Source organism: Pinus tabuliformis, chromosome 8, assembly GCF_031772625.1.
Source record: "Pinus tabuliformis cultivar Carrire ecotype Pingquan chromosome 8, CPIR1, whole genome shotgun sequence".
NCBI lineage: Eukaryota > Viridiplantae > Streptophyta > Pinopsida > Pinales > Pinaceae > Pinus > Pinus tabuliformis.
Genome location: NC_142294.1, coordinates 734,766,380 through 734,838,468, shown reverse-complemented (window position 1 = coordinate 734,838,468; position 72,089 = coordinate 734,766,380). Strand labels below are relative to the sequence as shown.

Here is a 72,089-nt window from a genome sequence, read left to right as displayed (position 1 = left end):
TGGGAGAAACTGGAAGGCCTCAGTCACATGCATGACTTGTCATGGGAGTGGCTGGGGGTCCAGATCAGTGAAATTTCAAGTTGCCTCAGGGGTTGGTCACCTGGAAGGGTTGTTTGGCTCACGAAGGGTATGTAGCATATGTGGAAGGTCAGATTCGTTTGGTTTTGTCGGTTCAACTTCCTTAACTGTACATGGGGAGTTGAATTACACCATATTTGCCTCTCATCACATTTTTACCCTAGCGGACTAGTTAACTAAGGTAAATGTGGGAGGAGGGTGTTACATGAAGTCATTGGCTGAGTGGTTTCCTCCACTCACCCTGGGCTTTTCTCCTCATCATCCTGCTGATCGGTCCAACTGCCAACTAGTTGAGACTCAAGCTAAGATATTAGTTGAGGCTCTGTATTGAGTAGCTTCTTCTCAAGTACTCTAACTTGTTGTTGCTCTAAGGGCTCTCTCAGAGCCGTTCTTTCTCAACCATCACTTCTCTACTCTAATAAAAATCTACCTTGCTGCTCAAGGTTGTGCCTCTCTCAACCTACAACAAATAAATATTCATATTCCTTACACCAATCTACTTCTTTCATCCAGAAGCTAAGTGCCTGAGGTAAGTCATAACCCTTGTCCTCAAGGGTAGCTACTGAAACAAGATTTTGCTTCACGCCTAGAACATAGAGGACATCTCTAAGATGGAGAGAGCTACCTTACTCCCTCTAAAAAATGATAGTACCAACTCCCCTAGTTTAGTACTTGCCATCATCTCCTAGCTCAATCTAAAACTGCATGTCCTTCTCCTTCAGGTGGATAAAATATTCCTTGTTCCTAGTCATGTGGAAGGATGCTCCTAAATCAATATACCATACATTGCTGTCTGTTGAGCTTTCCATGCAAGCTATCAGTGAGAAATATTTCTCAACCTAAGTAAAAAATACATCTACCTTAGTTGATGCAGCTACATGATCCCTACTAGACTCCTTCATCCAATTAAAACACTTAGTGGCATAATGTTCGAACTCATGGAAATGGAAGCACTTGATCTTGCTCAAATCCTTCTTATTCTTCTCGTCCTTTTGATTAGACTTGATTTCTCCTTGGCCCTTCTTTCCCTTGGCTCTGCTACCTCTACATGATCCCTTATAGACTCCTTCCAATTAAAACACTTAGTGGCATAGTGTTCGAACTCATGGCAATGGAAGCACTTGATCTTGCTCAAATCCTTCTTCTTCTTCTCACCCTTCTGACTAGACTCGGCCTCTCTGTGGCCCTTCTTTCTCTTGGCTCTGCTACCTTTGCTTTCCAGGGAAAATTTCTCCTCATCCTTTGTTGGAGCTTCTATACTAGCTCTTGTTCCTCTTTGAATTTCTTCTTGAACACAGTCACTCCATAACCTTTCCCAACTGGGAATATTCTCTCTACCACTTATTGCATCTTGGAAACTATATTAAGACTTATGGAGTCCCAGAAGCGGAAGAATCACAATGTCTTTTTTTGCTACTATCTCACTCACACCACCTAGCTCATCTCAAACCTGAGTGAACTTTGAAATATATGTGATGATGGGCTCTCATTTTCTCATCCAGATTCTTCTTAACATCTCCTTGAGAGAAAGCTTCCTAGCATCATTGGAACCCTAACACAAATCTAAGATGGATTTAAGCATCTCATATCTTGTCTTCTTCTCATGGAGATGAGGGATCATATGGTCTTTGATCCCCTTAAGGATGATCCTCCTTGCCTTGGTGTCGTTCTTGTTATGTCGAGCCAACTGTTGTGCATCTTTAGGTGGGACTATTTGCTACTTCGCAAACTTGTGCACCCCACTATCTTCCAACACCACTAATATCCACTCCTTCCATGCGCAGAAATTCAAGGCTCCCTCTAACTGTGATATGACCTTAGTCTTTCAAACATCATGCTTCTATCCCAAGAACTACTCTACTCTTCAAACTCTAGCACAGGACTTCTACTTGATATGCTTTGTCTACTAATTGGTCAATATGGGGTTAGTATTTATATTGATCTCCGCTCTGATACCATGTTAAATTTCCATGAAAACTCTACAACTACTTAGATGAATAATTGAAAAATGAAATCTAGTTTATTTTCACCAAGATACAAAGTCTCTTTACAACTTATAAGCAACGGAATAAAAAAATGCATAGAGATAAAAACACATTACACAAATATTGATACACTTGTATGTTGATTTTTGGGTAGCATCGGATGTGCTCTAGCTCCAAATGTGGAGGGGATAGAACACATGAGATATCCAAGACTCAAAAATCATTTGGTGAAATTCCACCCGAATTGTATTTTATTAAAATAATTGATATTTTTAATGGGGTTCCTAAGTCTAAACTTAGGAAAATTAAAATATTAATGGGTATTAATGAAAATATGGGTGAGAAGCTTCTAAGAGACGAGAATCAAGTCTAATTTAATCTTAGTCGTTTATTAGAAATTATATCATGGCCATTGATTTCTCAATAGGAAAAGTATAAAGGAAGGCTTGGGGTCAGTTGGAGAACACACATAGAGAGAGCATTGGTTGAGCTAGTTTGAAATTCTAGGGCGTGGTTTGATAAGAATTTCAAAGTTTCTAGCACAGAGAAGGGTAGTTCGGCAGAGGGACTTCCTTCCAAGGTCGAAAATACATAGCAGAGAGGAAGAGGAGCACCAGGGAGAGACAGTGCAACCCCAGAAAGGGTGACGCAAAGGTTGGAGGGCTGACGCAAATCGGGCAGTAGTTCAGCAAATCGATTCCTGAGCCGGGAAGGCTCACCGAGAGGGTGACACAATCCCAACTTAGAGCTCGGAGAAGCCATCATTACACGGCACTGGGGATAGGGCAGTCACCTGTGGGGTTTGTTCATCAGTTGCTGGATCTTCCAAAATATTTGTCTCCGAATAGAGGTACTTCTGCCGGGTTTATTCTCTATTGGGTGAGATGGATTTGGCACCCTAATTGTATTCATAAATATGCTTAATAATAAAACCCTCATATCTGTTGCAACAGTTTTCCCACACTAGGTTTTTCCAAGGATGTTTAGTCCAAAAATAAGTGTGTCCTTTGTATGTTTGTCTCATTATTTTTCAGTACTTGATCTATATATTAGTGCAAGCTGCAGTATATTTGCATTACTATTTTCTAAATATTTTTTACAATAACTTGTTAAAATGAAGAATACAAGTAGGTAATGCAAATCAATTTAGTGCAGTAGGATTTCCGGTTTGTTAGATTCAAAAATTTTCACATGGTATCATAGGGATTGCAAATCAATGAGGACTGAAACCATTGGCAAAAGGACAAAGGAGAATAGGTGTGAAGACAATTGTCCCGAGAGAGCGCAATTTCTAGCCGAGAGAGCAGAGGAGGGGTGATGTAGTCACCAAGGAAAGCTCACGTAGAGCCTGCATCAAATTGATTGGGTAATGTTGTTGTTGCATAGGGCAACGCAATGGTTACTAGGCCAGCACAGAGACTGTTGAGTCTCGTTTTTTCGGTTGTCGTGGCTAGAGGTGTAGCGCAGATTTCATCTGGAGTTGCTGGTGGGGTGTTGATTATGTTGGTGTAGAACAGTACCTAGTGGGGTAGAAGCAAAGTGGAGGGAATCGATTCCTCAGAAGATTTCTTGCCAAGAAATCTAGATCCAGTGCTAAGCAACAGCAAAGAGAGATCAAAGAGGAGCGGTTCGACAGTGGTTGGAAAAAGGATTTCTGTGAAGGAAATCGAAATTCAGAGGGAGCCTGTTCCTTAAAGGATTTCTAGCGCCAAAGAAATCCAAATCCGAGTTTTGTTAGGGAAACAGCAAAAGAGGGAGAATAGAACCATTTCTGCATTCATTTGAGCAGAGATGGTCGTTGACGAACTGGGGGATCAAGACAAGTCAGATGGAGCATCCAACTTCATCATCTGGAAGGTCAGGATCCTGACAGTTTTGGATAAAAACACATCAAGGATTATGCCTTGAGGACAGTTATTGTTCTGGTTGATGATGATCCTCCCAAGAAGTACGAGGAGGCTTGGGCAAAAACAAAGTGCATGATCTTAGACGGGGTCAAGGATCATGTGATCCCACATATTGCTGAGAAGGACATGACAAGGGAAATGTGGGAGGCCTTGACCACATTGTACAAGGGAACTTTTGTTCAGCGAAATATATTGCTTGAGAGTTAGCTGAGATAGTTTCAGACGCAGAAGGGAGAAGAAATCGATCCCTTCCTTCTCAGGTTGTAAAGGATCCGTGACCAACTAACTTCCGTAGGGGCTACACCAGATCCTGAATTTATGGTCAAGACTACCCTGAATGAGGTCACTGGAGACTGGAGAACCTTTGTCCAAAGCATCTTGGGCAGGGCTTCTCTTTTCAGTTGGGAGGAAATGTGGGAAGTTCTTCAACAGGAAGAGATCAGACAGTTGACCAAAGCGGGAAGCAGCAACAAAGGGGTCATAATCAAGGAGGAAGAGGAGGATGCGGCTCTCGCATCAGCGGGACAGCAAGGGCAGTAGAAACAAAAGAAGGAGGACATATCCAAAGTCAGATGCTTCAGGTGTGGAGAAATGGGTCATTTTGCCACGCAATGCCCTCAGAAGGAGGGCAAAGAAGAGATGTTTGACTCAAAAGGATGCTCCAGTGCAAGCTGACAAGGAGGACGATGATGATTGCGCCATGAGTTCTCATGCACCTCTAGAGAAGGGGTGGGGCGATATTGAGCCATAGTCAGGAGGACTACACAAGGGTAGGATCCTTGAGGTGCCCAAACTCTTGGATCATACAGCTACAGGAGCCCTTAATGATAGTAGTAGAATGACGGGATTTAGTTGATGCGAGGGGTGATGGAGAAACAGTGGCAGAGCTAGAGTGCCAAAGTCTAAAGCAGCGCAGTGGAGTGTTGCAGCAGTGCAGAAGGCATAGAGCAAATACAACAACAACACAGTAGCATCAGAGGGCTAGCACACATTAGCAGCAGAGGTAGCTTCAGCGTCAAGGGGCATCCAGACTGACCAGCATGTCAGCGTTTGGGTGGCTTTTCAGTTTCTTACTTCTCAACGACTGAGTTGAAATGCAGCAGTTAGCAGTGGCAGCGCTATGGGCAGCATGATGCAGCATATTGAGAGGGAGTTTCAGTACAAATGTTACAGTGACAGATGGAGCATCATGGGCAGAAGTACAGATAGCAACAACGCAGTCGATGAGGGGTAGCAGTTCGAGCATCAGCAGCGTAGTGGATGAGGGGCAACAGGCCGAGCATTAGCAGCACAGAGGACCGATGTCATGGATAAGTGTGATACTTCCACTGGGAGGTATTGCTAGAGCACATTCCTCGCTAAGAGGGAGTGTTAATTTTTTGGTAGCATTGGATGTGCTCTAGCTTCAAAATTTTGTGGAGGGGCTAGAAAACATGATATCTCCAAGACCCAGAAATCGTTTGGTGAAATTCCACTCGGATTGTATTTTATTAAAATAATTAATATTTTTAATGGGGTCCCTGAGTCTAAACATAGGAAAAATAAAATATTAATGGGTATTAATGAAAATATGGGTGAGAAGCTTCTAAGAGATGAGAATCAAGTCTAATTTAATCTTAACCATTGATTACTTAACAGGGAAATTATAAAGGAAGGCTTGGGGTCAGTTGGAGAACACACACATGGAGAGCAGCACTTGAGCTAGTTTGAAATTCTGGGGTGTGGTTTGCTAAGAATTTCGGAGTAAGTTTCTAGTGCAGAGAGGGGCAGTTCCATAGAGGGACCTTTGCCCAAGGTCGAGAATACATAGCTGAGAGGCAGAGAAGCACTAGGGAGAGAAAACGCAGCTCCAAAAAGGGTAACGCAGAGGCTGGAGGGCTGACGTAGTCACTTACAGGCAGGCTGGGATTTCTGTGAGGCGAATCAGCCAGCAATTCAGCAAATCAATTCCTGGGTCAGGAAGGCTCACCGGGAGGGTGACGCAACTCCTAGAGGAGGTGACGCAGTCGCAGGGCAGCACTGGGAGCAACCATCACTGCACAGCAATGGGAATAGCGCAGTCACCTGTGGGGTTTGTTCATCCAATTGCTGGATCCGCCAAAATATCTTTCTTCGGATAGATGTACTTCTGTCGGGTTTATTCTTTGTTGGGTGAGCCAGATTTGGCACTCTAGTTGTCTTCAGAAATATGCTTAATAATAAAACCCTCATAGTTGTAGCACTGATTTTCCCACAATGGGTTTTTCCAGGGAAATTTAGTCCAAAATTAAGTGTCCTTGGTATGGTTGTCTCATTCTTTTTCAGTGCTTGATCTGTATATTGGTGTAGGCTGTAGTGTATTTGCATTAATATTTTTTTGAATATTTCTGAAAATAACTTGTTAAAATGAAGAATATAAGCAAGTAATGCAAATCAATTTACTACAGTAGGATTTTTTGTTTGTTAGATTCAAAAGTTTTCACATTGTATTCTCGGGAAAACCAACATGGAAAACTTGCTTGCGTGACTTGATATTTTATTAATTGTCTTGGAGCAATTGAATCTATTACAAAGCAATATATGAGAAAACATTATGCTTATCTTGCAAATCTCAGCTGATATGGTTAATCTCGATTGGCTTAGATCATTGCTTGATCTCGGCCCTCTAGCTTGCAACCAATCCTTTGTTGCCTCCTTGACTTGCTCCGTAAGCCCTGCTATCTTGCTTCAATTATGCTCCTCCTTCCTTGTGCACTTGGCAGCCTTATTCCTTGTGTTGATCTCTTATTTCCTAGTGCACTTAAGGCCCTATTTTACTAGCGCACTTGTGCCCTAGAGTCTTAGTGCACTTCAACCCCTATTTCTTAGGACCCCAACTCCTTTTTCATATGCTCAACCAGCTCCTAAATACTTGTGCACTTGTTCCTCCTATTTCTTAGGAAACAAATTCTTTGTGCTCTCCACAATCAAGACTCTTCTTAAAAACTCATGAGTTGCTTTGTCTCACAACCTTGTGCACAAAACAATGATTATTTCTTGTGCCTTCATCCTTTATAAGCCCAATTTGAACATGCACAGAGGCCCATTTCCAAATTTATTACTCGAGTTCTAATTGTGAGTTAACTAAGAGTGTTACTCATTCTCCTTCCAATCATCACTAAAGTTGTTAACTCGTACTCTCTCAAATCAACACTAGAGACTAACTCGCTCTTCCTTCAATCAAAACTAACGACTAACTCGCTCTAACTGATCTGCTAACTGCCACCTCGTTCTATAGTCAAACTGATGAAGGCTCCACATAACTGAAGCTCCAACTCTACACATGCTAACTTGATGATTATTCCAGTAAACTGGAAATAACTCATCCTAACTGAAGTTTAAATCATGAGGACAATTTGAGGTCTTCATTCGCTAAGGCACAAGCCATAAGACATTGCTCGGTACATTTTCAACATTAAGTGTGACAAAACCAATGGCTCAAACAATCAAACAAGGCAAGAATACACTTGCTTTGATACCATTATTAAACTCACGACACTGGAGGACAATGAGATGTATTTCTTATTCATATGATATACATAAAAACATAAGTTTATGACCTTTGGTTTCATCTTCTAAGAAGTCTTTTGGACTCTTTATATTCTCTTAAAACTTTTCATTTTCCTCTCAAGTGAATAATACAAATTTATATAATCCCTAAGGATTACATTTCCAATACAAACAACAAAAACATGTAGGAGAAGAAAACAAGAAACAAAAAACAAAATTGGAAATCCAAAATCCATAATAACAGTCTATAAGAGGAATCCTAGTCTTAAAGCAAAATAAAAACAAATGAAAAAAACAATCCAATGCGTCCTAAAGAATAGTGTTTTAAATTTCCCATCATAATCCTACTATAGCTTTTTTTGAAGAAATTATTCTTGTTTTATGGAAATGGTTGGGATTTATATTAATAAAAAATGTATAAAAGGGTGGCAAATAAGTACATACATTCATAATACTTTGATACAAAATTTGATTGAACCAGTGTGCTTTTCTTGTAAAAAACAATAAAAAAAACGGAGTCGTCTATGGAGACAGAGGAATTGCTCGGAAGGTCAAAAATGGCCGGAATCCGGGGAAAAAAATTCAAAAAATCTTGTAGAAGCAGTGTTTGAATCATGTTTTAGATGGTGGAAATGGATTCAACACCATCAAAATCTTCAAAGGCACCTAAAATTATGAATTTTAATAGCTTTTACTTGGATTTACAAAAATCCTTGCCGAATTTTTTCAAAATATAACTGGAATTTCCATAACTTTCCGGGCAAAAAAACATAATCGTTAGACTATGGCAAAAAAAACAAAACAAAACGGGTGCACGAAGCTTCTTGAAAAATAGCTAGTGTAAATCTTTGCATAATGTTAATTTTAGGTACGTTGTATGCTTAGAGCAATTTATTTCAATTTTCACAGCTAACTCAATATCTTTTCTAGATTAGCAATCACATCAGCATTAAAGTAAATTGCAGATAGAACATAAACATAAATTGTAGAAGACAAGCCAAGACAAGAGGACACAAGATGTGGCGCTAGCCAGGGACAAACCCCAATGTGGGGAAACCAGGGAGAATAGTTCAACATAGAGAGAGATAGTACGTTTACAAAGAAGTCAACACTTTGACTTATCTAGATAAGAGCATAGATCATCTCTAAGAAGATGATACATGAGATCAGTTGAAGACATGCTGCTTCAACTAATTCTCCAAGGTGACTCCTTCACCTATCGTTGTGTTGCATTTCATCATCATGCTACACTTCACCGTGTTGCACCATGCTGCACCCATCATCACTATGTTGCATCTCATCACGCTTCATTAATCATCACTGTACCCATCATTGTATTGCATTATGTGCCATTGTTGCACCATGTTGCCATCCTAACCTATGTGTTGGTTGCACCTTGCTTGCTTCTTGTTGCATGCTAGTTGTCCCTTGCATGCTAGCTGTAACATTGCATGCTTGGTGTATTTGCTGCTAAGTACCATACCACTGTCCCAATGTTAGTTAGTTTTCCCTTGCATGCTGCTCTCCTTCGGAGACAGATGCTCTGGTTGTTTCAACAGTTCCCGACAGTTCTGGCAGTTCTGGTTGTTCCCGACAGTTCCGGTTGCTCCCGACAGTTCCGGCAGTCCCGGCAGTTCCGGCGTTTCCAGCAGTTCCGGCATTTCCGGCTTTTCTTGCAGTTCCGGATTTTTCAGCTTTTCCGGTAGTTCCATCTTTTTCAACAGTTCCGGGGTTTCTAGCAGTTCCGTCTTTTCTGGTATTTCTCGCTTTTCCAACAATTCCGGCTTTTTTCCCTTTGGATTAGGACAACGTTATTCCTTAGGATCTCTCCTCCTACTAAAACCCAAAGACAAGTAGAGAGAGGAAGAGATCCCAAGTGTGTTGAAATGACTTGAAGGCCACCTCTATTTATACTAAAACATTGAGCAAATGTGGGGTTTATTTGGTTGCTGACTGACTTTGACAAATTGTCTTATAACGCAAATAAATTCATAACTCCATGAATACTTATCGGAATCGGATGATCTTTAGATCAATCCTACACCTCTCGATGAGAGGGATCCAAAAAAAATACCAGCTGCCATAAATAAGATGACCCACATAGAGTTTGGCCCTAGTTGCCAATTTTAACACTCCCTCTCAACTAGGGAGAACTCCATCTGTTGATCCATATGTCTGACTATACTATCTCTGCCATCAGTGCCCTGCACTGCTCTGCTCTGCTGAGCTCTGCTTTGATCTGCTGAGCTCTGCTCTGCTTTGATCTGCTGAGCTCTGCTCTGCTCTACTTTTCTCTGCTCTGTTAAACCATGAAGAAGAAGAATTGATCGAAAATGTCTCATACCATTCTCTATTGACCCAAAGTCAGTTTCATCTGAAGAGAGTGTGTCACATCACTCTTACTAACCTGAAGCCAGTTTTATTGATCCCAGATCAATATCACAAGAGTGTCTAAAAACCACTCATACTGATCCCAGATCAATGTCACAAGAGAGTGTCTCAAACCACTCATACTAATCCCAGATCAATGGAGGCCATCCTAGCATAGGGAGTACGGTAGATATAACGATGCGTCCATCGATAGTACTACTATGTTCCCTATCCTCAATTCCCTGCTCATTGATCAGATGAGAGGTACTTCCCACGAGTCCCAGACTGCATGGGTAGGATGCCTCGACAGGAGAACTAATCATCCTGTTCACAGGAGAACCTATCATCATATCAGTGGATGCCACGGAGAACTAATCATCCTGGCCCACAGGAGAACTAATCATCCTGTTCCACAGTCGTCACGGAGAACAAATCATCCTGGCCCATAGAAGAACTAATCATCCTGTTCCATAGTCGCCACGGAGAACAAATCATCCCGGCCCACAGGAGAACTAATCATCATGTTCCACAGTTGCCACAGGAGAACTAATCATCCCAACCCACAGAAGAACTAATCATCCTATTCATAGTGCACCACCATGGGAGGGTGAGTCGCCATGTGGTCGTATGTTGCTCTAGTAAGTACCCCAAGCCCCCCAGAGCTACCAGATCTCAATGCATGCAACATGCAGGACCCTTATAAGAAGGTCTCTCAATGACTCCAAGTCGTTCAGGAAAGTCACACATTTGACCTTTCCCCGGGGCTTTGACAAAATGTCTGTGACCTGTACATCAGTCTCAATGCGATGGAGCTTCCTTGCTCATCGACTTACCATATCGCAGATAAGGAATAATCTGATGTCTATATGCTGGAGCAATCATCGAATACAGGATTCCTCAATAATCGAATCCCCCCTCTGGTTGTCATAGAGAATCACAGTGGTATTCACCATGTGTACAAATAGCTCACTTAAGAGCTTCTGCAACCATGCAGCTTCACACGAGATCATACTTGTAGCTATGTATTCGGTCTCGGCGGTGCTTATAGCAGAATCCAAAGAGAACCAGCACTGAGAAGTGCCCTAGTGATCATCCACACTGCCTGCCCAGTCAGCATTCGAATAATCATGTAGTTTCATATTTCCGGCAGTGTATCTCAACCCATGAGAGATTGTACCCTGAAGATATCTCAGAAGATTCTTGGCACCAATCCAGTGAGGCTCAACCAAATATGAGCTCACCGTGCTAACTGCAAAACATATGTCCGGACGGAAGTTCACCAAGAACATCAACGCGAATGAGTTTATGAAACTCAAAGGCATTTCCCAGATCTGGTCCGACATCACTACCATATAACTTCTGAAAGTTAAGATCCTCGAGGTAGTCACAGGCTTGCAGTTTATCATTCCACATCTGGAATCCAACTCCCTCTTACTTCTGCAAATGAGAGGGTCTGCACCTGTCAAAAATAGTTCGTCCTCATAAGGTGCCGATATGAGAGGTCTATCATCCACAACCTTCAAACAATGTTTTGGATCGGCTTCACTCTTCGTGAATCTCAGCTTCATCTGACAGCTATCAATCCTCTCATACTACGCCCGGGGAGTTTTGTTTCAAGCCATAGAGGGATTTCTTCCACTTGCATACATGAGATTCCTGATCATCAATCTCAAACCCCTCGAGTTGCTCCAAACTTGTGGACCTGCTACATGAGGGGAATGGTCCCCTTGTAAGATTTTCCTTCGGTACATCTCAGACATGTACTTTCATGCTCCTTTTGAATTCAGGCATCCCTGTCACCATCTGACTCACAAACCCCCGGTGCTATGTGTCAATGGACATGGTCCCCAGTGGAGTTCCTGCAACTTGATACAACCCTAAACTCAAAAACATCTTTGAAAATTCTATTTTCAAACACGTACCTTTCCATCGATGAGTGTCACATCGTAACCTTTGACTTCCATTGCTGAAATGGACACTAGGTTCTTCTTGTGATCATGTACATAAAAGAGATTCTGTAAATGAATCGAGTTACCGTCATTCAATTCGGGGGTAACATTCCCTACACCCTTTCCGGGATAGGTGGCATCGGCTCCAAGTATAATCCCACGATTGTTTCCATCTCTACCAAATTAGAGAGTGAACCCTTCTATCCGATAAAGTGCCTTGAAGCACTACCATCAATAAGCCAGATTCCCAAAGAATTTGAAGGAGAGGTCCAATACAAGATAACTCTTCTTTATCTAATCAAAAACAACATTTGATTCTTCATACCTGGGGTTCCTTGCTTTCTTTGAAGAGTCAGCCATTTCCTTGATGACCTGCATTACCTGTCATTCCTTTGATCATTGAAGATGTCCCTGGAATGATTGTTATCTTCATCAAGAGATGTGTCTCTGCCATTCGAACACTTCTTCGAATAATGGCCGAACCTATTACAACCAAGGCATCTACCTTTCCTTCCACCCTTAGATCCGGACTTCCCATTGAAGTGATTTTTAGGTAGGCCATATTCCGTTGCGCCATTCTAATAATATTCTCTGCTTCGACTTCACCCTTGGTGAATTTGAAGAGGGATGAGGAATCCATTGATCCTTTTGTCCTTTCCCAACTGTCTTTGGTGATTTCTCTTTCACTCTTTCTTGGGCATTGTCTTCACCTCAGCTCCGATACCATGTTAATTTTAGGTATGTTCTATGCTTAGAGCAATTTATTTCAATTTTCACAGTTAGTTCAATATCTTTTCCAGATTAGCAATCACATCAACATTAAAGTAAACTGCAGATAGAACATAAACATAAATCGCAGAAGACAAGCCAAGACAAGAGGAAACAAGACATGGCGCTAGCCAGGGACAAACCCCAATGTGGGGAGACCCTTGATCAATTCTTCTTATATGTTCTTCAATAGTTCAGCAGAGAGAGAGAAATAGTATGTTTACAACAAAAGTCAACACTTTGACTTATCTAGATAAGAGCATAGATCATCTCTAAGAAGATGATACATGAGATCAGTTGAAGACATGCTGCTTCAACTAATTCTCCAAGGTGACTCCCTATTGTTGTGTTACATTTCGTCATCATGCTGCACCTCACTGTGCTATACCCATCATCACTATGTTGCATCTCATCACGCTTCATTAATCATAATTGTACTCATCATTGTACTACATTATGTGCCATTGCTGCACCATGTTGTCATCTTGACCTATGTGTTGGTTGCACCTTGCTTGCTTGTTGTCCCTTGTTTGCTTGTTGTCCCTAGCATGCTTGTTGTTGCATGTTAGTTGTCCCTTGCATGCTAGCTGTAACATTGCATGCTTGGTGTATTTGCTGCTAAGTACCATACAACTGTCCCAATGTTAGTTAGTTGTCCCTTGCATGCTTCTCTCATTCGGAGACAAATGCTCCGGTTGTTTCAGCAGTTCTGGCAGTGCCGGTTGTTCCCGGTAGTTCCGCCAGTCCCGGCAGTTCTGGCAATCCCAGCTTTTCCTGCAGTTCCGACTTTTCCAGCAATTCTGGCATTTCCGGTTTTTTCGGCTTTTCTGGATTTTCTAGCAGTTCCGGCTTTTCCGGCAGTTCCAGCGTTTCTGGCTTTTCTGGCAGTTCCAGATTTTCCGACTTTTCTGGTAATTCCGGCTTTTCCAGCAATTTCGGCTTTTTGCCTTCTAAATCAAGGCAACGTTATTCCTTAGGATCTCTCCTTCTACTAAAACCTAAAGAAAAGTAGAGAGAGGAAGAGATCCCAAGTGTGTTGAAATGACTTGAAGGCCACCTCTATTTATACTAAAACGTTGAGCACATGTAGGGTTTATTTGGTTGATGACCGACCTTGACGAATTGTCTTATAATGCAAATAAATTCATAACTCCATGAATACTTATCGGAATCGAATGATCTTTAGATCAATCCTACACCTCTCGATGAGAGGGATCCAAAAAAAATATCACCTGCCATAAATAAGATGACCCACACAGAGTTTGGCCCTAGTTGCCAATTTTAACACATAAGCATCCTGAAGTAAAATTGTTTTAGAAAACATCTAAAAGACATAAGTGTTACAATTTTAAGTCCAAATTCACTTGACGTTGATCTTCTTTGGAATGCTCTTGTGTCATTTGTTCCTGCTCTTGATTCAACTACCCTTAATTGAATGTAGCCTCTTTCAACTAGTGCATAAAGACTAAATTTGCAAATTTATATTTCAACATTTTATTTTCACTTTCTAGATTATCTTTGTTCCATAAGCTGATAAGGCGCTGAAGATGATGGCCATTTCTTGGTCCAACCTCAACTTTGAATGACTTGAACATGCCTCAGCTACTCCAATTCAGCCCTGTGCCACTTGACCTTAGATTTCAATTGAGAGTTATATGCACAAAATTCAAAGTTGTGAAGGAGAGGAGCCCTGCACCACGTTGTGGTTGAACAAAAGGGGGAATCTTGCTTATCAATCAAGAAACAAAATGTCGGGCTGAAGGACTAGCCACGAGGATAACGAGAAGTGAAAAGCCTTGGGTCATTGTGGACTAAATGGACCAAATCAAAAATATTGCAAGTAGGAATCTCATAGAGAATAAACTTGAAAATGCATGAGAATAGGAATAGATTCAAGAGGTTGCAGAGAGAGGGACTAGGACCATTCAGACCAACGAAAGCCACGAATAAAACCCAAATCACTGATAGATAAACTTGAACAAAATCATGGGAAACCCTCTCACTACATGGGACTTCGCTCATCACATGCATAGAGATGATTATCCCACCAAGGATAATCATAGTGAGATCGGAGGGGATAAAAGGAGGGTAACCCTAATGAAATAGGAGTTGTCTAACGAGGCGGAGGAATTGTCCAGACGGTCAAAAGTGACAGGAATCTGGGCAAAAAAAATTCAAAAAATCTTGAAGAGGCAGTATTTGAATCATGTTGTTGATGGTGGAAATGGATTCAACACCATCAAAAACGTCTAGGACACCTAGAATTTTAAAGTTTAACAACTATAACTTGGATTTACAAAAATCTTTACTAGATTTTCTCTAAATATGACTAGAATTTCCATAACTTTCCGGGCAGCTCCTCAGCCTCGTTAGACTACGCGAATGAAATAAGGTACATACTACATCGAGTCGTGGAGGAAATTTGAGAGATAACGTAACAAATGTCTTGTTGATGTCGAGAGGTTTGAATGATTCAAATGAATGGAGAATTGATGGTGGAGAAAACCAGTTTTGAAGAATTGATTTCATAAAAATATAGATCTTGAAGGAATATGAATCTCAAGGTTCCCGAAAGAGGTAATCAATACTCCTTGTGAAAGAGAGGCACCTCTTTAGCCAAAATGTCAACACAATGAATATGTCTTTTTGAGAATGTGAAAGAATTTTACCTCTTCAAAGTTCAGAAGCTTTTGACGAATTATGACGAAGTTCAGATCCATGATCAGATGATTATTAACTTTATGATCTGCATAGCTTTAACAATAATCTCTAAATCTTCTAGGATCACTAATTTTGAAATCTTCCTTGAACTAGCCAGTGGGAGCCCAGTGAGAGCCCAATGAATAAAGCAAAATATTTAGTTTAATTATTAGTTGTGTCCTTTTCTATATGAAAATTCGAATTTCTTTGTTCCATCTAGTTTCAGCATGACCCGCCTGCTCCTCCTGCCCCTAAAGATTGGCTTTATATGCAAAATCAAAAAATTGAATGGGTCTCTCCCATCTCTGTTTCCATTGTGCAAACTCCTCATTGTTGAAACACAATCTCCATTCTGCTTCTTCAAGGAAGAAAAGGTATAATTAGAAGGAGCAACTTGTCCAAGAAGGAAATTATTTGAGATCCAACTTCGCTCCTCTATGTCTAAATTTTGAAATTTTTTAGCCTTGATATTTGGAGTGCTTCGGCTGCTAAGATACAAGCCAAAGACACAGCTCTGGCAGCAGAAATTTTCTGCTGCTGAAATATGGATTTTTTTCTATGGATTTTTTTCAAATGATCCAGAGTATTTCTTGTGCCAAGTTAAGAACATGTCTCTCCATGATTAAGTGTATTGCAGAAAAAAAGTTCTGTAGACTATATTCCCATACTTGACAAGTAGCTGCATTCCATGAAAATACCAAGTATTGTTTCACTTTGCTCACAACATAATAGGCATCTTGAGTGTCCTTGAATGTTTCTTTTGGAAATTTTCATTTATAAAAATAAAATATAAAATATTTCAACTGATCTCTTACTTTTCTCAAAGTTAGATAGACTATATTGGTCTTAATAAACGTTAAAGATCATCATCATGAACCAGATTACCCAACAAAATATATTGACTTTGCGAAGAGTCACCCTCCCAAATTTGACTCCATACTTACCCTTGGGAGGGATTGAAGAATCTAACAGCAAAGATGAGTAACCCTCTTTGACAGAATATTCCATTCTCCCCCATCCACACTCGTCCGGAATATGTTGATTTAGAGCACAACCCACCAGATGCTTGTAAAAGATGCCAGCTGTCTCCTTTAAATTTTTTGGGAAGTGAAATTGTTTTGAGCCTTTCCAAGTGCCATCAGTTGACCATTACTGGATAGTTTAAAAGGTCTTGAGTTTTTTATACTAGTCTTGATAAACAAGGTGTTTCAATTTTTTAAACTAATATCCAAATTCACGATGAGGTTAATACATCATATGAATCTATTTGTAGGCTTCGTGAGAATGAATTATTTCATGCTGATAATTCCAAACTCTTTGATGAGTATCAAATCCCAAGAATGATCATGATACACTGCTTCAACGATTGATTAAAAAGAACATCTATTAAGGTTGTGTGCGAACTCAAATCAAAATCTTGTATAGAAGACACTTTTAGATCTTGCACGTCAACAGCCCATGATTTAGAAGAGGAAGAATTTAACAACCTCCCAAGGGCACTCCACTTTCTGTTGTGCCTTCTCCTTGTGCACACCTGGCTATTCGTAAGTTGCATTCTCCTGATTTTGAGAAACACACTAAAGGTACTGGCTCCAACTAACTTAGTAAGATGGGCAATAATAGTGGACTCAAGGAACATTGACAAGGCGTTATTACTCCAATTGATCCTAAAGAAGGCCTGTGAGAGCAGATTTTGGATATGTTGAAATTACGTTGCCAAATGTATGTCCCTTGTTGCCTCTACAGCATCACACGAACCAGAACCTGCACAACAAAACTTGGAGGTTCCTTCTGAGTTAATAGAATGAATAAGACCTTGTGGAAATAGAATTCAAGAAGGCAGCAAAGGAAGAAGACGGATCAAATATTTGAAGCAATCCTACAACTATTGTTGTGATGAAAATAACATCTGGAATTGCTCTACAAATTTGTTGTGTAACAAATTTTGGGTTACTGATATGACATATCCAAAAGATGGCTATTCAGGGCACATACAGCCCCATTCATAGTGCAAGATTCCAACTGAGAATGCAAATCTGCAGACACTGCTAAACCATGTTCAGGTAGAGTTGGAAGGATTGAAAAAACTGATTGACATTTTGATTCCTGACTCAGACATGAATTCAAACCAAAAGAATTTCGTATGTTTCAAAGAAGAATCCCCGATAAAGCTACCAAAAGGAGTCTAGTTTGATGTGAAGAGAATAGTACAGAGTCAAAGAAGTCTTCATATATCTTTCTTGAAATAGTAGTTTTACTTTTTACCCTTTTGTATCTGCTTCATTTCATTGCAGGACGTAATACTAAGAGAAGCAAGAATGGAGGTAGACTATGCTTATCAAGTTCAATTATACAATCCATGTTTAGATAAAATGCATGTCGGGTTAAGCTATTGAAATGATAGCCACAAATAAAGAGTATAAATCTATTAATTAACCCCAAAGGTTCCAACTCTGGCCAGAATATGCAGCCCTGTTTAGGAAAATATCCACGACTTCCCGAATAAAATCCGGCTAAACATCTTGTCCATAGTATAAATAATCACACAGCTTAAGCAACTGCTTTAATTATCCTATCCAGCAGGAAGCCAAAACTGAAACGTACAGTTGTTCTTGCATTATAGATGTTGATACATGTTTGGACTGTGGTCAGGCATTGACTGCCATGTCAAATACAAGAGGTGCTTCCCACAAGCAGTAAGACTAACCATGAAAGAAGTGTACAATGTGAAACAAAATTGGACCATTAGGCTCAAATCTTTGAAGATTTGACAGCAGAATGCCGTGACCTCATGATTCACCATCCCCCAGAGCTCCCGCAGGAGCTTCCAATGTTTGGACATATTTCCTGGACTTGAAGCTTAATTATACGTCCGCCTGACGATTTCAAGATGTCAATGCACTCAAACAAATCTGCATCACAAGTTAGCAAAACCCACTCAAGATCATCATCTAAATACCTCAGATTAATTGTAATTGTCTCCAACTGGAATCGTTTTACCACCTCCTCACAAAGTTCTCGAAATGCCATATGTGGAGTCAATTTGAAACGAATAGTATCATCTTTATATGTTGCTTTCACCGTCGTCAGCATGCTGTCATCTTGAATGATTCTACCAGTTTGCAGTCTACCTGCTGGAAATATATTTTCTGATCCTTGTTCACTTCTGTTTTTTGCAATCAAACCTTGATTTAGGGAGCTTGATAGGCTATCTTCTTGAAGAGATTTCCGGTTGACACCTGCATTTTGAGAACTGCGTAGGGCCATATCCAAACATTTAAAGCTAGAAGATCTAATAGATAATCCCACACCTCTGTCACTCAGGACTTGTTCACTGTATGCCCTTTTTAGAACAGGAAAAGGACCTGGTTCTTTATGACCATAAACCTGTCCATTCTCTCTAAATATTTGTGGACTGACACATGCATATGTGACTGGATCATTTGGTTCAGCTTCAGTTGACCAAGGATGATTTGAACTTGAGCTTTGGCTACACTCTGAAGATTTAGATGTCACAGAGATGCATGTGGGTGATCCAAATCCCTTTGACCCAACAAAGCTCTTAGCTGTAACTTGTGCATTGCTTATATGACGTTCTTCCTCCTGTGAAAATTGGCCTTCGACAGAGACTGCACGCCCTCCATGTGTAAACGCTTCAGGATGAACATGATCCCCCGCTTTCTCCTTACACACTAATACTGAAGGCAGGCTCATAGCTAAACCAGCTACTGATAAATTTTGAGAAATTGGTAATTTCTCGGGCACGGAACAATACAGTCCATGAGGAGTTTTATCAGTGAAAGTTTCTTCATGGCTACGAGTTGGAGCTACATTAGCCATATGACTAGTTTCACCTTTTATATCAGCACTAGCAGTCCATAAATTTGGTATAGAAGTTGAAGAGAATGCACCACTTTCAAAGGGGCCAATTCTAAATGCCCCCTCTACACCCTGTACTGATTCAATTACCCCTTGCAATCTCCTTAGGGAACGGTGCACCTTGCTGATCTTGCGTGAAGGCCACCTGGAGATTCCATGCTGCCTACAGATTCTTTTCAATGTAGTTGGACACACTGCAACAACACAATAACATCTCAGAAAAACTGAAAACAATGCATTCAGGTTCAGCACATATTTTCTTAAAGCCAAGATGTTGAAAGATAACACTTATACATCGAGCAATAATATGAGCTTAATGCCACATTGATGCAGGTTAAAACCCGGACGCAATGCTCAAAAGTCAGAAAGGGACGTTTCCATTTACGCTATAAACAGTTACAAAACCCTGACATTCCCACAAAATCGTACATATAAAGACCTGAGACAACTATAATCAGATTTTTTCCCCAGCTTAGTAAGACACCGGTTCCCAATTGTCGGGTACTCTGCATAAATGTCTAAGCAAATTCCAGCTTGCCATTGCCCACCTTGGCAATTCATGCATCCCATTCGCCTCCTTTTCGCCCTTGGAACTTGAAAATTTGGAATAGCTCATATCAAAAAGGGAAGCCATAGTTTACTCGGGACATCAAATTGGGATAAATCATAAAAGGGTGCCATCACTATTCTCCGACCATGCAACAAAGAGGGTGGCTAATTTAATTTTAAACAATTACAGAATCAGATCAACAACATCCACCTGTTTCTGCTATACTATAGGTGAGCTACAGATGCAACAAATCTCTGGTATTAAACGGAAGAAAATTGCAACTAACAGAGGGGACAATGCCTCACTTATTGCCATAAGACTAAAGGTCACAGAGGAATTGGACAAACTCTTTGGCAGTAGAACTAATACCTACCAAGAATCTCATTAAAGGTTAAATTTTGTAACGAAGATCTGCTAACATTGCACAAATGTAAATGTTTTACAACAAGAATGCTAATTTTCTCCACTTTAAATAAGCAATAGCATATCCCTAGTTACTGAGAAAAACGATGCAAAAATATAATATAGAATGTAAAACATTTTTTCTCCCAACATGCAATGGCCAAGCCAAAACTTGACTCGTAGTAGACATTAACTTTCAAGTATGCACATTTTTAAAACGGTGTTTAAAGCTTTGGAATTATCAAAAATTGTATCTTCTGTTTCACGATCCTAACTTTCATATCTTAAACAGGGCTAATGATTAATCAATTTATGCAGGGCTAATGATTAATCAATTTATGTAGGCATTGAACAACTCAAAAGTGGCTCAGATGTTTGACTTGGAAAAACTGAAGAAGAACAAAAAAAAAAAAAAACTGAAATTAACCAAATACCTATGCTGTGGGGGCACTCTCCCTCCTCCTACCCCACGAGTGCTTCGCTCCCAAACCATGTTTCCGAAGGGAGTGTTGGGTGCTTCGGAACAGGGTTCCTTAACGCTCCCTTCTAGAAGTTTTCATCGGGAGCATGCTCCATTTAAAAAAATTGCTCCCTGCCCATTTCGGGAGAGCTTAGGGAATGTCACTCCTGGGGCGGTCCCTGAGCATCGCAGAACGGTCCCGTAATATGTCAAAAGCCTGAAAATAAAAACAAAAATACTTCACAAGTGCTCCCTGTGATGAGGGGCACTTGGTATTTTTGTTATTATTTTTTTTAATAAAGGTGTTTAGGAACTAAGTCAATGTTCCAAATGGATCTAAAAAGTGTGGCTACGGTATTTTTAAATTAAAATACCTTCTGTTTTTTTCTTCATGTTATTTCTCATTTCATTCATTTTTGCTGGGAGGGTTTTGTCGGCGATTATTGCTGGCTTTTGAGGAGATTGAAGACTGTTATAGGGAGATTGATTGAAGAGCTTGGAAGGGTTTTGAAGGTTGTCATTTGTGAGAGCTTGGAAGGGAGATTGAAGGCTTCCATAGTTATATTCGACCACCATTGGAGAGCTATAAAGGTAGGCTCTAAAGCTTATTCTTGTTTTTTTTGTTTAAATTTTCATGTGTTGTAAACTAGTATATTATGGGAGTGGCATGAGAGGGCTGGGTGATAATTTTTGCTTTGAGAATTAAGAAGAACATAGGTATGCTTAAGGTTTAGATCACACTTCCAACAATGTTGCTAAATCCTATGTCTTATATCAAGGTTTGAGGCAAATTGTGAATTTGGGAATACACGAGGGGATTGTTTTTTATGATTTCTTGAATACAATTCATCGTTTATATTCAAGATCTCTCCCCTTATATACAAAGTTAAGTCAGATTTTCAAGTGGATTTATCAATTGAATCAGTATATCCTCATTCGAAATAGATCATTATATTGTTTGTCCTCCATCTTGATGCTTTCAGAGTGGAAAAATTAGAGGAATTAGCGCACAAGAACATTTTTACCAGCGGGACCCAGTTTGGCAAATTGGGGTTGAAACCTTCCGAGAGCATTTTGAGGCATCAAACGAAGCTTTATGGGAGTAAAACTTTGTCGCATTAGCGTCGCACCCTTTTTTCATATTCTACACACACAGACTTTTCCAACGGTGCAAGAATCACGTCAATCGTAGTCCATATGCAAAAGTTATGGCACTCAAAGGTTGACCTTCCTGTTTTTACCACCACAATTCGAGAGGATGTCACATCAACCGGCATTATTCATTAAAATTGGGCTAGCCACATGATTATGATGACAAAGGCTCTAGAAAAGTCCATATTGTAACTCTAGTTAAGAGTTGAGGTAGTCAAACCTAACCACTAGTAGGCGATCGAGTTGTGTTATAACTGGGCCACTAAGAGGAAAAAGGGGTTTCATTCTTTTCGAGTGCATTTGTTCCATAGATGAGCAAAAATAACCAAGAGGGATAGGAGATAGAGCACATAGAGAAGATTTGTGCATTGTACAGTGTAATAGGCCATGGGCCACAGGGCATACTTCTTTGTACTTGTAGCCATTTTCTATTCAGAGAAAGAGCGCAAAGCAACCTCACTTTCCAACTAGGTTTTTTCCCAAATGTTGAAAAATGTGTAACTAGGTTCAGTGTTCATAAATATGAAATGTACTTTTGATTCTTGTATATTGTAAAATGAAAGAAAAATTATTATTATTATTTTTGGAGCATGGGTTTCATGCTCAAGGTCTTTTATTTTAGAGGTCAAGCACCCATTGAGTGCTTCTAGGATTTGTCCTAAGTCAAGAAGTCAAAAGAGTCATTATCATAAGTTGAAGACCCCATCGAGCACATTGTAACTTGTAAAGAAAATTATTTTTTTCGTTAAAAGTGTCAAAATACACTTCGAGACCAAGTCAGCTTGGCAGCTGGGAAGTCGGCCTAATTTGAGGAGCCGCGTCCACCTTACAAGGCCTATATAAAGGAAGAAACTCGACCTCCTTGGAAGACATTCATCAATCACTCAATGAAGCGAAGGAGGAAGAGGAAGAAGGCAACGAAGAAAGAAGAGGACGAAGAAGACTTGTTTCTGGGCTATTTCTCTCTCACACGTGCAAAGGAAGGCTAGGGTTTCTACTGTTGGTCTAGGGTTTTCTTCTGCAAGTTCGATCTTGAAGAAGAGAAAAAAGGTCAATGAAGGTCACATTAGGCCATCCTCAAGCACCAAAAGAAAGAGAAATCCAAGCGAATGTTTGAAGAATTTTTGGGAGGCCATAATAAGCTCACACGTGTGACAGCAATTACTGCTAGGAGGGCCGAAATTTTCAAACATGCAGTAGAGAACGAAATTCTGACGCTAGGGGTCGAAGTTGTGCTGCTGTAAGAGATTTAACTGGGTTTGACTTGGACAAAGGAAGCACATCATCCAGAAGGGTTGGACTTGGTCTTGGAGGGTATTGGTCTTGGTCTAAAGGTCTTGGAATTCGTCAATTGAAGAATCTATAAGAAGAGAAGAGATTTGCGAGTTTTCCTCTCAAGTGGAGAGGTTTTGGCCCTGGCTTGCAGCCTACATTTTGTGTTATTATTCTTTTTGTTTTGGTAGTTGTTTGATGATACAAACATAGTAAAAAGTAAAGAAGCTAATAAGTAAGAAAAAGTTAAAAGAGATAACAAGCAGTTATCAAGAAAAGAGAAATCACTCTAATAATTGCCCTATAGATTTCTCAACACCAAAAGGGTTTCTTAAGTCATATCTTGTGTCAAATCGTGGTTTGTGAGTTTTTATTTCATCGTTCTCTATTTTCTGCATAGTTTTAATTCGCATGCATACGCAATTAATAGTAATCTACATATCCATAAATCTAAAGAGAAATGAAACTCTAATATTGTAGATTTTGAATTTTTAAATATAGTTTTATCAGATCTGTCGTGATGAATTGTCGAATGGAATATTCACGACAGTTTACGAATCAATCCCCAAGAAGAAATGTCTACATGTTCTCAAATCAAACAGCCTGAAGGTTGATCACATGGCTAATTTGAGGTCAAGGCTAAGTCAAGGTGAACTTTGGTGACAGGGGTAAAATGGGTATGTCCCCTTTCCTTAACAGGGGAAAAAGGGGTGGATTCTTTGTAAATTTTGGTTTTTGTTAGGTCAATATTGGCGAATGTACAAGTGGAATATTATAGATATTGTAGCATTTTGTTCAAAAGCTTCAAGGTCAAAATTTTGTAGATGGTCGTTAAAAAATATTTCATTCCAACCATGTCCATTGGTTTCAACTTGCTTATGTAAATCATGTATTTAAATTGAGCTTTAGCTCAGTGTCTTTTAAGATAATAGCTATTCTCAGTTCTTGTTTTAAAAAAACAAAAGTAAACTAATACATTACATTATTCAATACTTGAATGTTCTCTTCTCCTACTCTTACCCTTTTCTCCTCCATCATTCTACTGTAGGAAGCAAGTTATTCTCAACAACATGATTCGACAAGCGTGATGGTTATGTCAATGTGGTATATCCTTTTGATTCCATTTTTTATTGCGATGGTGGTGTTGGGAGTCGAAGTTCATCAAAATACCCATGATAATGAGGAAGAAATAGAAGCAGATAGGACATACCGTGGAGAGGAGGAAGAAATGGAATAGGGTGATGATATGAAAATAATAGTGATGATGTAAATGTTCCAAAATCCAAAGAGATCTCAACACCCTTGTGGAAGTATGTGACAAGGCTTAGGGGAGGGAAAGGGAGTGCAACCACAAAATTTATATGCCCCCATTGTCATAAAATTTACACAAGTTCCTAAACCTATGTGAGAGAATTACTATGCGATGAAGTGCCAACCAAAGACAAAATCAAATATCAAAAGGAACAAGCGACATGAAACAAATCCAAAAAAATCAAGGGTTGAACATGAGAGTTCACAAAGAATGTTCAATAGTCGATCCCCATCCCCCCATGCAAGTGGATTCTTGCCTTCACATTCAAGGCATATAACAATATCTGATTTCTATGAATGTGGTGTACCATTCAATGTTCTTCACTTACCTTATCGGGTTGAAATGGTACAAGCCCTCAATGGTGTGATCTAAAAGCCTCGAGTATGACAAAGCTAGAACCTTGGGACTTGATAGGGAAAGAGAAAAAAATTCATAGTGCTCTAGGAAAACTTACAAGTTCTTGGACTCATTATGGGTATCAACTATATCTGATGTTTGGACAAATGTTAAAGGTGAGCCATTAATAAATATTCTTGGCATGTCTACTAGTGGTGCGGTCTTTGTTTCATCCCGTGACAACTTAGATCACCACGAGACCAGTGTTAATATTGCGAAAGCCTTAATGAAAACCATTCAAGAGATTAGGCCCTACAATGACATTCAAATCCTCACTGATAATGTTGATAATTATAAGAAAACAAGAGCAATCATTGAGGATAGGTACCCCAATATATTTTGGATAGAGTGTTTGGTTCACACAATGAACCTTTTAATGCATAATATCAGTGTTGAAAATATTGGTATCGGCGAGGGTCCTGAAAACATCTTATCGACAATATCGGAAAATATCGACAAACATAAAAAATCAATTTTTTCAATTTTTTAAACATATCTGATATTTTGAAAATATCGTCGATATTATCAACACTGTATAATATCATTAAAATGAAGGACTATGATTATAGATGGATTGTTGCTTTATACAAGAGAGGGAAGACAATGATAAAATTTATTACCGACCATGCCATGGCCCACTTCATTTTTAGTAATCACTCCAACTTGGAGTTACTAAAGTTGCAAAAACCAGATTTGCTAGCTATTACGTCAACTTTAGGTGCCTTTTGAAGGTAAAAGAGGCATTGGCCAGTATGTCCCCAAGTCATTTATTGCAGGATTGAAAGACAAAGTTACATCCACATATGACAAACATGAATTCCAAGAGGTGGACACAATGGTCGATGGTCAATTTTAGCAATAGGTTTGGTATATTCTGCTGTTCACCAAACCCATTTACAATATGATTCGATTTGCAAATACAGATTAGTCGGTGATTGGGGAGGTGTATGAGTATATGGATAGCACGCTAGGCCAAATCAAAGATATTGTTGAGTTGAAAAATGCCATCTTATATGATCGTAGCCATAAGCTTGTTGTCAAAATGTGGGATAATCTTAATGTTCCAATTGATACCCTAGCATATGTTGTTACACTAAAATATTATTCTCTATCTTGGTTGGGCCAACCAACACTTGGAGGTGGGGTTAGGAGAAAACCACACATAGATCCAGAAGTCCAAAATGGGGACAAAGATACATATTTGCATTAGACAAGTTGAACAATAATATTAACTTAATGAAAGTTGTAACCTCAAAACGAGAACTCTAGCCTAGAAAATCCTTATTTTTGCACAAAAACATGAAAAAATATGTTGAAATTGAAAAGAAATGATGTTGTATCACCCCTCTTAGGGTTAAAATTCCAACATTTTTCATTCATGGCATTAAAAAAAAAATCATGATCATGGAAAACCTTAAAATTCCAATAGCTTTCAACCAAGTATTAAAGATCAAATAGCATAATTCTGAAAAACTTCAAAATTTCCACATTTTTCAACTATGGAATTAAAACCAAATATCACGAGTGCACAAAATCTTAAAATTTTCACATTTTTCAACCATGGCATTATAAAACAAATATCATGATTAAAAAACTTTAAAAATAAATGCCTAAATCAAAGAGTAATTCTACTAAGAGCAATTTATTTTTTTAAAGGCTAAAAGTATAACTCTTTTAAAATCTCAACCTAAGACAACTTGACAAATTTTCATTAGGGTACTAAAATTGCAATGCTTTTTGATTGTGACTTATAAAATTATCATGAATGTACACAAAATCATGAAAAACACCTTTATTTAAAAAAAAATGGATATCTCTCAATGTCATCCTTTATTGGAAATGCATTAGAGAAGTTTTATTGTTGTAGTTCAGCAGTAAAAATGTATTATAAAACTACTTATGCACGAATTTGTGTGGAGATGGATTTCAGCAAGGGTTTTTCTACTGAAATTAATATGTCCACTCCAGATTATGTGTGGACTCAAAAGAGTGTGCTATGATACTAGGCAAGTACTCAAAAACTGCCCAAATCGTTTGTAGAACAACGATTCCTGGAAAAATAACTAGAGATCTACATGGTGGGAGGGAGCTCAGTACAAGCATTACATGGTATATAAGGCAAAAGAATCTTAGGATGAGGAAGAAGCAAAGGAAATTCAAGAAGAAAACACTGATAAAGAGGATTCTTCTAAGCAATCAACAATCAGCCGAGAAGAAGTGCATGGGGACCCATCAAATTCAATGACAATGCAAGAAAAAATTCCAATGAAAGATGAACATCCCCCTAAATCCCCAAGTAAAATTGCTAGAAAAAGCCATTTCTTGGGCAAATAATGCAGATAAGGAAGATATGGAAAATAACAAGGTTCATGCATCAAAGGATTCACTAGACGCAGCAGAAACTGTAGATTGGATTAAGGTGGGGAAAAAAGAATAATATTTCGCCAAGAAAAACCAGAAGTCGGTCTAAATTAAAGTAGCGGGTAATGGAGTGTACATTATAAATGTATGTTGATTTTAGCAGTTTTTTGGAAAATTTTCAATTAAGAAGAGCCAAAAAATTTTGTTTCATGGGATAATCATTTGAGGGTTTGGATTGAGCCTTTGTGCTCAATCTCAAACCAGCTAGGAATATTGGCCTTATTGAAGAAATGTAACAGTTTTGGTTCGGATCTCAGCTCTCTTTTTTAATAAAATTTTCATACCTGTTTCTTTGAAAAAAACATAGATGCAATGTAAAATCTTTTAACTTTTAATCAAAAATATGAATATTTTTTCGGAACAAATTAAAAAAAATAAATAAATAAATTGACTAGATCTAAAAAATTAATGTAATTTTAAAAACAAAAAAAACAAGCTAAAATGCAATGAATTTTAAAAAATGGTTTAAAAATAATAATAATAATTAAAAAATCTATATGCCCACATAGAATAGATGGTGACATGGGTATTTTGTTAAAGGTCATCAATTCGAAGCACTGTGGGAAAACACCAGTCATGATAAGCGCTGGTGGGGCCAAGCCAAGTACGATCCTCGGGTGATTTTGATAGCTTAGATGTCTCTAGGTCGCAGCTACTCAAAACATGGGTTAGGCATGCTAGTCATTTAAGGATTCGCATAATCTAGCAAACAAAAACAAAAAAACTAAAAAATCTATATAAAAAATAATATTAAAATAAATAAAGTCTAAAAATACATATATATTAAAAACAAAAAAAATTAAACTTATAAGAGAGCTCAATTGATGATCGTCGTATTATAAAATATTATGTAAACAATAAGATTCAAAGTTCAAATCCCTTTAGGTCATCCAAAAAACATCAATAAATATTTCTTCTAAAAATTTAAAAAAGTCAATATATATTTCATTTAAAAATAAACATAAAATATATATTAAAATTTAAAAAAAAATAAACAAATTTTAAAAATAAATTAATTAAAAATTAAAATAAATAAATAAGCAAACAAAAAATAAATTAAATAAAAATATATATAATAAAAAGTATTTAAAATTAAAAAATATATATTAAAAAAATAAAATATTTAAAAAATAAAACATATTTATTTAAAATAAAAAAACATATATTAAAATTTAAATTTAAAATAAATAAATATATAATTGATTAAAAAATAAGTAAAATTAAAAAAAAAAAAAAATTATATAAAAATATATAAATAAAAAATATTTAATATTTTAAAATTTTAAAATATTTTAAAAATAAAACATATTTATTTTTAAAAAATGGAAAAAAAACATAGAATAGAGGGTGATGGTGTACTGTTAAGTCACTCGGTGATGTGAAAGTTACTGGTTCGAAATTCAATGGGAAAAAATCCAGTTATGTTAAGGGCTAGTGTGAACCAGGCCAGGAATGAACCCCATGTGATTTTGATCCCTCTATTTTATGTGGGGCATAAAATAGAGGGTGATGGGGTGTACGGTTAACTCACTCAGTGATGTAAAGGTCACTGGTTCAAAATTCCATGGGAAAAAATCAAGTTATGTTAAAGGCAAGTATAGACCAAACCAGCTATGATACCCATATGATTTTGATAACTCACCAAACCAAAAATTAAACCTATAATCATCTAAAAAAAACTTTTCTAAACTGTCGGCAAACTCCACCAGTACTTTATTGTTTTTTAGTTTTTTTTTATGGTTTTAATTATTTAAAAAAAAAAATTTGAAAATTTCTATGTTTGATTATTGCCACATGTACTTTATTGTTTTTTAGTTTTTTTTTATGGTTTTAATTATTTTGAAAAAAAAAAAAAATGGAAAATTTCTATGTTTGATTATTATATTTTCCAATTTTTATTAATAATTCTTTTTTAGAATATTTTTTTTTAATTGATAATAAGACAAAACACTCTTTTTTCTCAAAACTGCTTCTGCTTGGCTAAGAGCTCGTCTTCCTCGGACGTAAGGAAACACGTTAACGGCCCAAGACCCAGAGGCATTGGCAGGAGTGAAAGCCTGCTCCCTTACGCACCACCAGCGGGTTATTACAGGTGGCGTGGTTTTCCTTGATAACAGTGATGAGTCACACCAACATTCGCGGATAGCAGCCAGAGATGGCTGTCCTCACTGTTGGTTTGACACCTGAGTTTGATAGGTTTTGCCACCTTCGGAAAAAAAGACAAAACACTCTTTTTCCTTATGTGTTTTTTAATTTGATTTAATTAAAAAGAAATAAACTTTTTTTTTAAACAAAACAAAAGCGTGTTCTAAAAATCTGTAAATCCCACCTGCGTTGTTTACAACACGTACTTTTGTTATTTTGTATTTTAATTTGTTTGGTGGTTTTCATATGTTTAGTTTATCGTTTTAATTCAATTTTTAAATCTAATTTTTAATTTCTATTTTTTTTTAGATTTTAATGGCTTTTTTTAATTATTTTAATTTTATTTTTAAATTGATTTTGTATTTTTTTCGAATTGCAAATTACATTACAAAGATATCATGATAGACAATAAGTTTACATTTTATTTTTAAATTGATTTTGTATTTTTTCGGATTGCAAATTACATTACAAAGATATCATGATAGACAATAAGTTTACAGAAACAGAGAATATGACTTCAATCTATCACAATAGAAACCAGATATCCTGGCTAGCATTAAAATAGATAAAATGATATCAAAGAAAATTATTGTTCAATCTATCACAATAGAAACCAGATATCTTGGCTAGTAGTAAAATAGATAAAGTGACATCAAAGAAAATTATTGTTGAACAAAACAGTGACCTAGCACAAACCATTTACCACAAAATGAATAGAAGATGATAGATGAGCTTAAGAATCAAATGAAGTCACGAGAGTAGGGTCCCTAGCACTTGTTCCTATAGGTTTAGAGGGTTTAGGGTCACATTGGAGGTGACTCTCCAAGTGTGCAATGCAAGCATCCAATCTCTCTTAACAGTATTGTTGATGACACTGAATCCTCCTCATATCATTTAGGAACGAGATAATGTCATTCATGTCTTCTCTCTTCTCCTTCAAGACTCGACCGAGCAGAGTCTTCAGTGGATAATGTACAGTGGAGTGCATGTATTGCTTCTTTCATCCCATGGTGTGACGAACTTATGGTAACCAATTAAAAACCTCTATAATGAACTTTGTATCTAATAAGCTTGACGGTCTTGAGCCACATGAGTTTTCAACTAGTGACTTTCCTCTCTAGTACTAGGAGAGGACGTTGAATGGTATTGGGCTACTGCATCTTAAGCCTCAGTTGCACGGGGTCGATTCTTCATCTAAATAAGAGAATAGAAAAACAAGAATCAAAACCACAACAATTCCCTAACCACATATACGCTGACACGCCAGACTCAACAGGGGCCAAATCTGAGAATGTTGAGAAGATGATGCAATGAAAACCGCCAAGGCATCATGAGGACCCCATGCATGCACGCTCCATAGGACTCTCACCACACCGAGAACCAAAATTCTACACTAACAGAAAACCAACATCCCATATAAGAGACTTTCCCTCCTACATCGAAATTCGCCAAGGGTCATCCAAAAGCCCTGCCCCAAACACTTTGCTAACTAACCAATGAGACCTTGGCCGGAAAAAAACATATGTTTTTTACTTATTAATAATAACACAACACTTTTTTTCCTAATGTGCTTTTTAATTTGTTTTTTCGCTTAGAGGATTCTAAGGTCCTCGCTAGGTTTGATCATTTCCATCTCCAAAAATTAAGATAAGCCATCAAGATTGAAAAGAGAAGTAAGACTCTTAATAGGGACGATGGGTGGAAGTTAAGCAGTTTGTGGGTCCCTTCTCTTTGTTCTTAACCCCTGGGTTTTTCTCCTTTATTTCCCCATTTCCTGGTTGGTTTGTGTTCTGTTCTAAGTCTCTTTTCTTTTATTTATTTTTAATTTATTTTGATATTGAATTTATAGGTTTGTATTATTAATAATATTATTATTGATAAACGTCTTTCGGATTAATCACGTCATTAGGATTAGGTCGACGTTTCGAACCAACCACTGTGGTTCATCCTCAGGACAAGGTGAAAAAATCATACAATCTTCATGAATAAATAGTCAGAATGCATCATTGCCCAAAGTTAGCGGTTGAAAACTAGCCCTTGGAGAATGAACCACATTGGTTGGTTCGAAAGGTCGACCTAATCCTAATGATGTGATTAATCCGAAAGACATTTATCTACAATATGAATCACAAAAGTCTCAAATCTAACAATATTATTATTATATAATTTACCCTTTCTTATTAGATAAATATAATTTTTAATCCATCATTATTTATTTTTAATATAATTTTAATATTTATTTTTAATAAAATTTTAATTGATAAGGTAATTGAATCTTAGTAAATTATATAATAAAATATTAGAAATTGTTAATAATTTATGAATAATAAAAATAGATATTAAATAAATTAAAATTAAATTCAAAAATAACTAATTAATAAATAGTTTTTTATCCTTTAACATATCTTTTCATTTATTTTTCTTTTTTGACCATTGGAAATTTATCGTTGCATCTCTCATATAAATTAAGGGTCTCTTGATCTTGCTCCTCATTCTGGTCTTGATCTTGATGATGAACCTAGATAAAAGTTCAAAACAGGTCCACCCTAAGTTTTTTATGTGATTTTTCCTGAAGATCTTGGTTTATATCATGAATTATAAAAGCATCCCATCTGAGATTATTTTAATTATTTTTTTATAATTTTTTTAAATCTAATATATAATCTTATTTTTTATTTTTTAACAGTCTAGATTCATTTTAAATCTCATCTACCAAGCCCCTGAAGTTTAGAGTTAAGATGGGATCTAACCTAGTACTCTTACATTCCATAATGGATTTCCTCAAGTCTTTAAATAGGCTTCAACCCAACAAACACTATGAAAAAATATCATGAACTTGTAAACCACAATAATTTTATAGTTTAATTTAACTTTATAATTTTATAGTCAAAATTATAATTAATCATTTTAATTTTTTTATCAATGAATTTTAATAAATAATAATAATAATATAGCTTGAGTGGGCCTAATATACAACTTGACTGGGCCTAATGGTTAAGAGCATGTGTTTCTTCCTAAGAGGTCACAGGTTCAAAACTAGAGGGGGTAGAGTATGTATGCCTTCATAGACTTAGCAGTCAAATCGCTGCACGGAGGTGGGTCCCTTGTCCCACAAACAAGGGGGTCTCATTTACAAATTTGGTGTCTAGCTTGGCCGTGGCCTTAAAAATGGATAATAATAATAAAATTAATTTTTTTTAAATGTGTATTATTTAAAATTAAGGGTATGTTTTCTTTTATTTTTTATTTTAGTGCTTATTCTCAAAAAAAATGCTTTTCCTCTTAATCTTTTTTTTGAAGTGTTTTTCAATCATTTTTTAAGAGTAAAAACCTGATTTTTTTTTTTAAAAACTGTTTTTCAATCATTTTTTAAGAGTAAAAGGGTGATTTTTTTATTTTTTTAAAGTAATTTCTTCCCTCAAAAAAATATTTGCAATTTTTTCCTCTAATGTAAATTATTAAAAAAAATATATATTTATACAATGTCAGTTTTAGATTTTATGTTTTTTTATTTTTGATGGTATCAATCATCAAGGTTATAATGTCAATTAATAGGTATTTTTACCCCAAAAATAAAATAAAAATTGAAAAACATTAAAAAAGCAAGTATTTAAAAAAAATTAACAAACTTTAAGTATTGAGTTGTAGATATTTTGTAGTTAGTCGAAAAATGTTTGAATTTTAACCCTAAAAAATAGAGTGATGTTGCATCACCACTTTTGTGTTTCTACGTGTTTTTCATGTGTTCCATAGTCATGATATTTGGCCTTTAATGCCATAATTGAAAATTGTTTGAATTTTAACCCTGAAAAGACCAAAAAAAAGGTGATGTTGCATCACCGCTTTTGCATTTCCAGGTTTATGTCTTTTGCAATCATGATATTTGGTTTTTAATGCCGTAGTTAAAATATATTGAAATTTTAACCTTAAAATGAAAAAATAGTGATGCTATATCACTACTTTTCCAAATCACACATTAAAATCATGATTTGATGCAAACACCAAAAAAACAAGAACTTGGTAAAATTCTCATTAAGTTGGTAACATTGTTGTTAGTTCCTAATGAGTGCTCAAGTAAGAATCCAATTGAGCAAATACATTAGTGAACATGAAGTCTTTGGCAATTTGCATGCATCTCAAAGTCAAAATAGGTTGAGTTATATCATGCATTGTAATTTTTATAGGAAATGTTTGGTTCTCCTGTATTGTATGGACATCAGTGTACTCAATAGTCCATTTGACCTACTTTGTGGTCATTAGTTGGACATAAATATAATTATCTTATCTTATCGAATGGTGGAACGTGGATGGCTCCTCTACCACACATCAGCATAAATTGGTGGTGATAGTGCTTTCACAAGTTGTTAACACTTCACCACAAAGGTGTTGGAGCCCCTATAGCATCTTTGACAACATTTAGACAAACAACTTGAATGTAGACTGAGCAAAAAGCTTGGTTCATGCATGCTATAACTTCATCTTGTTGTCCCCTTTTTGTGAAGTAGCAAAAAACAATAGAACATATGTGACTTTGTTAAAATTGGCAACTAGGGCCAAACTCCACTTGGGTCATCTTATTTATAACAGTTGATATTTTTCTTGGATTCCTCTCTCCGAGAGGTGTAAGATTGATCTAAAGATCATCCAATTCCGACATGTAAAAATAAAGATATGAATTTATTTGTATTATTGACAAATTATCAAGGTCGGCCAAGAAGCAAATCAGGGAGTTTTACCCCCAGTTCATCCTCAACGTTGCATATAAAAGGAGGAGACCTCAAGTCATTATTTCATTATCTCATCTTCACTCATCTCTCTCTCCTCACTTGATTGGGTACGCAGATTAGGGTAGCCATCTCTCACACGTGCAGAGGAAGAAGGAGTTGACTGTGTTGACCAGCGTTCATCGAGCTACAGGGAGGCTTTCTAAGGCTGCATTGACCAGCGTTGACTACGGATTTGGGTGAGGACTTTCTCCTTGGCAAGCCGCAGATTCTGGGCACGAATTTCGAGGCTGTTTAACCCCTGCATTGACCAGCGTTGACTGTCCTCGGGCTGGCCGCAGGGTTGACTTCCGTTTACCAGATTTGACTGGAAATTTTCAGACTATTTTGGTTTGTTGTTTAAGGCCGAAGTTGACTAGGTTTGGCCAAGCCGTTTAGAGGAAGAATTATGCCCTATTTGACCAACGTTGACTTTTCTGGTTAGGGATTTTCTATTGCGGTCATAAATTATCAGATTTGTAATTTGTACTATCTGAACTATTGAAGAATATAAGAAGAATTGATCAAGGGTTTCCCCACATTGGGGTCCCTAGCTGGTGCCACATCTTGTGTCCTCTTGTCTTGGCTTGTCTTCTACTGTTTATGTTTATGTTCTATCTGCATTTTACTATCATGTTGATGTGATTGCTAAACTGGATATTGATATTGGGATAATAAAGAAATTGAAGTAAATTTCTCTTAAGCATAGAACATACCAAAAATCAACATGGTATCAGAGCTAAGGTGAAGACAAAGCCCAAGCAAGAGTGAAAGAGAAATCACCGAAGATAGTTGGCCAATGACAAAAGGCTCAATGGGTTCCTAATCCCACTTCTGGCTGAAGACAAGCTCCATGAAAATTCTGACTATCATGGATGGAAAATGTCTCTCGATCTGACCTTGGAAGAACAAGAAGTGTTGGATTATGTGAAGGGTAAAATCCCTGAGCCTCCTTCAAATGCACCGGCTGCTACGAAGACCAAGTACAATAAGGTTGAAGTCAAAACGAAGAAGATTATCATAGATTCCATTGACAAGCGTCTAGTGGACTGCATCTCTGATTTGAACACCTCTAAGGAGATCTACAACAGGTTGGTCAGCATGTTCAAGGTTGGTGATGCAAATCAAATTTTATTTCTCAAAAATAAGTTGAAGGATATTAAGAAGGGCAAGGACAAAGATATTCAATCCTACTCTTTAAGGATCACTGAGATCAAGAATGATCTTCTTTCGATTGGAGAGGTCATTCCTGACAGGGAACTTACTATCACTACCCTTGGAGGACTCCCACCCGAGTCGTATATATTTAGAACCACTATTCTCAACAATGATCGAATTCCATGGTTTGAAGAATTGATGTCGAGATGCATTCAAGAAGAGACAAGAATGGTGAAGCAAGAGATGCCCTCTAATAGAAGCAACCCCACTACTTTCTCCGCGCATGTCAAAAGAAGAAATAATGCAAGGACTAAAGGTCATTTCAATGGAAAGCCTGGATCTAAGGGTGGAAGGAAGGAAGGTGCTTTGTTTGCAATAAGTTTGGCCACTATGCAAGAGAGTGTCCAAATAGAAAGGACACATCGCATGATGATGATCACAATCATTCTAGAGGAAACTTCAACAACAACAATCAAAGGAATGGCAAGTTCAATGGCAAAGGAAAAAGGAATGTAGGACATCAAGGAAATGGTCAACCCTCCAAGAAAGCAAGGAACTCCAGGTATGAAGAATCAAATGTTGTTAACAATAAGCAAAAGGAATACTATCTTATATTGGCCCTCTCCACTACCTCTCCTCCGGACACTTTGGGGAATTGGCTAATTGATAGTGGTGCCTCAAGGCACTTCATCGGATACAAGGAAGCTCTCTCTAATCTGATAGAGAAGGAGACAAACTTGGAGATTATTCTTGGAGACGATGCCACCTATCTTGTGAAGGGAGTAGGAAATGTTACCCTTCAATTGGATCAAGGTAACATGACTCATTTACAAGAAGTTCTATATGTACCCGATCTCAAGAAGAACCTGGTGTCCATTTTGGCAATGGAAGACAAAGGATACAAGGTGGCATTCATCGATGGAGAGGTACATGTTTGGAAAAGGAGTTTTAAAAATGCTTTTACTCTTGGGTTCGGGGTTGACACTTTGTATCAAGTTGGAGGAAGTCCATTGGAAGCGATGTCTTGCGACACATCTCTACAATATGAACTATGGCACTAGAGGTTTGCCCATCTTCATTATAAGGCTCTACCCAATGTGACACAGACGGTGACAGGTATGCCCGAGTTCAAAGTGAAGCATGAAGATGTATGTTCGGGATGTGCCGAAGGAAAACTTACAAGGGGATCATTCCCCTCAAGTAATAACAAGACCACAAATATATTGCAATTGATCCACTCTGACATATCTAGTATGATGCCCGTAAACTCTTTGGGAGGATACTTATATTATCTCACCTTTACAGATGATTATTCTCGCAAGACTTGGATCTACTTCTTGAAAAATAAGGATGAAGTGTTCACCAGGTTCCGTCACTTCAAAGCCATGATCGAAAATCAATCCGAGAAGAGAATCAATATATTGAGGACTAATAATGGGACTGAGTATGAATCAAATGAATTCCATGATTATTGCAGAGAAGCTAGCATTAAGAGGGAGACTACAACACCATACACTCCCGAGCAAAATGGTGTGGCTGAAAGGAAGAATCGTACTATTGTAGAAGTTGTTCGTGCCATGCTTCATAATCAAGGGCTTCCGAAGTTCCTCTGGGTCGGAGCTGCAAATACCGTCGTGTATATTCAAAATCAATGCCCTCATCAAGCATTGGACTCCAAGACTCCTGAAGAAATATTCACTAGTAAGAAACCTGATGTCTCTCATTTTAGAAATTTTGGAAGTCCCATATATTTTCAAGTACCGAAAGAAAAAAGAAGCAAATTGGGTGCATCAAGGAAGAAAGAAATCTTTGTGGGCTATAGCGAAAATTCTAAGGGCTATAGAGTTTATGTGGTTGGTCAAAGGGAAGTTGAGATAATTCATGATGTCACCTTCAAGGAAGATATGACCCTCAGCAAAATCAACAACCTTTCCTTGACAAAGAAGCTGACACTGGAAAACAAGGTGAAAAAGAGGATGAAACAATGTCTGATGTTGATGAACCTATGGATCCTATTGATCCTCCTCCCCAAGAGCCCTCCTCCTCCAAGAGGAGACCCTCATGGCTTAGGGAGACTCTCGAAGATGTCAAGAGACATATTGCACCAAGGGGAACTTTCTGTGAAAGCAAGAAGCCGAACAGGTATCAAGGATACTTGACTGTCATGAGCATTATCATTAAGAATGAGCCTTCATCATTTGAAGAAGTCATGAAGCAACAAGTATGGAAAAATGCTATGAATGAAGAATATGAGTCTATTATGAAGAATGATGTCTAGAATGTGGTTCCTAGACCCCGCGACAAATCGGTTGTCTCCTCTAAGTGGCTCTACAAAATCAAGCATGGAACTGGTGGAAGTGCAGAAAATTTCAAGGCTCGATTTGTTGCTCGAAGCTTTTCTCAAAAGGAAGGTGTAGATTATGATGAGATATTTGCACCTGTTGATTGATACACCACCATTCGCTCGATCATAACCCTTGCTGCCTCGCAAGGATGGAACCTACATCAAATGGATATCAAGACCGCTTTCTTGCATGGTTTGATCAAAGAGGAAATCTATGTGGAACAACCCGAGGGGTTTGAGGTTCATGATCGGGAATCTCATGTATGCAGGTTGAAGAAATCTCTCTATGGTTTGACGCAAGCACCCCAGGCTTGGTATGAGAGGATTGATAGCTATCTGATGAAGCTAAGATTCATTAGAAGTGAAGCCGATTCCGAACCTTTAATTTAAGGTTGAAAATGATAAACCTCTCATACTGTTACTTTATGTGGATGACCTCTTTCTGGCAGGTGCATACCCTCTCATTCACAAATGTAAGAGGGAGTTGGCTTCTGAATTTGAGATGAAGGACCTAGCACTGATGCATTACTTCTTAGGGTTGGAGGTCTAGCAAAAGCCGGGAGAAATTTTCCTATCTCAAGGAAAATATGTTTTGAAGATATTGAAAAGATTTGGGATGGTGGACTGCAAGCCTGTGACTACCCCGATGGAACTTAACTTCAAGAAGTTATGTGGTAGTGCTGCCGGACCAGAATTGGGAAATGCCTCTGAGTATCGTCAACTCATAGGAGCGCTAATGTTCTTAGTAAACTCCCATCCAAACATATGTTTTGCAGTTAATACGTTGAGCCAAAATATGGTTGAGCCTCATCATACACATTGGCTTGGTGCCAAGAATCTTCTGAGATATCTTTGGGGCACAATCACTCATGGTTTGAGATACACTGTTGGAGAAATGAGGCTGCATGGTTATTCTGATGTTGATTGGGCTGGCAATGTGGTGGATCACAAGAGCACTTCTAGATGTTGTTTTTCTTTGGGTTCTACTTCAATATCCTAGATGAGCAAGAAGCAGAAATCGGTTGCCTTGAGCACCATTGAGATCGAATATATAGCTGCTAGTATAGCCCCCTGTGAAGTTGTCTAGTTGAGGAAGCTCTTCAATGAGCTGTTTGGACATGTGCTGGATACCATCGTGATCCTCTGTGACAACTAGAGTGGGATCTGATTATCAGAGAAACTCGTATTTCATGATCGCTACAAGCACATAGATATCAGGTACCATTTTATCCAAGATATGGTACAACGAGGAGCAATAAGGCTCCATCACATTGGCACTGATGAGCAAGTCACTGATATTCTGACAAAGCCCTTGGTGAAGGTCAAGTTTTTAGCCTTCTGAGAATGACTTGGAGTCGTGGAGAGACCCTCTTCTAAGGGTCCTGTATGATATCGACATTGAACTCTTGGAGCTCCGGGGAGCTTGGGGTACTTCTTGGAGCGATGAGCAACCATAGGGTGAGTGGTTCAACCTTCCCCTAGTGGTTTGATGTGTACAGGGTGAGTGGTTCAGCCTTCCCTTGTGATACCCCGTGGCGACATGTAGGCAGGATAAGTGGTTCATCCTTCTCCTACTGAGACATCCTACCCATGCAGTCTAGGACTCATGGGAAGTACCTCTCATCTGGCCAATGAGTAGGGAAATGAGGATAGGGACCATAGTACTACCAATGGACGCATCGTGTACTACTATACTCCCTATGTTAGGATGACCGATATGGATCTGGGTCCATTGGAACTGACTTCGGGTCAATAAGAGTGGTATGAGACACTCTTTTATTTGGGATTGACTTCAGATCAGTAGAGAATGGTATGATACATTCTCGATCACTTCTTCTTCTTCATAGTTCAGCAGAGCAAAGCAAAGCAAAGCAGTGCATTGATGGCAGAGATAGCACTAACAGGCAGATGGCTTAGCAAATGGAGTTCTCCCTATTTGAGAGGGAGTGTTAAAATTGGCAACTAGGGCCAAACTCCACTTGGGTCATCTTATTTATAATAGCTGATATTTTTCTTGGATTCCCCTCTCCGAGAGGTGTAGGATTGATCTAAAGATCATTCAATTCCGACATGTAAAAATAAAGATATGAATTTATTTGTATTATTGACAAATTGTCAAGGTCGACCAACGAGCAAATAAGGTAGCTTTACCCCCAGTTCATCGTCAATGTTGCATACAAAAGGAGGAGACCTCAAGTCATTATTTCATTATCTCATCTTCACTCATCTCTCTCTCCTCACTTGATTGGGTATACAGATTAGGGCAGCGATCTCTCACACATAGGAAGGAAGGAGTTGACTACGTTGACCGAGCTGCAGGGAGGCTTTCTAGGGCTGCGTTGACCAGTGTTGACTATGGATTTGGGTGAGGACTTTCTCCTTGGCAGGCCGTAGATTCTGGGCATGAATTCCAAGGTTGTTTGACCCCTGCGTTGACCATCATTAACTGTCCTAGGGTTGGTCGTAGGGTTGACTTCTGTTGATCATATTTGACTGGAAATTTTCGAATTGTTTTGGACTGTTTGGGTTTGTTGTTGAAGGCTGAAGTTGACTGGGTTTGACCGTGCTGTTTAGAGGAAGAATTCTGCCTTGTTTGACCAACGTTGACTTTTCTAGTTAGGGATTTTCTGCTGCAGTCATAAGTTATCAGATTTGTAATGTGTACTATCTCTCTCTCTACTGAACTATTGAAGAATATAAGAAGAATTGATCAAGGGTTTCCCCACATTGGGGTTTGTCCCTCGCTGGTGCCACATCTTGTGTCCTCTTGTCTTTGTTTGTCTTCTATTGTTTATGTTTATGTTCTATCTGCATTTTACTATCATGCTGATGTGATTGCTAAACTGGATATTGATATTGGGCTAATAAAGAAATTGAAGCAAATTGCTCTTAAGCATAGAACATACCAAAAATTAACAGACTTTCGACAACATCCCAAAGGAGGTTAATGTGGACGATGGAGCCACAACTTTAGAGTGCTTGGAAGTTGAACATCGGGTGATCCTGAGGGTGATTGTATTCATGGAGTAGAGATGCCATCCCTGCCCACTAGAAGGTTTCCAGATGCATGAGTTTTTCCTTTATCTTCACAACATCTAGTGTTACATGGGGGTTATGCAACTACTAGGTCCATGAACACTTCCACCCACCTAGTGTTACATGGGGGCTATGCAACTACTAGTTCCATGAACAGCATTGTGTTGAAACGAGACCGATTCGGTCAAGGGGGATTTAAAAAGATCTCGCACCAAAGATCTAAGACCTGTGAATGAGCAAGTTAGATCAATCTGAATGAGTGAGGCCACCAAGCTTAGGGGGAGAAAGGATGCCCAGTCGGCATCAGTAGGTATATGTTATTTTTCATTTTTTGGAAGTGCTACCAGAAACACACCTCCAGTAGCTGCCCTACATAACATGGACTTCCTCTGGCTTATCTGTCTGAAGGGTATCTAGTCTGCCAGATTCATCTGGGACTTGCACATGACCTAATGCATTTTTAACATGTCATTCAGACAAGCCAAAACACAAGCAAAAATTAATCCCTGGTGTACAAAATCAGCATTCCATCAACCTCACAAGTGACCAAGGCCCTGTTAGTAGTGAGTATATGTTATATGTTACAGATAATGAACAAGTCTTAATACCCAAGAAGGTGATGCAAGTCTTAAATCAACATTACAATTTGAGTGCAATAGCAGATACATGACAATCATTAAAGAAAACTTCACCTCAAACCCCAAAGTTCAGAAATTCAAGTCACTAGATACCATACGAAATGAGATGAACTAAAAAGATTATTAGGAACAATAAAACACAGCAAGCGGAGAACTCAGGTATTATGCTCCGTATTCACAAGCAGAATAAAATAAACTGCAAGAGACAATAGACAAAATTTCACTATGTCCACACAATGACAAAAACCAAGGGTAAAGCAAGTCTTTGAGTCTCATCATCCATGGCCCAGTTCAAAATTCAAACTGAATAACATCTCAGAATTCATTGATATCAATGCCTAGTAAAGAAGCAAATACAACCAACCAATGAAAGGAAAAACTAGTGAAGGGAAGTCAAGGCTAGCACTACTACGAAAAAGAGAGAAAAGAATAAAACCTATTATTACACAAAGGAGCTTCATATATTCATAGATATACTCCAACCCCAAAAGGAGCTTCATACGTTCATAGAAATACTCAAACCCCAAAGGCCAATCACATTCTTGAAACAACTGGCAGAAAATGCAAATGGAAAGGAAGATAGTCAGCCATTAGATGTTATGAAGTATGGATAGAAGGAAAAGCATGGAGAGGACCAGAATTTTCAAGGCTCAAAGAGAAATCAAAAAATCAATCTAACGTGTTATATTTAAAGGTTTTGTAGAGTCCAATTTCAGATTTGACTGTAGAATGGCCACAGTAAACATCTACAACAGAAATTTCATTTGATGGCCTTATCTTTCAAAGTTTCAACCATGTTGGGTACATCTAGCATACAGTTAACAATTTTCTCTGCAGCTGGAATCTCAAAACACGCAAATGTTGATATTTCCTCATTAACCACTTGATGCACTCTCTCACAATAACCATGAAAGAATAAATATCTCCTCTATTGTGTACCTAAGCACATCTTCTTTAGTAGGTATTAGACTCTATATACATGAGTTACCTTGTGCATGAATTTGTAATAATGTTCTATATTTTTTTGGAAAAATAATTACCCCTGCCTTCCTTGAATTTCCCTCCTCTTCCCTGGGTTCTTGCATGGAAAGGGGTACTAACTGCCAGCAACAATGATGGTCGTTAACCCAACAAGAGTCAGTTAGTATGGATCCTGTGACCTCCTCAGGGATTATGCCTTAGTGGAAGGGGTCGATACAACTGAGATACCCCCTAGGGCTTTGTGATAATGTCTATTTGTAAAAATGACACTTTTATATAATAAGGGCCTGATGACTTTCTTAGTGACTGAAGTCTTAAGTTAGGGTTGTTTTAAGGGAATTTGCATCATTAAAGTTATAAAGAGGAATTCCCCTCCTCTCATACCATTGTATTTTATTGGAGAATTTTCCTCCATTGTTCGGATTTGCTGGGGCAATCCACCCTTGGGTGTGTACAAGCCCTATTTGTTTTTTTATTATTTTTTATTGATATTGTTCCTTTTCTATTTCTATTGCAATGGTAGTTCCATCTGTTTATAGGATCATTGCAATTTGGTATCAAAAGTTTAATCAATTTTCACTCTCACTATGTATTTTCTTATTTTTTCCTCTACCAAAAAAAAAGAAAAAATACCCAAAGGATAAACCTCAGTATGTAACTAAGAGAGAGTTAATGAAGCTTAAAAAAAAGAAAAAATACCCAAGGATAAACTTCAGTATGTAACTAAGACAGAGTTAATGAAGCTTAAAAAATTTTGCAAAAGAAATCAAGGAGAAAGTGGGACTGCAAGCTCTAAGCAAAGGACCAATGGATCATGGATAGTAGTTGTTAGCTCTGCTACAAGCTTCAACGTTTGAAGGTCAAATTCGGGTCTGGCAGTGTTGTTTGTGCTTAAAAAGGGGACTCATGTCAGCCACCTTTTCTCACTCTCCTTCACTCTGCTTATGCTCACATAAACCCTGCTATCTCTATTTTTCTTCTTAAAACCTCTTCATTCCCTGCTTTCCCTGTTCTCCTACAAAACTCAGCATAAACCCTTTTCCTTAAGCCCCGGGCGCTTAACCTACGAACCCGCGCCCATATAACCCTCCGCCTTAACCGTAGTCGTTGATTGCCGCACCTCGATCTAACAGTCTCCACCGTCTTCCCCGCTCGTTAACCCGTTACTTCTTCTCGTCGTCCAATCGTTCCAGCCGCACAATCCAACGTCATTCGCTTTCCTCGCTGCCGAAACTTACCCACGCTTTAACCCGCGGGGAAAGTGGTTTTCCGCCTCTCCCATCGGCCATGCATCAACCGATGAATGGGATCGCGCGGGTTTGTACGAATACCGCCCGACCCCGTAAGCGGTGCGGGGAATACCGCTTACCGCCTACTCACTCGTTCCCTGCTCGCTATCGTCTGTGCACCTTTGTCGTCCGATTGCCGTCGGATCTGCCCGCCGCGATCTGACGGCTCACGTTTGTTGTTCCCACTTCCTCCCGATATCCCCTGTAAACTGATCTCTGTCGTCCATCTGCGAGATCCGACAGCTCATAATCACTCCACCTGTTTCTTCCCGATACCTCCCACCAAGCTATTCCCATCGTCCACCAGTTTCATCTGACAACCAATCTTGCTCTTCTGACCATATCTTCTACGCGCCATGAAGTCCACATTCCTTAACTGTTCTGCGCATACAAGGACGAGGATGGCCAGCTACCTGTACCCAGCACAGTCACTCTTCAACCACCGCATTCAAGGGACAATATGGCCGAAGAAGGAAAGGACATGCCTCGAGCAGATTATAGTAATTATCAGTTATGGAATTTCTTCCATATTACACTCCACCTGCCTGAGAAGGACACCAGAGCATCAGAGAACATCAAATTCATTGTAGCAAGCAGACTGCACCAAAGATGCCATCAGAGAGTTAAGGTGGTTGGTGGTCCATTATGACCCCTCCACGCATAACATAGCAGAACATTTTGTAAACAAACTCCATATGTACCCAGAAGACAGGTGTGATGAGCGTTGATGGTGGTAGTTTTGATGTAAGGTTCAACTTCTCGAGACTGTAACTACTGTGATACCTACAGCGTCTGGTCTTCATTTTAAGCTAATACAAGCTTCTTTTGTTGTTAATTGCTCACTTTCCATTTCTACTCTGTTCTAGGCTGTGCCTGTTATGTATTTTTCATGTGCTCTTGATGTTTAGCATTAGAGGGGTTGTCATCCCACCTCTGTGTTAGAATCTAGTATGTATTATTGAATGTGCTATGCAGGTTTCTGTTTACTTAGTGCCAAAGAGCTGTCATCCTATCTGTGCATTAGGAAATAGATTTGCAGACCTCTTTACTGGTTGCAGCCGACCATCACATGGTCTTGTGCATCTGCTGGTGTAGTCAGTATTCTCCATGTTCACCTAATCCTCAAACTGTGAGTAATTGGTGGTCTAAAGCCTTGTAGTCTGGGGGTGTTTGCCCATGTCTGGGGTTAAGCATAGTAGAAGTGGTTATCTGACTTGAATATGCATCATTCCTTCCATTCATCCACCCATTTCCAAAATTTTTGTTGAGTTTGTAATGTTCCCGAGCATTTCCGAGATACAACCTAGGAGAGTTTCTTGGGGTGATAACATTAATTGGCGTCGTTGCCGGGGAGAGGAGATTGAAGTTCAGCTTCCCTGAGAGACGACACAGTTCCATATTTTGATGATAGACAAGGTCTGGGCACAATTCTAGTTGTAATTATCTATCTGGCGACTCTACCGAAGGAAGTCCATCCTTTGGCGACTCCACATTGCAGTTTTGGCTCAGTTTGTGAGGTATGCTCAGAGAAATCCTTAGAAATCGCCAACTGACCCAGTGCCTGATCATGAGAAGATCGTTAAGTAGAAGAGAGCATCGTAGAAAGGAGCATCAGGACCAGGTAAGTCCTAGAAATCCCATGTATCTCTGCTAGTGAAAGTCACCTTTAGAGATTCATAAAGCTCCTTAGTCATTCATTTCCCTTTCGGATTTCAATCCAAAGAAGGCCTCCCATACAGTCCATCATATTCCTCTGTTTTTGTCATCCATTTCATTGCTTCATACCACTCAATCTACCAGTATCCTTTCATATACCCCAGTCATGGCAGGTCAGCAAGCTCTTACAAAGATAGAAAGAATCGTTGTTGCTAGGTATGGACCCTTGGTCTTGCCTGTCCCTTTGAATGCCATGCCTGCAGGAGATTATCAAGAATATATGCCTAAGTTTACTGGTACAGAAGGAGTAACAGCTGAAGAGCACCTTGAGTCCTTTTATAGCTATGCTGATAACCTGGATATCAATGAAGAGGATGTGTGGATGAGGGTTTTTGTCCAAAGCCTAGATGGGGAGGCTAGAAAATGGTTCAGAGAATTACCCCCTAGGTCTATTGCAGACATTGAGGCCCTAGATGATGTGTTCCTAAAGCACTGGGGAATAAGAAAGATCTGCTCTTTTATTATACTGAATTTTGGAACTTGCAGAGAGAAGATGGTGAGCTGCTATCTGATTTCAACAAGAGATTCAACCATATGTACAGCAAAATACCATGTGAAATAAAGCCTACCCCTACTTCTGCTATGATTACTTATGCCAATGCCTTCGATTCTCAATTCTGCCTGCTGTTAAGAGAAAGAAGATGTGCTTCTTTGGCTGATATGCAAGATGTAGCCTTTGAAGTAGAAGCAAACATCATTACTGCAGAAAAACTCGAAGGTGATGCTGAAAAGAGAAGACAGGGAGGTGAGTCCTCATCATCCTCAGATCTTAAGATCGATATATTGGCCAGGATGATAGAGGCATTGGCCTCTGAAGTTTCCAGACTAGAAGCTGAGCAGTATTCTGAGGTAGCAGGAGCTCCTTGTACCTTTTCTCTTCCAAGTCCAGATCTATATAGAGGAGCAAAGGAGCAGTTGCAGATTTTGCAAAGAAACAAAGATGCAAACGAAGACAAAAGGGTGAAGACCCTTTTTCAGAGTATAGTCATGGAAGAAGAGTGTTTTGAAGAAGAGGATGAGGTACATGGTTTGGAAGATGACGGCAGTGCCCCTTTCCTAACCAGAGCTGCCTATGAAGAAGCATTATCCAAAGGCATTGCTCATCAATTTGTTGTACCTGCAGAACAACAAGCTCATCAGCAGAAGCAAGTAGCAGCAGATCCCTTCATCCTCGAAGAGTCTGAGCTCGAAACCAGCTCATCTTCACATGACTATGCAGATCTGCAAATTGACCAGCCTGCTATTATCCCCAGACCAATGATCAAAAAGGGAGAAGAAAGCTCCCCATCATCTTATGCTTCTCTGACTGTTCCAGTGACAATCCCTCATAGTTGCCCACTAGGCACTGAGGTAGGCCATAACTCAATGCCCAAGGCTGATACTGATCATCTCAGTCTTGATATTCTGATGCCTGCCCAGGTGGCCTCCACACAGACTGAAAAGGTAGCTGGTCAGATGACAGAGGAAGAAGGTGTACAGTTGTGGGACTCCTCCTTGGATGAGGACTGTTCTAAGAAAGATGCAGGAGCAGATGATGTCTCTGTGTCCCCTGCACAAGAATACATTGGTTCATCATTCATATTAGTTGTGCAGACCACAAATGACACAAAGAAGTACACAGCAACCATTGTTATTCCGCAGGTGTACAAAGGCTCCCATGAAAAACATCCGAGGATGGGGATGAAATTTGATCCATATCTACCAAATAAGGTCAAATGTCCTAAACTCTTTGAGGTAGAGGATCAAATAAACCCAATTTTGCAGATCTATGATGAACCGACCGAGAGGAGGAGAAACAGTTTTGATGGCCCAGCAGATGGCCAGTTTTTGAAGATTTATGTCATTTAAGGTTCTCAAGCCTTAATGATTGTAAGCATTTTCTTTTACAGGTTTTAGCATAGACTTAATTAGACTCCATGCCCAATGGAATACTAGGCAATGTTTTTAAGCTTGTTTTGTATGAAGGCATTGGTCTGCAGTTCTTGAGACCTCACAAGGAGGATCTCATCCCCAGAAGGAGTCAGTGTTAGCTCTACTACAAGCTTCAATGTTTGAAGGTCAAATTCGGGTCTGGCGGTGTTGTTTGTGCTTAAAAAGGGGACTCGCGTCAGCCACCTTTTCTCACTCTCCTTCACTCTGCTTACGCTCGCATAAGCCCCGCTATCTCTGTTTTTCTTCTTAAAACCTCTTCATTCCCCGCTTTCCCTGTTCTCCTACAAAACTCAGCATAAACCCTTTTCCTTAAGCCCCGGGCGCTTAACCTATGAACCCGCGCCCATATAACACTCCGCCTTAACCATAGCCGTTGATTGCCGCGCCTCGATCTAACGGTCTCCGTCGTCTTCCCCGCTCGTTAACCCGTTACCTCTTCTCGTCGTCCGATCGTTCCAGCCGCACGATCCAACGTCATTCGCTTTCCCCACTACCAAAACTTACCCACGCTTTAACCCGCGGGGAAAGTAGTTTTCCGCCTGTCCCATCTGCCACGCATCAACCGATGAATGGGATCGCGGGTCTGTACGAATACCGCCCGACCCCGTAAGCGGTGCGGGGAATACCACTTACCGCCTACTCGCCTGTTCCCCGCTCGCTATCGTCCGTGCACCTTTGTCGTCCGATTGCCGTCGGATCTGCCCGCCCGCGATCCGACGGCTCACGTTTGTTGTTCCCACTTCCTCCCGATATCCCCTGTAAACCGATCTCCGCCGTCCATCTGCGAGATCCGACGGCTCATAATCACTCCGCCCGTTTCTTCCCGATACCTCCTGCCAAGTTGTACCCATCGTCCACCGGTTTCATCCGACGGCCAATCTCGCTCTTCTGACCATATCTTCTACCCACCATGAAGTCCACGTTCCTTAACTGCTTTGCGCATACAAGGACGAAGATGGCCAGCTACCTGTACCCAGCACAGTCACTCTTCAACCACCGCATTCAAGGGACAATATGGCCGAAGAAGGAAAGGACATGCCTCGAGCAGATTATAGCAATTATCAGTTATGGAATTTTTTCCATATTACAATCCACCTGCCCGAGAAGGACAGCAGAGCATCAGAGAACATCAAATTCATTCATTGTAGCAGGCAAACTGTACCAAAGACGCCATCAGAGAGTTAAGATGGTTGGTGGTCCATTATGACCCCTCCACGCATAACATAGCAGAACATTTTGTAAACAAACTCCATATATACCCAGAAGACAGGTGTGATGAGGGTTGATGGTGGTAGTTTTGATGTAGGGTTCAATTTCTGGAGACTATAACTACTGTGATACCTGCAGCGTCTGGTCTTCATTTTAAGCTAATACAAGCTTCTTTTGCTATTAATTGCTCACTTTCCATTTCTACTCTGTTCTAGGCTGTGCCTGTTATGTATTTTTCATGTGCTCTTGATGTTTAGCATTAGAGGGGCTGTCATCCCACCTCTGTGTTAGAATCTAGTATGTATCATTGAATGTGCTATGCAGGTTTCTGTTTACTTAGTGCCAGAGAGCTATCATCCTGTCTGTGCATTAAGAAATAGATTTGCAGACCTCTTTACTGGTTGCAGCCGGCCATCACATGGTCTTGTGCATCTGCTGGTGTGGTCAGTATTCTCCATGTTCACCTAATCCTCAAACTGTGAGTAATTGGTGGTCTAAAGCCTTGTAGTATGGGGGTGTTCACCCATGTCTGGGGTTAAGCATAGTAGAAGTGGTTATCTGGCTTGAATATGCATCATTCCTTCCATTCATCCACCCATTACCAACATTTTTGTTGAGTTTGTAATGTTCCCGAGCATCTCCAAGATACAACCTATGAGAGTTTCTTGGGGTGATAACAGTAGTCTTCATTCCATAATCACGAGGGCTTTGAGAAGGAAGATGAGGAGCTAAACTCTTTTGGACTAAAACACAACACTTCTACAGGATCATCGGGAACACAGAACCATCACAGACCAGGTGTCAACCTTCAAATAACGATCCCATAATAAGACTTGTCACTTTGGTGTGCGGAAGTTGAAGTGCATACATGGCTAAACAAGGTCAAGCTGGCATTCAAGGTGAAACAATGTCTTACCAAGAGGATAAGTTGAATGTGGCACTACTATTTCAGTTAAGGAGATTTATACTTGGGTGAGAGATGGATTGCTAAAATAAGAACCCAAGAGGGGATTTTAGCGATTTTGCAGATGCATTGATTCAGATAGCAGGCCATAACTGAGATGGTCCTTGTGATGTTCAAGGCATGCATTTTTTCCAGAAGGACTTTACGTTTGAAAAATACATTGAGAATTTCCAAGTCGTCGAGTCTAAGGACAAAATATCAGTGGATCTAGTGCAAGACATCTATATTTCAAAACATAGAAATCTAGAATAGGGTAAAAACGTTTTAGCCTGACTCTTTTGAAACAGCCATTATTATATCTTAAAGAACATAAAGTCATGTTGAAGCTATTAAGAGAAAAATACCTGGTTATACTAAAAGGGGTTACACATATGATAGGAGGGTCAAGGAAGAGGGGAAATATGAAATGCTATAGATCCAAGCCCCTGGCCACCACCCAAAATTTTAACCCCCCACCATTAATATTCTCTATCATAAATGCTCTCAACCATGGTTTATAATTCATTTTTGTAATACTCAAAAACATTTTATGATCAAATACCTATACCAACTAACCCTAAATATGAGCTTACAAAGGATACCCTTCCTGAAGAACCAAATAATACTTCCGTTCCACAAGCCAAACCCCCTCCACTAGTGGAAACAGAAGAATCCTCAGTCTCCCTTCTGACAATCACTCGGTTGAGTACACTGGATTGTTAGAATTTTCACCTCTTAAGGCCATTGATCTGCCTCATAAAAGTTTCAGCCCCAGTGTTGAATCTGATTTCACTAGAAACCTCTGTCAAGAATTCAAATCTGCAACAACAAAATTGTTGTAGGAAAACTCCAAGAGTGTAGACACTACACATAGCAAGTTAAATCATTTCAGAAGCTGCCAGGGTTAGATCTTACAAAAGATTAGATCTGAAAAATACATTTGCTCAGCACTAGCCCAACATCAATCAAATCTGAAAATGTAAATTAAAGCATGTTAAATCAGCACAGCATCAACCTAACTATTAATTACATCAATGTAATAAATCAACATATAGAACACCTAGAAATCAAATCTGCATGCAAAATTGGGGCAGCAAACACATATATCCCTATTATACATGAAGATTACTACATTACAATGAATCAACTTCTCCCGCACTGGACATGCAAAATCCAAACCAGCAAATCAGTTTCTCCCAACCTTATAATGCAAAACCAACAACTTCTCTCAAACTCATAAACCAAAACCAAAAACCCTGGCAATTACATCTCTGACATTACTATTCTCTAGCTCTCATCAACCAAGCTAATAATGCACTAAAGTGATGTGCTTCTCCTTCATTTTATAAAGTAAGAAAAAACTGAATTATAAGGTAAAACCCTAACCCTAGCCTAGGTCCACAAATGGAGAATTGGTCAACAAGTGGAGCATTCCACATGTGCCAACTTCCAAGTATGTAGGCACTTGCCCACAAGTGCCAACTCATCCACTCCACATATTCTTATGCAACCACAAGTGCCAAGTCATCCACTCCACATATTCTAATTTCTTATGCACCCACAAGTGCCAATGCATTCACTCCACATTTTTATGCAACAATTGTGCCCTCCTCATCCAAGTGAGGAAATAGATGAAAAGTGGACTATGAAGAAAAACACCCTAGTAAGACTCTCCCACTAATGTGCCCACTCGCAACATGAGTCAAATGCTCTTCGAGCAACAAGTTAACTAGCACTCCCTCCTTGTGAGACAAGCATTTTCCATCACACCAAGATACTCTCTTAGCATCTCAAAATTGCTGTCTACCAAGGCTTTCATCAAAATGTTGGTTACCTATGCAACTATAAAGGAATGTAAATCAAGGCCATTGTTCCTTCTAAACTTTAAAATCTCTTCAAAATCTTCAAGGTTTACTTCCCTTGTTCAAGGAAGTCTTCATTAGCAAATTGCCGCTTGAATGTCATTCATGTCAAACTCATTTTTTTCTCAAACCACAACATGAACTATTCAAAACTTCCTGCAATGATCATAGTTTTAAAACCCAGCCCGATCTGAACCAGAACCAGTCAAACCGGTTGGTTGGACAGGGCCAGGTATCAACCAGCCAATATCTTGGACCAGTCGGCTGACTTGTACCAGTTTGGTACCAAACCAGTACAAATCATCCCAAACCAATTGGTCCCATCTTGAACTGACTGAGAAAGTTAGGTCACACAGACTTGAAATGGGCTTATAGGCTGGTTTTTATATAATGAAGGGAAAATCCCTCCCTAAACCCTTACACTTTGCTCTAAAGAGAACCCTTCCCCCTCCTATTTTCCTCACAAATCTCATTGTGAGATTTTTTGAGCATATGTGACCTTCCTAAGTTCTGCTACAGCACTGAGTTTTTCAGCAATAGTCTAGCAGCAGCAAGCTTGGAGTTGGTTTGGCATCTTGGAGCTGGTTTGGAATTGTCTGGTGGAATTGGCATTTTTTGGAGGAGGCTACAGCTTAGGCCCATCTTTTCATCCCCAGGTATGTTTTCCCTCTTCTGAAATTACAAATCTGAATGATGTCCCTGTTTTTTTTCTTTTTTCTCTTTCAATTAAAACCTGCCCCTCTTTGTTCTTAAATTTAAGATAGGGTTTGCATTGTAATTTGTTGCATGTTTTTTCTTCAATTTGCAAATTCTCTCTATTTAAATTCCATCATCCATGGCCCCAAGAGCCAAAGACGCTGGATTGACCCATTGCCATGTTATTGAGAACCAGATGATTTGCAATAATTGCCAGCACTCAATCGAGGGGGGTATTCATATGTTGAAACAACACTTGGCTCATGTAAGAGACTAAGTAATCCCATGTGGTGCACCAAAGGAAGTGATTGGCCATATTACAGCAGAAATGCTTAAAACAATTTGAAATTTTTGAAGAGGAGAAGGCTCGGGAAAAGGCAATAAAAGATGTTGCAAGGAAGAAGCAACTTTTACTGATGAGAACATGTAGTGGTGGTTTTGAACTCAAAGACTCTCCTAGTGATTTTGAACTTAAAGACTCTCCCTCTATCCCTTCCACCAATGTCCATGACCTCTTCCGTTACATTCCTCCCCCTCCTGAGTCTCACAGTCAACCTAAAAATATGAACATTAAGAGCTATTTCACACCTTCCCCAGTTCTGCCTCTACTAGTGCCTCTCTATCTCAAGCAAATCTAACTCAACCCACTGTAGATACCCATTGGAAGAAGCTATGCAAAGAAGTTGCTTCTGAATACATTACTAGATGTTAGTATGATGCAGATATCCCTTTCAAAGCCACCCACTCACCTTATTACCAAGCTATGTGGGAATCCGTTATTGCTACAAGAAAAGACTTCAAAGGCCCTACTATGCATGACTTGAAGGGATCTCTTTTGCAAAAAGAGATTTTTTCCATAGATGAATATTCGAAGCAGTTTAGAGTCATAGATCAAAACAGGTTGTTCCATTATTTCGGATGGATTGACTGATGGAAAAAACCATACTATTATAAATTTCCTTGTCTCTTGCCTTCAAGGAACCATGTTTTTGAAATCAGTTGATGCATCAAATAAGTTGAAAGATGCAAACCTCTTATTTGAGTTTTTGGATGAAATGGTTAGGACTGTGAGAGAGCAAAATGTTGTTAAGTTCATCACAGATAATGTTTCAAACTATTTTCTTGCTGGAAAGATGCTAGAATCCAAACATGGTACCATATTGTGGACCCCATGTGCTGCATGTTGGACAGACCTCATGCTTGCTTGAGGACACAGGCAAAGTGGAATAGGTAAAGAACACTATAGAGCATGCCAAGTATATCACAAAATACATCTACAACCACGCATGGGTATTGAAACCAATGAGGAACAAGTAACAACATTGAGTGCAAGGAGTTTGTTAGGCCTACCATTATGAGATTTACAACTCACTTCCTCGCATTGCAATCTCTCATTTCCCAAACACAGAACTTGCAGAAATTGCTTTCTAGTGATGGTTGGAATATATCTCTGTGGGCTCATAGAGAAGATGGAAAAGACACCAAAAATAAAGTTTTTGACAAGACTTTTTGGAAAAAAGCATCAAATATTGTGAAAATTGGCGAGACCCTTGTTAAGGTGATAAGGAATCCTTCCCTTGGTTAAAATATTTCAGATGATGATATGATCATATAATTAATTCTATGAAAAGAATTTATCCTTCAATTTTGTATCATGATAGTGCCCTTGAAAAGGTGCAATCTTACAAGTACTTGGGCACTAATTTTAATTGCCATTTGAACTAGAACCACAGTGTCAAGAAGAGAATCATTGGCGGTTGGAATGCTTATTACAATCTTGAATACACATGTAGAAATGTTATACTCTAAGATAGGGTAAATGAAAATATTCATTTCCAACACTTTAGTTATCCAAATGATTCTTTGCGATTATGAAGTTTGGGCTTGCAGGAACTCTCATCAAAATTGGAATAAAATTGGGCAAATCCAAAACGACTTCATAAACTATAATTTTAAAATTAAATGCAATACTTCTTATCTCTTTCTGTTGATTGAAGTTGGATCTGCATAAGTGGAATCTGAAAACATGATTTGATATTTATATTAAAAGCACACATTGCTCAAGTTGAGCAAAGATAGGCTCCATGTTAGTGCTTCTAGTATGAGTAATAACCACCATAGGATTAAAAGAGGTTGGGCTAAAGATTTTAAGGCTTTCGTTTAACTAATGGGACATAAAAGAAAGCAATCAAACTAGTAATATATTGACAATTAAATCTTACATCCCTATAAATTTTAAAACTAAGACATGGAATCCAAATGACAAGGAAATCATTAATAAGAGTAAAGTGAAAGACTACAAGTACAAAGATTTTATAGATCATACTTTGATGGATCAAAAACTATTTTTCAAGCATTTTGAGCTTAAAATAACAAAATGAATATCGCCAAAATCGAAACCATTGCTCATGACATTCACTGAGAAATTGGTCATTGGACTAACCCAAAAACACATTGGGATGAAAAAATTTTAAAAATCGTGATATAAAGGAGGTTGAGGATGAACATGATTTCCTATTAACTTGCCCTACCCTTAATATACAAGATATAATTTTAGCCATTTTCATAACTTAATTACTCCTTACTTAAGAAAACCATAATCATCTTTGTACTTTCATTTCCACCAAGTTTAAACATAGAAATGGCATTCTAAGGATATTTAGTATAATTAAATTTATTTGTCTAAGAGACCTTATTTAAGTTATTTGTCTTAGGGGGGCAGTAAACAGCATCATCATCATTAGGGCCTAATGACTTTACTAGTGGCTTTAAATCTTAAGTTGGTGTTTTGTTGACCCAAGGGGTTTAGCTCAAACAATTGTTGCCAAGATGATGGGCATTTGGCTAGTTTTGTGCAGGAAAGTGCCTAGTTTAAATTCCCCTAGGCAAGGCACACTAGTCTATGTCGATAGGTTTACTAGGGATGCCATCCACTAATGTGGGAAAGTATCTTTTGGATTAGTTTCATCAATTGTTGCCAGGATTTTGGGCATTTGGCTAGTTTCATGTTTGCAAGTGCCTAGTTTGAATCCCCCTGGGTGAGGCAAACTAGTACATGCCAACGGGTCTATTAGGAATGCCATCTACGAGTTTGGGAAAACATCTCTTGGGCTTCTCTACAAGGTTTTCCTTCAAAAAAATAGAAAAGGTAGTGTTTTGGTAGGATTTCTGCACTATTACTGTTATAAATAGGGGTTTCACCCTCTCATATGTGTTCAATATCATTATATCAATACAATCAACTAGTTACTAGTGTTTATTGAAGCCTTCCTCTATCACTCGGATTTGCAAGTGCAATCCACCCTCGGGCATGCATGTGCCCCATTGTTTGTTAGGTTATTTTCTATTACTATTGTTCGTTTTCTATTTTTGTTGTAGTGGTAGCCATTTGATTACAAGACCACTGCATCCTCTAGCACATGATCAAAGCCACTATTTCTTCTATTTGGTTATGTTCCCCCTCTTGTAATGTTATTCAGTTTTCAAGTAAATCTTTCACAAATGTAAAAAGCAATGTGTGGCACAAAGTCAACAATAAATGCCATTTCGTAAGTGCAATTTCATGTTTGATCCAATGGCCATCGTAAAAGATACTTACCACCAATACTTTTTGCAGCATCTTTCAGGCTTCCTGCAAAATACCGCTGAAGAACTGGCAAACTGATACTTTTCTCTACTTTACCTCGCCTCTTTTCCAGTCCCCTCCTTGTATTCATATTCTCCTGACCAGGAAAGGAAGAAGCACCTTCTCCCAGTGATTGAACTGCAACATTGTTATTATCAATTTGTGCAGAATTGGTCTGATGCTGCTTTTGGTCAAATACAGCCAATTTATCATGAGACAGCTGTTGTTTCTGACAATTGATAGCAGAAGATGATATTGCTACAGGTTGTTGCATTATTTGTCTTTCACTTCTATCACCTCCATCAGAAAGTTGCAGAGTTTGCTGCATTGGACCTTGTTGTTTCCATTCTAGGCCTTGAATATGGCCTATCCTTGGATAAGTTCCCACCTCTTGAAATTCATTTGAAATATTTGGACACTCTCCACTCAGAATCTCAACTTGGGGATTGACTCTTCCATTTGCAAACCCTTCTGTAATGTCTAGAAACTTTTCGTCCTGTAGCTCCGTGTCTGATACCGTACGTAAACTCTGGCATACACTCTGCATAGTGGTCGATAAGGAATCCAGCATCAAATGTTGCTCTCTAATGTCTTTGCAATCAACAGGCAGAAAGAACTCCAAGATGTAGTCATTGGTCCCAGAGTAGATACTCCTTAAGCGAATGCCAACAGCAGCCTTCAAGCCAAACATGCGTGCATAGTGCACCAATGGATACTCCGTCTTACTGAAAGTTAATACATCGCCTGAAAAATATGGTTGATTGGACGCATATGCCCTTCCAGGAACACCTTGCCCTTTTAAAAGATGTTGCTCAGAGCATGCCTCTTGAAATCCCCGCATGTTAGAATCAGTCATATAGAATGCCTCGCGTATTGCAGACATGCAAACTTGCCCACCAGAATGAAAATCATTATCCATACAGCTTCCCTTACTGCTCCTGCCACCAGCAACAATGCTACGATGTCTGCATGGCACCCAGGTCTGAGCTAACGGTAAGTTGTGTGTCTCACAAACTGCCTTCAATACCTCTAAAATCTCAGGTAGAACAGCTTGACGGTTTTCAATAGGTATCTGTTAAAGAAAAATTAAACATATATTATCAGAGGAAACCATTTTCTAGGAGAGGAATCTTTTGTGAGGTAAAACCAGACTCAATAAAATTATAGTAGAGCATTCACAGGCTCTTTACCTGCACCTTTGGGCACTCAAAAACTTCGGAACTCCTCAAATTAACAGCCTGAGACACCATTCTTCGAAATATCATTCATAAATTCTAAAATATAATTCGTTGTCTACACCATCATGAATCATTCATCCATAGCATGTCCACTTCAAGACTACAGTTGTAACAATGTAGTGTCCACTAATATTTGAATCTTTTTTGCACTCTATAGACATTATTCCATGTAACCATAAATTGGATCTAAGGTACATGCTGCTTGTGTTCCATAAGTTTTAAAAACTACAAAGTTAAGTTCATACGGACCAAGCTACTGGCTACTAGCATACATGCAATACAAAAGGCCTGCTTGAAGAAACATGCAAGAAAATGATGGAAATGAAAGATTGTTCTTACACATAGAAATTCAAAGTTAAAGGGCATACCTGAAGTAAGGCCTGCTTGAAGAAACATGCAAGAAAATGATGGAAATGAAAGATTGTTCTTACACATAGAAATTCAAAGTTGAAGGGCATACCTGAAGTGCTTTGCAAACTTGTTCAAACTCGGCTGCATAATGGACCTTCTGGGTGGCCATGACGAGCTCCACAACACCAACACAAGACAGATTTTCTGACTCAAACACAGGAAGAGCAAGAGAACCACGGATATTGTAGTTTCGGGCATGGAATATACGCGGGTATTCGTTGCTGCTATAAAACTGCACATCTGGTGTCCATTCAGGAAATTTCTTCACGAAAACTCGGCCTGGAAGTCCAAGCCACACATCAGAATCCTCCTCGGCAGAGAAATAATAATCCAAGGATACAGTCCTAAAGTGCGTGATCTTATCACTGCGAGGATCCAGGACAAAGGGCTGCCCAGAGGTAGTAAGCACATACTTATTTCCGCTCTTAATTGGTACCCAAACCTGTGCCAGGAGAGTCTGTCCGGTAGACTCCTTTATACACCTCAGTGCCCGCATCATCCTTTCCTTGAGAAGAGACGACTCATCGGAGTTATTCAAATTTTTCCAACTTACATCAACTGCTAATTCCGACTTTCTCTTTGCAAATTCGCTAGACCCAATTACCGAGACCAGTTCTGCAGTGGAGGGTTCCTTTGGGGCATTACAAGACAGCACAAAAGAGTTTTCTGGCATCTCTGGTTTCCGACCTCGTCCACAGTCTGGTCCTCTCATCAGGCTTGGGTTAGAGCTTGTGTTTCTATGCTGACCATCGTCCAATCTGAGAAACTGACCTTGATGAGAGGAAGAAGCATCAGCCCCGCTAATTTCATTGTATATCCATGGCCCCATCATTGGCTGTGGTTCAAAGGCCTGTTCCTCCTTTACTGTGCTCTTCTGCCCCTCTTTGACTTTGTTCTCAGGATTCTGATCTCGGATAGGCTCAAGGTCATCTGCAACAGAAGAACCAGAGGAAAACGGGGAAAACGAAAAAAATGGTAAATTCAGGAGGGAAGCCGAGGACCTGGGAGACAATTCTGCAAATTCCATCTCCGCACAATCTTCCATCCATGACACTCCTGCCACTGGGTCTGCAAAGGAGTCCAACTCCATGATTTCAGAAAGAACACCCTCATCCATGGCTGGAAGCTTGGTGCCCGGTGCTAAAGATCGTTGAAGAGAAGAATCCATAGAACTGAATATGGCCATACCGACTCCACTGCCCAAAAGCCCGAGAAATTCAAGCGTGTGCTTTTTCCAGAGCACAGTTGACAATTTTCTGATAATAGAGCTTCTGAGATTCAACAATACCCACCTGAAAAAACAGCCCAAGATATACCTAGGGCTAGAATCCCTCCCTTCTGATTGTCTGTCAATGACGACTACAGAGATTAATACCCACTCACCGCAGTCGATAATTTTCTAATTATACTCATAGAAATTCAACAAAACCCGCCTGAAGAACAAAACACCCAGAATCTTTTTCGCTTCTAATTCCAGAGCCTAGTTGAGGCATTCCATTAATGACAACTGCATAGATTGATTAATACCCACCTCAACTGAGAATTTTGACCGTTACATACATTCAAAAATACCCAACTAAAATACACAGCCTGGAGCATGCCTTGCTTGTTATTCCAGAGCCCACTTGCTCCATTAAGTTAATGACAAATACAAAAATTAACACTCGTCTCATAATTATCCCCCACAGGCCTCCCAGAAGCCCAAACCCACCTGTAACTTCACAGAAGCACCATGATGACGTGCTGCTTCTCTCTAGTCTGATTTCAGAGTCAAGCATTCTCATTGAAAAAGCCCGATACTCACCATCATTGCTCGTTGGCTAGAAGGGGGCAAGAGGGAGCCCACTTCCTCCTTTGCTTTGAGCTCGTCCAAACAAAATCTGGTACTCTGCTTCAACTTAACAAAGTCAATCCGAGATCGGAGTAATGGATGGCTTTCCTCGATTCCCCGACTATCAATATAATATATAACAGTGGCAGAAACTCATGATCAATATAATATATAACAGTAGCAGAAACTGATTAGAATAAAAGAAACACAGCTTTCATCCCAGTTACAATAGCAGTGCCCATAGTAGGCCTTGGACCTATGAAGGCAGCGACATGTTACCCCTTTGCGCAAATATAAAAAGAGAAACTGGATCGCAAAATGAAACGTACGCTTCCCGGACCAGGTACTTCTATCAACAATTTGCTGCCCCCCAATTCAATGAATTTGGAATGTTTTTCAATCCAACTGTCAACAGCGAACACTTCTTTTAACAAATCTACTGTCCCCACTTCCTATTACTCTTAAATAAGCTACTGCCCCCACTTCAATGGATTGTGAATGTTTTTTCATTCAACAGTCCACAGTTTTCCAGATGAGAATCAGATTTGAAAAGTACATTTGGGGTCAAAAGTCTTAAACTGTGGGAACAATCCACTTGGATGTTTGGCTGACAACATAGAATGCGGTATAGTTTAACGAGGATGTTTAGCTGACAACATAGAATGCTGTATAGTTTAACGAGGTTATAATTTTGTTCAAATTTTTGGAAGATTTTTAAAAAAATTGGCAGAAATTCGCAGATATTCTAATTACAATTCTCAAATTTCAAACTTTTATACTTCACAAAATTTTTGATAAACCTGTGACAAAATTGCAAAATTATAAAATCGTTAGAGAACCTCAAATAGAAGTTCACAAAAATAGAATCACAGTATTAAGGTGAGGTGATACATGGTGATGTACTTAACAGTTTGGCTGTTTCTTCCGTAGCTTTTGGGATCTAGCTTGACAATCGATGCATAGATACATGGTGAGGTAGTTGAGTTTGGCAGTTTCTTCCAAAGTGTTTGCGATTTTGCTTGGAAATTAATGCACAGACGTCCTGTTGTTATTGGAGAGGAAGTCGTATTTACTGGGGAAAACCGTGGTCCTGTTGTCATTGAGAGGAAGTCGTATTTACTGGGGAAAACAGTTGTTATTGGAGAGGATGTCGTATTTACTGGGAAAATAATGGTCATACTGTTATATTTTTTATTTTTTAACTATGTAGTGAATTGGTAATTCGCAGACCTAGAGAGGAAATCGTATTTACTGGAGAAAACATTGGTCATATTGCTCTGTCATATTTATTTTTTTAATCATCTGGTGAATGGGTAATGTCAGAGCTAATCTAAGGAAGATCCAGGGTTAATTCTCGTTGTGGTGAATTGATCACTGCTAGAGTTAATCTAACGAAGACCTAGTATCAATTTTCGTAGCTGCTCACTATAACACCAAATTCAATTCCGAACAAGGGGAATCTACTCAATGTGATTTGAACCCTGACCTCGTGAATTTGACCCAACCGCCTCACTACACATCACTGTGTATTGTCATGTCATATTTACAGGGAAGGGAGGTAATCAATGGTAAGTTAGTTCAGGTTAGAGAATCTTTTCAATGTTTTGGGATTTTGATTGGATAGCCATATATATATTGGTTTATGTTATTGGAGAGGTTACTCAATAAATTCTTGTCTGATTTTAGAGAAATTAGACGGAAAAATCGACCTGAAAATCTTCCAAAAAATTTCACTAAAGACAACTCTGAAGTTATTTATGTGGTTTTTTGTGTTTTTAACATTTTATTAGTTAATTTATTAGGTTAAGTTAAATAATAGCTTTATGATATAAAAAAGTTTTTGTTAATTAATAATGGGGTTTCGTTAAGATTTAAAATTTGATTTATTTGTTTAATGTATTTGTAGATAAACTTGTGTGGTTATTTGTATTTTTAACATCTTTACTTGTTAATTTATTGGGTAACGTTAAATAGTGGACTTATTGAATAGGAAAGTTTTGTTAATCAATTGGGTTTCCTTAAGATTTAAAATTTGACTTATTTGTTTAATGTATTTATAGATAAGCTTGTGTAGTTATTTATATTTTTAACATTTTCTCGTTAAGATTTAAAATTTGACTTATTTGTTTAAAGTATTTATAGATAAGATTGTGTGGTTATTTATGTTTTTAACATTTTTATTCGTTACCTAATTGGGTTAGGTCAAATAGTGGACTTATTATATAGGAAAGTTTTTGTTACACAATAGTGGTGTTTCCTTAAAATTTAAAATTTGACTTATTTGTTTAACGTATTTATAGATAATTGTATTAAATTCAAATTTATAAGAATATTTTTTTTTATATTCAGTTTCAAATTTCTTTAAAACAAGTTTATATTTTTTTAAATATAAAAATAAATAAGTAAATAAAAATATTATTATTATATGTATTTTAATTTTGATTTAATTTTATTAAAAATAAAAGTTTATGATACAAAATTATAGGTTGGGAATTTAATTTTATATTTATTCAATTTTAATTTTTAAAAATCCTATTTATTAAATATAAATTTTTAAATATTATTATTATTTATTTATATTTTTTATTAATAAAAAGTTAATTGAAAATTATTATTTCTAAATATATTTTAAATCAATATTATCATTAAATTTAGTTATAAATATTTAATGATGCAAGGTATTTACATTCTAAATCTAATACTAAGACCGTCTTAATGGGTCAAGCTCTAAAGGCTCTCGTAGCAGTTAGGGTTTCGCCTTAGCCGGTCACCCCCTCCTTTGTTGTGTGGAATTCCTCATGACCTATTATTGTGCGGATCTCACAGCCCTCAGAATAATGGTGATTTCTTGTGATTTAATGGAGAAGACAACCACTCTTGATGGAATGGCACCTGGTTCTGCAAGTTCTTCTTCTCACGTAGCTCAAGCCAAGGTTTCTTACAATGCCATGTTGAAATTTGGATTTGTTCTTCCAATAGTTCAAGAAGCTCTTGCTTTTAATGTTGCCTTGGGGAATGAAGCCTTGAGAAGTGCATAATATTTTTCAGATATAGGTTTTCGCTGGGGTGATTGATCTTCATAAGTGGATTTCTGATTCGTGGAAACCTCTGTTGTCTCAACATTTGAATATTTACCCCTCTGGCTAGAGGTTTTTTTGTTTTAATCTTTGATAATCTTGAGGATAAGAAGATTATTTGTGAATCTGGGCCCTGGTTCTGGGGTAGTGTCGGTCTCTTCATGCAGCCCTAGTCTCCTTCTTTTGATATGGTTTCAACATCAATCTCCTCGGCTCTAGTTTAGGTAAGGCTCTCAAACCTTCCCTTGCATCTTTAGAATCTCTCTTCATTAACTTCTATTGGAAATGCAATAGGGAAATTTCATTGTCGTAGTTCAAAAACTAAGCATTTTCTTAACCCCACTTATGCTTGAATATGCATGGAGATTGATTTTAATAAAGGTTTTCCTACTGAGATAAACCTAAGAACTCCAGATTATGTATGGGTTCAAAAGTTTGATTACGAAAATGTTTCATTCTGATGTCAAGTGTGTTATGAAACAAGGCATGTAACCAAAAATTGCCCCAAGAAAATACAGAATAATCGAGTCCAGAAAAGTAGCCAGAGGCCCAAATGGTGGGAAGGTGTTCAAAGAGAACATTATACAGTATACAAGGAAGAAGATATCCAAGATAAGGAGGAAGTAAAAGATAGTCAAGAAGAAGTGCATGTCAAAGAGGATCCACTGGATTCATAGACATAGGAGGCCCACGTTCAACAAACCCTTGTGAATATTGGATCCTCCTTGGAATTCTCTGGAAACAAGACTGGAAAAGAAACTTCTTGGGTTGATCAAGTAGATGAGGAAGAACCTTTAAAAAATGACATGTTGCATGCAACAAAGATCACTCACAAAAGGGTGACTCCTTGGATTTGGGAGAAAACACATGTTGGATCCAAGTTGGGAACAAGGCCAAAAACATTTTGCCAAGGAAAACGTGAAGTCACTGAAAGTCAAATCAACAAGCAATAAGAAATGGAATGTAAATGTATTTGGATTTTGGGAGTATTTTGGAAAATCTTTACCTGGAAAGGGAATACATTGTTTGTATTATGGAGCACTTGTTTGAGAATTTGGATTAAACCAGTGTGCTCATTCTCAAACCTACAAGGGATATTGGCAACTCTAAAGAAATGTAACGGTTATGTGTCAAGTCCCAGACCTATTTTTTAATATAAACCTTAATATGTTTCCTTTAAAAAAAATTACATTCTAAATCAATTATCATAATTATGTTGAATGAATACTTTTAAAAATTATACTTAAAATATAATTTAAATGTAATTATTTACATGTTAATTGAGATTATCTTAAATGGTTGAGTAGAATGGTTGATATCTTTTCTACCTAAATTCAAATCCTTACTCGTAAAATGATAAAATTTATATTATAATTTTATTAAATTATAACAAAAAAAAAAATTGTGTAAGCTAAGGTAGAGCCTCGTTTTCTATTTATATAAAAGCAAACTGAAACCACATACAATTAATAGGTGGCCTCAACTTGCCCATTGGGAAACCAAGTCTGTTGGCCACCTATGCATATTGTAAGCCATCCAAAAACGATAAGTTATCAGTCTTTCTACCCAAGCAATATATACATAACTATTTAAAAACCAGTCTATAGTCTTAGATCCCATAAGCATGCATGAAAAAGAAAGCTAACCGCTAAAAACAAAATCCTAAGGTCATTGAACTCATCTATTCTTTGAGGTCTTCCAGTTCTGACTCCACTGTCGCTGGATCTTCAGCTGAATCTCCAGGTGCTGGTGTCATTTCAATAATACATGGAATGTGTCGCTGTATATGGTCCAGTCTTATGTCTTGCTTGCAGAGTTGGAACTAGATTGTTTGCAGGTCCTTTTTATAGTCTGGCATGTCTCTAACGATCAAAGCCATCCCCATGGACACTTGTTCCATTGCTTTTCCTACCAGTCTTTTCATGAGCCAGTACAGATGCAGGGTCTGTTTGAATTGGGATAGTCTCCCTTTGGTGTTCCCAGGATCTGGGATGTGGTCTTTCCATTCCTCCATTTCATCCTCGGAGTCCTCTTCCAGAATTCTATCCTCCATTTCTTCTATAATTTTTCGGATCCCAGCATTCGTTCCTTCCTTATATGCTTTTGCTGCCTCCCTGACAATCTCGTCCATGGGTTTCCTGCCTTTCTTCTATTCCGAGGTTCCCAGGTCCTTTGGACAAGGACCAGATTTACCTCGTCCTCTGCGACCTCTTCCTCTGGCTGGACGCGCCATGTCGCCGGTGTCTGCTACCTGTTCACAGTGATCACAATTCAATGTCAGGATAAAACAACCATTACCCATCCAAATACCAATTACCTCGTGGGGTTTCTGTTCTCCGGTATTGCCACCTTTCTGCCTACACTCTGTTGCTCCCAAGCATTCAAGTGAACCAGGAGTGGTCTTCACCTTCTCCCTGCTCACCCTGACCTGCCTCTCGGTCAGACCCATAGTCTCTGTCTCTCCTCCCCTGTCCCTTCCTCCCGCGTTGAGGTCCCTCAGGCTAACCCATTCCCTGTGCGACCCCGTGAGAGCGAACGAAGGGAGCTTCGCGCTGGGACTCTCCTCCCTCCCCCTGCCTTGCTTGCCATCACCACTCCCTCCCCTCTCAGCGCTACCTCCTCTGCATGTCACCCATTCCTTGCTTAGCTTCCTGCCCAGCTTCCCTTCCCAGGCTTGCTCTTCTCTGCTACCATAACTCCCCCTATCTACCTAGAAATTCAGCCTGAGGAACTTCTCTGGACCCTCAGTCCTCCATTCCACCCGGATAAACTCCTTACTAGCCTCGCAAGCCTTAGCCCTGAGCAAAATGCGCCACTCCCTATTAACTTCTATACCCTCAACCCTGGCCAGTATCGACGCGAAGCTACAAGGCCACTCTTCCTCACTGCTTTTGCTCTCTCTGCGCAGCATAACCTCTCCCCGTGGAATTTCCTTCCCAACCTGGCACAAGTTCCTTCCCCCACCCGGCATACTGAACTTTCCTTCACGAATTACAGAAAGAAAACGATTAACATACCCGTGGTTACTATGCCTGCTTGCTGAATGCGAGTATGGCCGATCCTCCGCTCTCGTTCTCCTGCAACCTTGCATTCTAGCCAACCTCTCTTCACTACGCTCCCTCTTATACTCTACCTTACCTACTTGTCGTCTCATCCACCTTACGTCACCGTCCTTACCACCTCTCTTCTTGCCTATGTACAAACCACCACTTCTCCCTTTTGACGTCGCTGCATACATGCAGGACTCCACCACACCCTGCGGTATAATCGTGTGGGCTGTGGTAGGCAGTCCTTTCACCTCCTGGCCTCTGACAACCATAATTAGTTTGATTACCCACTCCGTCACCCCGATCGAGGAGAAATTATAACAAATTTAACTATAAATTTTTTTTTTAAAATCATTATAATTATAATTTAAAAATAATTAAATATTATAATAATTAAAATTTTATTAAATAATTAATTAAAAATATTAAGTATAAACTATTAGTTTAATTAAAATTATTTTATTAAATAATATAAATTAAATGCACTACATTATAATAGTCTAGTCTCGATACAATACATTTATAACATTGGGAGAAAAATAAAATACATTTTTTGGGGAAAAAATAAAATTAGTATATAAATTTTACTTTTCTATCTCAACTAATAATGGCACATCTGGAAAAAAAAAATGTTATTGCAATAAACATTTTATGGAATAGTGGCACCACCAATAATGTATGAGATTTTGGTTGGTTTGTTTGTTTAATTAATTAATATTTTTCTAGTTTTTTTATAAGTTAATATATTTGTTAAAAAAAAATCATATTAAGAAATAAATGTAGGGGTAATTTTTAGACTTAAAAAACCTTATTGAATCAATTTATGTATAGAGTTTCAACATCTTGTTAAAGAATAGGGTAGAAGTTTATGCCTTTATGCTATTTGAGTAACTTCTAGTTTATAGATTAAGAATATTAAATTGTTGGGAGATTTTGGATCATTAAACATATGGTATTAGGATTTTCTCTTAGATATTTACCGCATGGTCATCATTGCCACCATTCAATATCTATGTCAAAAGTTTGAAGTAATGGAGTGGTTTCACATACTCCGAGAACTTAATGTAATTGTAGATGAAAAGGGAAATAAGGCTTCTAAGCACTAAGAGAGGATTCTTTATATCAATAATTATCAGTATGATCAAGCCATTCCTTGATTGCATAGGTGCCTCTCCTACACCTCCTAAGTCTCACATGGAAAAAATGGGGCTATATATTCCACCTCTTGGGGTTATGGACAAGAAACATTGACACATATCCTCTACTCCTCGCATGGGAGAATCATCACAATAAATGAAGCCTTGCATCAAGTACTTTGCGCACATTGTGAGGATGTTGAGGATAAGATAAGTAGTTACTTGTTACATGACTCATCTTCTCCACACAATGGATAATGAATGCCTTGAGGATCATTTACAATGTAATGTTGGGACAAGTCATAATGCCCCTCATTTTTTATCATTCTCATCCCCGATTGGCATTTGGGCTCTCTATCTCAAGGGTCTAGTGATCTTTGTCTGGTAAGCTCGTATTTCTTTCCTCTCTCAATGTTCATTCATAATCATGTTCACTCGTGCTTTCCCTTTCACTCTAAGGTTCTATTTATTGTGGCATCACTCTTTGCTTGGGATCTTAGTGGAATTGTTGAGTTGACCCTTATCACATCTTCTAACTTGATAGGCATGTGCTCCTGGTCTCTTAAATCCAATCCTACCTATCCTTGCTCATTCTATCCAACATATATGTTCACAAACTTAGTTTCCATGGACCTTCATGAAATTTTGGAACTCTATCTCATGCTTTTGAGACTTGAAGCTGCCCTCATGACCTCGTTAATCTCCTTTCATCAACACAAGGAAGCAACTAGTAAATAGGAGGCTAGCATCCAATTAAAGTATGATGTCACTATGGAAATTATTTGCCAACAAAAACAACAATTGGATGTGTTGGAAGCTACTATCAAAGCCACATCTTAGGACCAATGCCTACCACGTATCGTTAAACATATGGCTCCTCTAGATTTTTCTTTGACACCTAACTCCTCGTAGCTTCAGCTTCAATTAGCCCCCATTTTTGCAATGATGAATAGAATTCATTTGAAGGATTGGATGACCCCGTGGAGAAGCCTATAAAAATCCCTTACCATTAGTAGCTACTCCAAATTAAACTAGTTTAGGTATGTTTTCTTTCAATTTAACTCATGTGGTTTCTCTATGCTACTTAAGGATAGTATGTTCAGAAATTCTCTTTGGATTTTTGTATCTTTTTGCAAGCCAAAGGCTTCTAATCACAACAAAAAATATATGTGTACTCTCATTAATCACTAGGATTGTTCAAAGTCTCAATGATAACACAATAGGGAGATCTCCTTCTATGTTTTTAAAGAAGTGATGCTCCTCTTTCTCAAAAATAAATATATATACCGATACAAGACAATATATGAAAACAAACCTACTCTTCTTAATGGAGATGGTGTCAACAATAGTATTTACAATATGAGACTTTAAAGAGTAGAGTAAAAGTTGCAAGAAAAATCGTTTCAAGGTAACAAAAAATAAAGCACACCATGAGTTTGATCTAGATGAAAGAAAATGGACCTCATTTGTAGAGAGCTTAAAATGATTATTCAATTTAAACTCATAAGGATCAAAGGAGACACACACTTGAAATATCATGCTTTAAACTAAAAGTTTGAGATCCTAATAGTTATGAGCTCATGGGATTTCTCTATGGAACCTCAAATATACAAATATTTAAAAAGAGTTCATAATATTCATAAAATTAAAATGCATTCATCCAAGTGGATTGGGATTGGGCTCTCATGGACCATGTAAATGAAAATACCTAGAAGAGAAAAAGGAAATGCAGTAAAAAATAGGCCTTTGATGTTCAAAACATATTTGAAATGAAAATGGATAATTGCTAACTATAAAGAATGTATAAGAAGGCTCAACTAAAGGATTAATTTACTTACTGTATTCGAAAATGTTCTCTCTCTTCTTCATCTGATGAAGTCGTCTTTAAATGTTGCGCCTTGAAAACAAACTCTAACCACTATAATTGCTTCTTTGATCTTGCAAGTTGTTAAGATTCAACTATTTTATATAAGGAAACTTTTAACCATTATTAATAAAATCCTATAATGGTGTTATTGTTATCATGTACTTTACCCAGATGTCAAATAATTCATCCTCAAATTCTTTTAACTCAAAGCCTAGCTGATGTGTCACACTTGCTTGCTCGTCATTTTTTTTTTGTAAGATCAGAGAATTTACAATACTGTCAAAAACATAAATTTACAATAGTGATTGTATCTACTAGTCTGCCACTAAGGAAACCAAACCAATAGCACAAACACAACACTTTAAGATTGTTCATATTTCTCATGATCTGCTAAACTAACAAGACAAATATATATATATATATATATATATATATATGTATACAAAGAAAACACTCCATAAACTAAAAGACATTGTTCCATTGTTGGAAATTATACTATGGGTATGAGCATGTGCCATGTGCCCTTTCATTCTGTTGGATTATCTGCATGATATGGCAGGTGGGGTTCTCCATTTGTGTCTGGCATTGAGGATCTATGCATGTGGTTCTCTTAATCAAGAGCGTGACTTTCCTATTAATGTTGTCCATTTTTTCCATAGGCTCAACCATAAAAATGATGATTTCATGTTAAGTGTTAGTCATTTCTTCCTGTTTCTATCTTTGGTGGAGTTTCCTACATTTGGTATCCAACCTCTAGTCTCCTAGTCCATGCGTGTGTCTAATATGATCCTTCAGACTTATCTAACTTTCTTCTTATCGTCATATATTACTCTTTGGACAACTTCAAGGATGATATCCTTATATAGTTCCATAGTTTCCCTAGCAGAAGATTATGCACGAGAGCCTCGAAGAAATGGCAGATAGAAATTAGGAGAGTGGGAAGGACTAGGTTGTCCCCTTCTACAACAATGAGAGGATCCAACAAGATGACACTTGGCCTTACTAGGGTAAGGGAAATGAATAGATAGAAGAGGGTTTGGGGAAAAACTGGTAGAATGGGGAACAAGCAGGGAGAAGCAGGGGAGGGCTTGGAGAAGGAGAGAGAAGCCAAAATAGAGGAGCAAAGCAGCAAGGTATGAGCCTAGCCAAGAGGGGGAACTAGAAAAAGCACTAGTAATCAACCAAGAGAACCTAGAGACTCGGAGGAGAATTCAAGGAGATGTGGATAAAATGAAACCTCCCATACATACAAGCCCTAGAAAAGGGAGAGAAATACAAATTTTGAAAGAGCCCACAAAATATAATGAACTTGATGGAAAAATATGTAGGATCAAGATAGAATTGTAGGGGAAAAGCACAAAGAAACTGAACCTGAGAGAGAAGGTCCCACTGTGAGGAATTACACAAATAGGTGAGAGAAGCTTGGAGCTGTTGAGATGGAAAAGTATTATCAAAGAATCTAGCCTTAGTTGCCCCATGAATTAGCATTATCAGACCATAATCACCAAGCTTGTTCACTCCCTGCCATGGCTCGCTCTCTATAAATTATTCGAAACTCTCCTCGCTCACCAAGCCTTCATATTCCTTCCATTTCCCTACATGATGGCTTGCCTTAGATTATATCCATCCATGATAAATCCCTTCATCATCAAATGTGCAAAACATTACACCATTGTACCTTCCCTAGTTTTTGCATGCTCCAAGTCTCTATTGGTGTCACAAACATTAAGTTTCCAATTTTGTTTCATCCTTCACGATGGTGGGGTGGACATGCAAGAAACCAAGTGGAGGAAACTTTCTTCCTTATATTATGCCATGGTATCATCATCTTGAGGTTTATAAGGTGTTTCAGATTGGCACCCCTTGTGGGGATGCATGCTCATCATTTTTATTAACAAAGTGAACTAACCATCTTTTAATATTATCTTAGAAAAATTTAGTGATAGTGTCAAAATCATTAGCCCATGAAGTATTGAGTGCATCTAGACATTCTTGCATTTGATCTTTGATTAGTATAGCATTAGTTATAATATATAAGCCCTCCAACTCCTCTGTTGAGTCTATTAATTTGAAAAATACTTCAGTTCTTTTTCCCACAACAGTGTCACAATTAGAAATCATTTGTTTGCGTGGATTAATCCTTTTCAACCATCATGTCTTTAAGTGTTTGAATTGTGCCTTGGACAACAAATTTTATTCCGTCTTCTTAATATCATTCATATCAGAAACCTTAGAAAAGAAAGTATTTGCATCTTCCTTGTAAAAATGCTCATCAATTTCTAGATCATTTTGCATGAACTCCTTGAAAGATGAAATTCTAGTATAAATATTTAGTGATTTTTGGCCAATTCCTAGGATTCAAGAATCATCGAAAGTCTTTTGTTAATATTTTCTACAACATAATTTCCTTAATCCCTGTTAGAAGACTTGAAGCTCCCTTTAACCTCGAGCTTCATTCAAGTGCTTCTTCAGCAGGTCTTATAATAGATATTGGTTGAGTAAATAATGTTTAGAACATAAGAAACTTCCACTTCAATTATCCTTTCCTTAGAATTGTGTTTTCTCTTTCTTGTTCATTAATTGAGTATGTAAGAGCATATATAGTGGCTTTATGGAATCCTAAAAATTCCAGTGCTTTAATCCCTATCATGTCTATTTCATGGTTCCATTTTTCTATGGCCTTCTTATTCTTCAAATTATTTTTCCCAATTTGAAATTTTTTAGATTGTTTCTCATTCTCAGCATGATGAACTGTTATTGACTCTTGAAAAATATTTGGGCCTTGATGCAATACTTCCTCAACTAGGATTCTATTATCAATCATTTGTTTTTTCTACTAAATTGAGAATTGTAGTCACAATATCAGTCTCCATATTCTCAAAGTTTATTTCTCGTTCTTGGACATCTTGAACACCATTTCCAATTGCCTTTCTTTTTCATTTGTAATTCGTAGGAGCGGTGTGTAATCTTTCAGGGTGCTTTCATGGAGGATCTATATCACCTCCATCACTAGCACTCTCTGCCACAACTCTCCTCTATTCATTAGACTTTGGCTTTGAAAAGTGAGAGAACTTCTCTTAGAACAATGAGGAGAACCAACATCAATACTAGTTGTGGATTGTGTTCTTTGTTTTTGCTACTCATGTACTGAGTAAAGTATTGACATTATCACGGAGGGGTACTTTTGACATTTAACATATTCCTCTTGTACATTTTGAATGCCTTTCTCCCTCATCCAATTGCTGGGACCTACTAAAAAATGAACCATACCCGATAGAAAATATGTGGGCACATAAAATACATTATGGGTCAAAACCTTATGTGCTTGCACTTTCCTCATTTTGAAAGGATTGAAATAAGAGGCAATTTCATCTAAATGAAATATAGTTTTGATAATAAAATCCCCAATCTTGCTAGGGGCTGCAATAAACTACTATTTCCTCTTTCAATGGAAGAAATGGGCCTAGAACTTGAATTTCCGACAAACTTCTGCTATGAAGAACTTATCACACACATAATAGGGGAGAAGGATAAGCTTCCTCTCAAACCCAAATAACCTAATATATAATAGTTTGTCTTGATAGTCACAAACTCCTTAATGAAGAAGAAAGTATTGAGCTTCTTAAGAAAATTTATCTATTATAGGACCAACAATCATTTTCCTAAATTTTGTGAGAAAATAGTTTTGGACTTGGTAAAAATGAAACAGAGCCTTGAGCTTCGACAGTATCGAGTACTAGAATTGAATAGGGTCTTCATCAAATTCAACATTTTGTGCCCAAGGAAAATCCATAAATATATTATAGTAAACGAAAGCATACACTAAATAAGAAGTCATAAAGAACCTCTTCAATTTTTGAAAATTTCCTGATTGGTAGGAAATTTCATTTGAGATTACATGAACCAACCCAAAAATAACATCTTCATGCATTGAATAGTGAAGAATATAGAGGATGTATTTCAAGATATACATCGTGAAGTCTTTACTAGTAATTCTTGCAAATAGCCATGCAAAT

General features: G+C 38.3%; 1 protein-coding gene across 1 annotated transcript; it reads right to left on the bottom strand.

Annotated features, from left to right (window-relative positions):
• Window positions 1–17,683: 17,683 nt before the first annotated feature.
• Window positions 17,684–59,295, bottom strand: LOC149237680 (protein NLP6-like). Its single transcript, XM_089372742.1, has 4 exons — window positions 57,165–59,295; window positions 56,657–56,704; window positions 55,440–56,538; window positions 17,684–19,358 (listed from the first exon to the last, which is right to left on the bottom strand). The coding sequence occupies exons 1-4, from the start codon at window positions 58,299–58,301 to the stop codon at window positions 18,082–18,084; spliced, it is 3,561 nt and encodes a 1,186-aa protein (XP_089228868.1). The 5' UTR covers window positions 58,302–59,295; the 3' UTR covers window positions 17,684–18,081.
• Window positions 59,296–72,089: the final 12,794 nt, after the last annotated feature.

Coding starts and splice junctions, on each gene's coding strand:
- LOC149237680 (XM_089372742.1), bottom strand. CDS start 58,301: ATGGCCATATTCAGTTCTATGGATTCTTCTCTTCAACGATCTTTAGCA. Junction 56,539..56,656: donor TTGAGTGCCCAAAGGTGCAG/GTAAAGAGCCTG, acceptor TTTCTTTAACAG/ATACCTATTGAAAACCGTCA. Junction 19,359..55,439: donor TGCTGCAAAAAGTATTGGTG/GTAAGTATCTTT, acceptor GTGTTGTTGCAG/TGTGTCCAACTACATTGAAA.